Source organism: Typha angustifolia, chromosome 8 (assembly GCF_048772165.1).
Source record: "Typha angustifolia cultivar Huaian chromosome 8, ASM4877216v1, whole genome shotgun sequence".
In the NCBI taxonomy this organism is placed as follows: Eukaryota; Viridiplantae; Streptophyta; class Magnoliopsida; order Poales; family Typhaceae; genus Typha; species Typha angustifolia.
Genome location: NC_133246.1, coordinates 8,717,190 through 8,789,278, shown reverse-complemented (window position 1 = coordinate 8,789,278; position 72,089 = coordinate 8,717,190). Strand labels below are relative to the sequence as shown.

The window sequence follows — 72,089 nt, the reverse complement described above, 5'->3', positions numbered from 1 at the left end:
CAGAAAGAATTCAATTTGAGGAGAAGTACAAATTGGAGCTTGAACGTGTCAAAGACCTTTCTGAACAACTTGACAATGCGAAAAATAAAATGAAGGCTGATGAAATTGAACTAGAGCGATTGCATAAGGAAGTTACATTTCTAAAAGGGAAGAACAAACTGGACGAGATTCTAAAAGCTCAGATCTCTGGAAAAGACAGGTATAGTGTTGGATATACTGGTAATTCAAATAATAATAAAACTGTTTTTGTTTCTGCAGGTATACAAAAGGAAGAATACCTGAAGCCATCAATCGCATTTACAAAGCAATCATGGATGAACCCTTCTAAACAGAACTTGAATATACAAACTGGTGAATCTTCGACGGTACTAGAGGTAAACTCTAATCACTCTCCTCGACATAAGGTGAGTAGAAAAAGGTTTGTTCCGACATGCTATCATTGCGGCATTCTAGGGCATATTCGACCACATTGCAAACTTTTGCAAAAACCTAGAAGTGCTTTTATTTATGGGATGAAAACAAAAGCCATATGGATCAAGAAATCTGATTTGAAATGTTATGTTGTGCATACTGCCTTGAAAGCCTTAAATTCTGAATTGTGGTATTTAGATAGTGGCTGTTCAAGACATATGTCGGGTAACAAGTCTTTATTTTCTAATCTCGAAAAACATGAAGGGGGAGTTGTGACATTCGGAGATGGTAACTCATCCAAGGTAATAGGTAAAGGAAAGGTAAGTACTCCAGGGATTCCTAGTCTCGAAAATGTTCTTTATGTTAATGGTTTGAAAGCAAATTTATTAAGCATCATTCAATTTTGTGATGAAGGTTATGAGGTAGAATTCTCTAAAAATGATTGTACTATTCTAGATCATGATGGTAATGTTATATGTTTTGGATCTAAAACATCTAATAATTGCTATATTGTTAGAACTTCACATAATCTGAAATGTAACAAGACAAAACAATAGCAATAGAACATGTTGAGACAGAAAAACAGTTGGGTGATTTGTTACAAAACCTTTTGATTTACAGAGATTTGAGTATCTTCGTACTTCTTTAGGGATTTGTGCTTTGGACTGATTTTATTGGGATGTGTGTTCTTTTTAGTTTGCGAGTTTCTTTTGTTTCGTTTTTTTTAGGTTTTCATTTACTCTGAAATTTTCCTTGGTTTTAGTTTCAGATTTATCGAGAGTTTTTGTTATAAAAAAAAAAACAAAAAAAATTGATGCACTCCTAGATTCAATAATATCCTCTTGACATAAAAATATGATTTTTCTCTTGATTATGAGTTATTATAGTCAATTTTGTCATCTTGTAGTATATTGTTTCAATTATGAATTTGTCACTCCCTCGACTTCTATAATAATAAATTTTTAATGCCTCATAACCTATGTGTACTCTTGAGTGAGCATGATATCATGAATATTTTTTAAATAGCTCTCTATTAACTTTGATTTGCAAAGTTTGACCTCATGCTTAGTTATCAAATATATTTTTATAAAAGATCAATGAAAAGGGCTACAATGAGTTAGTGTGAAAGCCGTCTTGTTTCGAGTCCAGTTTGACTCAGTACATTATTTGCAAATTTAAGAAAAAAATGATATATGTGAATTTCTTCTTGCACATCATTTGATTTGTACTACAAGAAAAGGGCTACCTATTCATGTGTGAAAGCCATCATTGCACCTATTTTTTTTTAAAAAAATACAGGAAAAATTCCTGTTATGTTATGGAGAATAAGTCGAAAAGTGCAAAATTTCAATACTAAGTCGGTTTGACTACTGTGTTGCATCATTGTTTATATAGGAAAGTTTGTTTAAGAAGATTGGTTCATGTTATCTATGCTCATCTTGCATATGCGTATCGTTATGATCAATCAAGATTAATTTAATTTTGAGTGATGCATTAGAATTGATTATAATATGCTTTTGATGACTTGATTGATCTGTGTATGACTTATTTCATTTAATTGTCATATTCTATGTCTTGAATGTATTTTGAATTTCTAGAAGTGCATCTCCAAAGTCTATTGATCTTGATTGATTTCGTGTAGTTTCAAGTTTTGATCACGTTAAAGTTAATATCTTGATGTTTTTTGTGCGATTGAACATGATAACTTGCATTTTTAAGTGGAAGATGGATTTCACTTAGGGTCTTCATGGTTTCTAGAATTTTTGGATTTTTTTTTTGTATTCTTTGGAATATGTTGAATCTTGCGACTTTTTTCCTTCTCTAGAATGCCTAAAAAAGCTACAGTTACCAAGAAACCAAGGCCGCCTTCTTCACCTACCTCGACTCTGTGTTGACGATTCTTCATCGTCAGTTTCCTCCGAGTTCCTAGTCTTTGGCATTTGTGTCAAAAAGGGGGAGAGTGTCTTAGTGTCTAGGTTAGTGTCTAGGTGTCTAGGTGTGTAAGGGGAGTATGTGCATAGGGGGAGTTTATGAGAGTCTTAAGTACTTTTGAACTTTGCTTGAAGTAACTGTGAACTTTGTTTGCTTAAGTACTTTTGAATTTATGCTACATTGATAACTTGTGTTTAGATTGTTTATTCATTTCAAGTTATTTTCACTTGATCTTGGATTGGTATATGTTTATTTGTAGGGCTTGATGTGCAAAATAATCTAGACTTGTTGATTGCTCAATTTGAAGTCTTTGTAATATCTTGTAACCTAGGTGTTTTGTTACAAATTGCCAAAGGGGGAGATTGTTAGGTTTTTATTTGTTGACAATTGTGTACAAAATATTCTAAGTGTATTTTTTACATGTATATGAGCTTTACACAAGTCTAGAATATTTCTGGTCTGAAGAATTGCAAGGTTATTGGAGAAAAGCTGTTGAGTTCACACCGCGTTCACAAACGCGTTCGAACGCGGTGCGTTCACAAACGAGTTCGAACGCGAAATCTGCGTTCACACAGACAGAGAGCAGCGTTCACAAACGCGTTCGAAAGCGGGCACTGCGTTCACACAGACAGAGAGCCGCGTTCACAAACACGTTCGAACGCAACCTGAAGAATTCAAGCTGTCGCGTTCGAACGCACTCGAGCCTGTTCGAACGCACTCGAGCCTGTTCGAACGCACCAACAAAGTTTAAAAATATTGGACTTTCATGAGTACGGATAAGATTCAGATTTGGCTCTATCTTGAAGATTATGAGTACGGATAAGACTCGGATTTGGCTCTATCTTGAAGATCATGAGTACGGATAAGACTCGGATTTGTCTCTACCTTGAAGATCATATATAAGGATTGTGAAACCCTATCTGAAGGTGAGTTGAAGAAATATTATTGAAGGAGACTTCTTGAGGCTACATCGATTCTTCAACTAACAATGTTCCACTCATCTACAAGAATTTAACCTTTCGTCTTAAGGGTGATCTAGACGAAAGATCAATCTCGAGGGCTACTGAGATTGGACTTCAATCACAAGAAGCAGTGAATCGTGGGTTCTAGCGATCAAGACTAAGAGAAACAAAGTCGTTTGGATCGACGGGGTGTTTTGTGAGTCAGTCTTGTAATTGCTACTATTATAGTGATTGGTTTTGATCCGAGTTGGATCCGTGGTTTTTTCCCGTTTTGGGTTTTTCCACGTTAAAATCTTGGCGTTCATCTCTGCTTTCGTTCTTAATATTTCTTCGGACTTTTACTTAAGCGAACGAGCGATATCATTGCCTTGTGTTTAGATACATACGTGTGTCTAGGGATTTATTTTTTCACCATAGAATATCTAACGAATAGTTTCCCACAACTACGTGGATTGATTCCTATGATACATCCAGATCCAAATCTTAAAGGAATCGTTGCGTAGCCTATCTTTGGTACGAGAACCCATCAATTTGGTATCAGAGCCCATCAATTTGGTTTCAGAGCAGGCGAACTTTAGGCCTCCATTAATGGTTGAAATAAGGAAGATGAAATCAACAAGGAGACCTATGGAGAGCACACGGATAAGGGAAGACTCAATTTACGATGACCTTAACCGTGAGGTCGATTTCTTTAGAGCGACCATGGTAGGACCGAGTCAACCAACATCCATGCGTGCGAATATGGCTGAACTTAGAGGCATGTTCTAAACATTGTTGCATAGAGTTGACACAATGCAAAAGGATCACAATGAATTCAAGGAATATGTCGTGAACCGATTAGGTTCGTCATCTCCTCGACGACGATCGAAGTTTCAAGAAGGACCAGCGGTGGGACCTCATCGAACCGATACCCCACAGGTCTAGGTGCATCATATGAGTGTCAATGATTCCCTCTTACCTATGCCTACACATCATCCCCCACCTTCGTTACAAAACCCAAGACCGTCGGTGGTGGAACCCGAGAGGCGTGCGGCATTGGTGCGCTTTGTCGATGAGGAGGATTGGCACTTTGAGGATGAGGTTGATCCCTATGGAGATCGTGATGGACGTGCTCGAGGATTTAGAGAGGGTGATCAACATGCACAAAGGTTTAGACCTGAATTAAGGATCTTTTGCGAACCCGATAATACTATTCGGGGGAGAACTACATGCTTGAACTTTCCAAAATTCTAAGGTGGTGATCCAACGCATTGGATATTTCAAGTTGAACAATATTTTGATTGTTAAGGTACAACGGAAGATGCAAAAGTCTAGATGGCAAGCTTTCTCCTCCATGGAACGGTATTGCATTGGTATAGATCGGTTATTAGTGGTGGTGGATTTACCGGATGGGCGGGCTGACTTTTGTAGGAGGATTACACGCAGATTTGGGACAGCGGTATATGAAGATTTTACTGCCACATTAAGCAAGATGGTTTAGAGGACGACAGTACCGGAGTACCAAACTAAGTTTGAAAAAGTTAGTAGTCGTTGTGAACCACCTTGGTTCGAACAAACATTGATGAGCACATTTATTTCAGGGCTGCGGGATGAGATACAAGCAGATGTTTGTGCTCTATATCCTACTACTCTTGAGGAGGCCTTTGAGAAGGCCGTGAGAATGGAACAAAAGCATAGGGCTCTAAAGATGGCAATGAAAGCTAATTGGGGAAACCGAGATGGGCGATTTGCACGTTGAACACCGACCTTTAGATGTTAGAGGAGGCATTAGACCCTCCGTTCGAACTCTCACACTTGCTGAGGTGGAGGAGAGAAGAGCGGAAGGCGTTTGTTTTCAATCTGATGAGCAATTCACCCTCGGTCATCGGTGTTCTAAATCAATCGGGTGTGTGATGCTTATCGACGGTCTTGAGATAGATGACGAGGTTGTTGGTGATGGAGAGTGTCCAGAGGAGGTCCATGAGGAGGCCGTTGAGAAGGGTGTAGAGGAAGATATCCAAGCTGAAATATCGATTTATACATATTCGGGTACTTCTGCACCGAGGATGTTACGGGTAGACGGACTCATTAGAAAGCATTGTGTGCACATCCTCATCGATTCGAGGAGTACACACAACTTTCTAGATGAGAGGTTGGTGAGGAGATTGGGTTTGGATGCCGAACCGACCATGGGATTTGACGTTACTATTGGAGATGGCATGAAGCTTAAGGCGGAGAGCTTGTGTCGCCAGGTTAGTATACGGGTGCAAGGCCATGACATCATTGTGGACTTGTATCCGTTGGAGCTGTGAGGAGTGGACATTGTCCTTGGTACTCAGTGATTACAGAGTTTGGGACCCGTCACATTTGATTTTCGGAGCATGTGGATGAAATTTAAACAAGGAAACAAAGATGTGCGGCTTGATGGTGTTCGATCTTTGCTGATTCCTGCGATGCAGCCTATGGTGGGGCTGCCTTGTGCATATGATTTGGCCTATCTTCTTCAGTTAGGACCAGCAGGAGATGAGCCTCAAGTGAGTCCAGGTACTACCATTGAATTGTCTAATTTATTAGATAACTTTTCTGGACTATTTGAGGAACTACAAGAGTTGCCACCGAGGAGAGCAGTGGACCATCGCAGAGAGATTGTATCCAGGGCTGCATCGACGAACGTGAGGCCATATCAGTATCCACATGTGCAAAAGTAAGTTTTCTTAAAAATTGTAGCCGAGATGTTGGAGCAAGGTCTCATTCAACCAAGTCATAGCTCATACTCATCCCCGTGCTATTGGTGTGAAAAAAGGACGGGACATGGCATTTTTGTATCGACTATCAAGCACTAAACGCTATTACTGTCAATGATCGGTATCCCATTCCTGTTATCGAGGAGTTGTTGGAAGAGTTTGCAGGGGCGACTATATTTACTAAGCTTGACTTGAGGGTCGGGTATCATCAAATTAGAGTTCACTTGGTGGATGTGCACAAAACTGCATTTCGGACTCCGGACGAGCATTACGAGTTCCAGGTGATGCGTTGTGGTCTTACCAATGCTCCAGCTACGTTTCAAGGCCTCATGAATAATATATTTCGGCCTCTATTGCGAAGGTATGTCTTGGTATTTTTTGACGACATTTTTGATACATCAGGACTGAATTGGAGCGTTGGTGGCATTTGGAGGATGTGCTGAATTTGTTGAAGAAAAACCAATTGAAGATCAAGAAGTCCAAGTGTCTATGGGGAGTAACAAAAGTGGAGTATTTAGGCCACATCATTTCAACGGATGGTATAGCGGCGGATCCTCAAAAGGTAGCATGCATGACCGCTTGGCCTATTCCCAGTACCACCATAGGATTACGAGGATTTTTGGGGCTGACCGGATATTATCGCCGCTTCATCGTCGGGTGTGGCAAGATCGCTGCTCCACTCACTTATTTGTTGAAGAAGGACCCTTTTAGATGGACGGATGAAGTTACTTCAGCCTTTGAGAAACTGAAAACAGCAATGATGGCGACACTCGTTTTAGCACTACCGAATTTTACCAAAGAGTTCATTGTGGAATGTAATGCGTCAGGAGTTGGCATAGGAGCTGTACTAATGCAAGGAGGACGTCTGATAGCCTTTCTTAGCAAAGCTTTATCACAAAAATCTCAGCAATTATCAACTTACGAGAGAGAGATGTTGGAAGTTCTGCATACGGTGACAAAGTGGAGGTTTTATTTGATCGGTAGGCAATTCGTTATCCGTACCGATTAAAGAAGCCTTCCATACTTTATGGGACAGCATATATCATGGGCTTTGATACCAAATTAATGGGTTCTCATACCAAAGATTGGCTACGCAACGATTCCTTCATGATCTGGATGTATTCTAGGAATCAGTCAGTGCAGCCGTGGGAAAATATTTGTCATATATTTTTTGATAGTTAGAAAATTACAAGACCAAGTGGGTTAGATTCATAACTTCTTGGTCTATAATTTTTGTATTTACTCCGTTCGAAGATTCGAACTGCAACTGGGACAAAAATACGAAATAACGTGTGTGATGGTGGTAGTGATGGGTGGAGTGTATGTTAGGGTTATGGATAGGTATAGAGATTAGGGTGGATCGTGGATGTGATTAAGGGAAGTAGACGAAGGGAACAAAGTGGTCGAGATTCCAAAGAAGAGGGGTGGCTCGATAGTCGAGGGAGATTAGAAGTTAGGAGAAATCTTGCCAATGGTAGAGGTAGAAGGATGGTGAAATCAATAATCCAATAATGAAGTTGTTAGAAGGGAGAGAGTCTAGAGAGAAGATAGAAGGCAAGAAATCAATAATCCAATAATGAAGTTGGCTGCCATCCACATATTTATAGAGGCTAGCCAACAAGTCCTAAAATAATATGAAACTCTAATTCTAGAGGATTCTCATCGATCGTGTTCGAACACACCAAAAAGCTCCATCTCTATATGTGCGAACGCAATGCAGGCGTTCGAATGTTGGCGTTTGAACTAGCCCAACCTCGTTGAAATGCACAATATGTATTAGCCCACCATGGGCGTTCGAACACAATAAGAAAATATTCTAACTAAGTGTATTAGCCCACCATGCTTCCCCACCTTGCCCTCAAGGTGAAAAGTCGGGGAAACGCTCCAAGATATCAGTCTCCAACTCCCATGTGCCTCATCGGATGGCTTGCCAAGCCACTCAACTAGAACCTCCATCTCCAATATGGAACCATGTCGTCGTCGGTGTCTAGCAAGTATACGAACTGATCAAACAATCTCATAATCTCCAATGCGCTCCCTGAGTAATGAATAGGCTGCGAGCTCGACAGTATCGGGTTGGCGCGATAGTGCATCCGCCGCTCTACTTTTCGTTCCCTTTTTGTATTGGATTTTATAATCATACCTCAATAATTTTGTGACCCATCTCTACTGTTCCAAAGTGTGAATGCGCTGTCTCGTAAAGTATGGAAGGCTTCTTTGATCGGTTCGCATAATGAATTGTCTACGCATCAAATAAGTCCTCCACTTTATCATCGCATGCAGAATTACCAACATCTCTCTCTCATAAGTCAATAATTACTGAGATTTTTGTGATAAAGCCATACTAAGAAAGGCTATGGGACATCTTCCCTGCATTAGTATAGCTCATATGCCAACACCTGACGCATCATATTCCACAATGAACTCTTTGGTGAAGTCCAGTAGCGCTAAAACGGGTGCCGTCGTCATTGTTGTTTTCAATTTTTCAAAAGCTATAGTGGCTTCATTCGTCTATGTAAAAGAGTCCTTTTTCAACAAAGAAGTGAGAGGAGTAGCGATCTTGCAATACCCAGTGATGAAGCAACGATAATATCCTGTCAGCCCCGGGCACAATCCCATCCTTCTTTCACACCAATAGCATGGGGGAAGAGTGTGAGCAATGACTTGGTTGAATGAGGTCTTGCTCCAACATTTCGGCTACCATCTTGGAGATAACTTCCTTTTGCACATGTGGGTACCAATATGGCCTCATATTTGCCGGTGCAGCCTCGAGCACAATCTCAATGCGATAGTCCGCTATTCTCCTTGGTGGCAACTCCTTTGGTTCCTCAAACAGTCCAGCAAATTTGTCTAATAAATTAGAAAACTCGATGGAAGTATCTAGACTCATTTGAGGCTCATCTCCTACTGGTCCTAATTGAAGAAGATAGGTTCAATTACTCGCACATGGCAGCCCCACCATCGACTGCATCGAAGGAATCGGTGGAGATCGAACGCCATCAAGCCGCACATCTTGTTTCCTTGCTTAAATTTCATCCACATGCTCTGAAAATCAAAAGTGACGGGTCCTAAGCTTTGTAACCATTGTGTGCCTAGGGCAATGTCCGCTCCTCGCAGCGCCAACGGATATAAGTCCACTATGATGTTTTGTCCTTGCACCCAAATACCGACCCGGCGACACAAGCTCTCCGTCTTAAGCTTCGTGCCATCTCTAATAGCAACATCAAATCTCGCGGTCGATTCAGCATCCAACCCCAATCTCCTCACTAACCTCTCATCTAGAAAGTTGTGTGTACTCCCGAAATCGATGAGGATGTGCACACAATGCTTTCTAATGAGTCCATCTACTCATAACGTCCTCGGTGCGGAAGTACCCGAATATGAATGCATCAATATTTCAGGTTGGATATCTTCCTCCCCGCCCTCCTCAATAGCCTCCTCATGGACCTCCTCATGGACCTCCTCTGGACACTTACCATCGTCAACAACCTCATCATCCTCCTCGAGACCGTCGATGAGCATCACACTCCCGATCGGTTTGGAACACCGATGACCAGGGGTGAAACATTCATCGCATCGAAAGCAAAGGCCCTTCGCTCTTCATTCTCTACTTAGGCATGTGTGAGAGTTCGAACAAGGCTCTTGTGCCTCCTCTAACATCGGAAGAAGGTCTCAATGATACGATTTGGACTTCACCGAGGTCGTCTCGAGCAGAGATACACTTTAGGAGTGTCTTCATTTCTAGTTTTATTGTTTAATTTCCAAGAAAATAAGTTTTCTGTAAGTCGTGTTCGAACGCGGGTGGAGTGCGTTCGAACGCGGTTGTGAACGTAGTTGTGAACGGGTTGTGAGAGTGTGCATTGTGCTTTCGAACGCAGCGTTCGAACGCACTGTGAATGCCTGCATCGCATTCACAAATCTAAAGAAGTGCGAAACAGGAGCATTCGATCACGCGTTCGAACGCCTACATTGCGTTCGCAAATCCAGAGAAGAGTGAACTCGATGCGTTCGAACGCAGTTGGGCGCGTTCAAACGCGGTCGGCGAAATTGTATTGTTTAGGGTTAATTTTGAGTTGTTTTGTTAGCCTCTAAAAGGGATGTGGATGGCAACCATAGGTCATTTACTGAGGAATTGAGTTTTTGCCTTGCCTCCTTCGTCTTCTTCGCTCTCATTCTCTCAATCCCCGGCGACACCGCTACTAACCTCCCTCGACCGGCCAATCACCCTAGACCCTTATGGGCGGCCCTCTCCTCCCCCTTCTTCCAATCTATCAAACACTTGCCCTAACCCTTCCATCAATCATAACCTTTCCATCACTACTTTTCACCAGTGCCACCCCACAAATGTCGGTCCGCCTCCAACCACCATCACCTAGGGTCTCGTGCCTCCATCCACGGATCCTAAATAGACCACCCTGATGTTTGTATACTAATCGGATGATATCTCGAGATTCCCACATCCGATTCACTTGAAACTAGATTTTTTAGAAATCTCTTTTCTGGGGCTACCACATATCCAAATTTCACATCAATCCGACGGTGGCATCTTTCGAGATCTTATTTCAGAGTTCCGTACCAGATCTAGTCCAGATCAGAGAGATCGAACCTTAGCCTAAGGGGGGAGATCGTATCAATCTTGGTATCAGAGCCACCGTTCCTCAGACAAGAGCTTCCTAGGATGACCACCAGAGCCATGGCTGCACGGCGAGATGAGGAAGAAGAGATTCTCCCAATAGAGGAGGGGGAAATGGTTGTGGGGACTTCCACCTGCGGAACCACCCGATCTAATCGCAATATGGAAGAACCTAGCATTCAAGCCGTGTTGGGGTCTCTGTCCGAACAAATGGCCATCAACAATCAGATGATGATGGAGATGATGCGGGAATTACGGGTGACAAGGAAAGCCATGACGAACAGGAATGCACCATCAACTCCACGACGCGAGTCCACCCCCATGAACTCACCGCCACCGGTTCAGCCTTTGCACCCACAAGAGCCGCTGCTGTCACCACCCTATGGGCAGAGGCAAGCAAGGATGGTTACACCAGGTCTAGTTGCAGGTGAACGCATCCGACGAGCAAACCACTATGGAGACCACCTTGGAGATCAAGATCCGTGGGCGGGTCAATACGATCTGGAACCACGGTGAGTTAATCAAAACCAAAGGAGGGATCATCAACCCTTTATTGTACATCCTCCTCTGGTTAGACAAGGACTTGGACATGATTCGAAATGAGACAACGGCATCCGTGGACAAGTCGTGCGTCTCGAATTTCCTAAGTTCAAAGGTGGCGACCCAATCGATTAGTTGTACAGGGCGGAGCAATTCTTCTCATTCCAAGGGATGGCGGAAGAATACAAGGTGACGCTTGCAAGCTTCCACCTTGAGGATGCGGCGCTTCATTGGTTTCGAGCAGCCAATGCCAATGAGGCTATCAAAACTTGGACTGAATTTTGTGCTGATATCACGCGGCGATTTGGAGCATCGGGGTATGAAGACTTTGATGCTCTCCTCTAAAAGACGGTGCAAAAGACCATGGTTGGGGTATACCAAGAAGAATTTGAGAGGATAAGTAGTCGATGTTATCCACCATGGACAGATCAGCAACTTCGCAGCACCTTCATCTCCGGGCTGCGGGGAGACATACAAGCCGATGTGAGGGCTTTAAGACCTAGAACCTTAAAGGAGGCTTTCGAAGATGCGGTAGTTATGGAAGACAAACACAGGGCCATGAAGTTACACCTAAAACAGAGTTGGACAAGCCAAGGAAGTCGCAATCAAGCTCAACCAACCATAGCGACGGGAAATATTACTGGAGTACCTAGGAATGCTGCCGCAGTGGTACCTCCTCGAGCACCTTTGAAGCCATCCCAAGATGTGAAGTACGCACCTAGAGGTCCGGGACGAGCACTCACACCTGCTCGAGTGGAGGAACGAAGGGCCAAAGGCCTATGCTTTCGTTGTGATGAGATGTTTATGCTCGGGCATCGCTGCGCTAAACCAATGGGATCGGTGATGCTAATCAACGGATTGGAGGAGGCGGAAGATGAGATTGTAGATGAAGATGAAGGTGTGGCTGGGCAACAAGGGGGAGTAGCTGAGAAGCGACCTATGGAGGACGTGATGGCCGAGATCTCCCTCCACGCCTATTCTAGGATAGCTGCACCAAGGACTTTGAGGGTGAACGGTGTAATCAAGACATCTATAGTGAGAATCTTGATCGACACTGGGTCCATGCACAACTTCATTAATAAGAGGCTCCTTAAAAAGATTGGGCTTGAGTCGGAACCCACGGAAGGGTTTGATGTGATGATTGGAGATGGCACCACATTACAAACAGATTCTATTTGTATAGGTGTGGAATTGAAGGTGCAAGGCCAAACTTTCACATTGGATCTTTGGCCGTTGGCCTTGCAAGGTGCCAATATTGTTTTGGGGACCCAATGGCTTCGAAGCTTGGGGCCTGTGACATTTGATTTTATAAGCCTCACATTGACATTTTGGAGGAATGACTAGAGAGTGCTGCTGGATGGAAGACAGCCGCTGCTTGGACTTCCAAACGAAAGGGACGCAAGGGAGCTCGCTTCTTTCTTGACACCCACCTTTCCTTTCTTCTCAGATCTGCGGAGAGCCAGTGCAGAGGATAGTGATCTGGTCCGACTCATGGAAGGGTTGAGAGAGAACCCTCAAGCCACCTCGAGCACGAGGAGCGCGATGGATTAGTACTAGAGCGCGGGCGGATCAAGGTACCTCGGAACTAAGAGCTACGGAGATTATTGATAGCACACTTCCATGATACTCCTATAGCAGGTCATGAAGGGGTATTACATACCTACAGGCGGCTGGCCAAAACTGTACATGGATAGGGATGAAGACGGACGTGAAAAAGTATGTGCATGAATGTCAAATCTGCAAACGAGTCAAATCGGAGGCACTCAAGCCCAACGGGCTGCTGCAACCACTACCTATACCAAAGCGTATTTGGGAGGATATCTCCATGGACTTCATCGAAGGGCTGCCAGAGGTCTGAGGACAATCGGTGGTCTTTGTTGTGGTGGATAGGCTAAGCAAATATGCTCATTTTATAGCATTGTCTCACCCGTTTTCAGTAAAAAGGGTTGCTAAAATTTTTGTTCGAGAAGTGGCACACTTGCATGGGATGCCTAGGACAATCGAGTCAAACTAGGATCACATTTTCATCAGCGAGTTTTGGTCCGAATTCTTTAGATTGCAAGGGACTCAAATCAACCTTAGTTCAGTGTATCACCCTGAGACGGATGGACAAACTGAGATGGTGAATTGCGGACTAAAACAATACTTGCGATGCTTTGTGGCGGACTGACCAAAGGATTGGGTCAAATTCCTTCCATGGGCCGAGTGGTCATACAATACCGCTCATCAATCTAGCATCGACATGACCACCTTTGAGGCGGTTTATGGGCACACTCCCCCGGTCTTGCGTACCTATGATAGACTCGTGGTGAGAGATAGAATCGAGCTCAACTTGGAATTTGCTGATCGAGATGAAACATTGAAATGGCTCAAGACTCACCTAGTAACAGCGCAAAACCGCATGAAGCAAACTCATGATAAAGGTCGGCGTGAGCGAGAATTTGAGATGGATCAATGGGTGTTCGTTCGAGCTCAACCGTACCGGCAATCCACATTGAGGCCAATTTTGAACCAAAAGTTGGGTTACAAGTACTATGGTCCGTTTCGAGTGCTACAATGAATCGGTTCAATAGCTTACCGGTTGGACCTACCTGAAGGAACCAGGATACATCCAGTCTTCCATGTACCCCCATTGAAGGCCCAGATCGGGCCTAACCATGTAGTGGGTTCGGCCTTACTCGAACCAATGGAGGAAGATGGTCCCACTTAACCGGTCTGAGTCTTAGCCCGTAGGAGAAGATGCCATGGGTCTAGATTAGAGACTGAAGTGCTGATTGAGTGGCTGGGCAAACCTACTAACGAGAGCTAGAGTCAGATATCATAGTTCGCTTCCCATTCAAACCTTGAGGACAAGGTTGTGGAAGCGTGGTGGATTGATACGATTCGGACTTCACCGAGGTCGTCTCGAGTAGAGATACACTTTAGGAGTGTTTTTGTTTCGAGTTTTATTGTTTAATTTCTAAGAAAATAAGTTTTCTGTAAGTCGCATTCGAATGCGGGTGGAGTGCGTTCGAACGCGGTTGTGAATGGGTTGTGAGAGTGTGCATTATGCATTCGAACGCCGCGTTTGAACGCACTGTGAACGTCTGCATCGGTTTGCAAATCCAGAGAAGTGGGAAACAGGCGCGTTCGACCACGCATTCGGATGCTTGCATCATGATCGCAAATCCAGAGAAGAGTGAACTTGGTGCGTTCGAACGCGGTCGAGCACGCTCGAACACGGTCGGTGAAATTGTATTGTTTAGGGTTAATTTTGAGTTGTTTGGTTAGCCTCTAAAAGGGATGTGGATGGCAACCAGAGGTCATTTATTGATGAATTGAGTTTTTGCCTTGCCTCCTTCGTCTTCTTTGCTCTCATTCTCTCAATTCACGGCGACGCCGCTTCTAACCTCCCTCGACCAGCCAATCACCCTAGACCTTTAGGGGCGGCCCTCTCCTCCCCCTTCTTCCAATCTATCCAACACTTGCCCTAACCCTTCCATCAACCATAACTTTTTCATCACCACTTTTCACCGATACCACCCCACAAACGCCGGTCCGCCTCCAACCACCATCACCTAGGGTCTTGTGCCTCCATCCACGGATCCTAAACAGACCACCCTGATGTTTATCCACTAATCGGATGATATCTCGAGATTCCTACATCCAATTCGCCTGAAAGTTGATTTGTTGGAAAGCTCCTTTCTAGGGCTACAACATAGCCAAATTTTACATCGGTTCGATGGCAACATCTTTCGGGATCTTATTTTAAAGTTCCATGCCAGATCTAGTCCAAATCAGAGAATCGAAAGAGATCGAACCTTAGCATAAGGGGAGATCGTATCACTCAAAAGTGGTCATGGTCTAGTACTCGCAGCCGTTGTCTTTGAACCCGTAGAATTTCTAGCTGGCGTTCTTGGCGCAAACCGTCCATCACGGTTGCCCCAACTTATTTTTGTTGTCATCTTGAGAGCCTTATGCTTCTGCTCCATTGTCACGTCGTTCTCAAAGGCCTCATCAAGAGTGGTAGGAGAAAGAGCACGGACATCTACCTGTATCTCCTCCCACAACCCTGAAATGAATGTGCTCATCAATATCGGTTCGGGCCAAGGTGGCTCATAATGACTACTAACTCTTTCAAATTCAGCTTGATAATCTAAAACGGTCATCCTCTCAACCATCTTGCTTAATGTGGCAGTAAAATCTTCATATGCCGCTATCCCAAATCTGCGTATAATCCTCTTACAAAAGTCAGCCCAACTAGTAAATTCTTCACCATGAATAACCAATCTATGCTAATGCAATGCGGTCCCTTAGAGGTGAAAGCTTGCCATTTGGTCCTTTGCGTCCTCCGCTGTCCCTTGACAATCAAAGTATTGTTCAACTTGAAACACCCAATCCATTGGATCACTATCTTGGAATTTTGGAAAGTTCAAGCATGTGGTTCCCCCCGAAATGTATTATCGGGTTCACGAAAGATCCTTGGTTCAAGTCTGAACCTTTGTGCACATTGATCTCCTTCTCTAAATCCTCGAGCACGTCCATCACCATTTTCAAAGGGATCAACCTCATCATTAAAGTGCCAATCCTCCTCATTGACGAAGCGCACTAGTGCCGCATACCTCTCGGGTTCCACCACCGCCAATCTTGGGTTTTGTAACGGATGTAGGGAATGATGTGTAGGCATAGATAAAAGAGGATTATTGACACTCACATGTCACACCTGGACCTGTGGGGTATCGGTTCGTTGATGTCCCACCGTTGGTCCTTCTTGAGGCACCTCGAGGAGATGATGAAGTCGATCGGTTCATGACATATTCCTTTAAATTATTGTGATCCTTTTGTATTGCGTCAACTCTATGCAGCAATGTTTGGAACATGCCCCTAAATTCTTCCGCCAAGCCCATATTCATACTCATGGACATTGGTTGACTCGGTCCTGCCATGGTCGCTGTAAAGAAATCGGCCTAACGGTTAGGGATATTATGGGTTGAGTCTTCCCTTATCGATGTGCTCTCCATTGATCTTCTTGTTGATGTCATCTTCTTTGCTTTAACCATTAATAGAGGTCTGAGGTTCGCTTGGCTTTAATACAAAATTGATAGGTTATAGTACCAAAAGTTAGGCTACGGAATGATTCATTCAAGATCTGGATTTATTACAGGAATCAGTCCACAAAATCGTAGGATAATATTGACCAAATATTCTCTAGTAGTCGAAAAATTATGAAACTAAGTGGATTAGATTCATAACTCCCTGATCTACGATTTTAGTGTTTATGCCCTTTATAGATTCGAATGGTAACTGAGACAAAAACATGAAAGAATGCGGGTGATGATGGCGGTGACGAGTAGAGTGGATGTTAGGGTTATGGATGGGTATGGAGATGAAGGTGGATGGTGGATGTGGTTAAGAGATATAGACGAAGGGGAAGAAGTGATCAAGATCCAAAAGAAGAGGGAGGACTCAACAGATGAGAGAGATTAGAAGTTAGGAGAGACCTTGCCAACGGTTGAGGTGGAAGGTTGGTGAAGAGGGAGGAGGGAGATTAGGATAGAGAGAATAAAGAGAAGATAGGAGGCAAAAAATCAATTATCCAATAGCATAATAAATTTGGCTGCAATCCACACCTCTATAGAGGCTAGCCAAAAGCCCTAATAACGATAAGCAACCCTAATCCTAATGCAATCCCGCCGATCGCGTTCGAACATGCCTGATCGAGTTCGGACACGCCCGATCGCGTTCGGACACGCCCGATCGCGTTCGAACGCACAAAATACGCTCTCTATATGTGTGAACGTGATGCAGCCGTTCGAACGTGCCCGACCGCGTTCAAATGCTCTTTTCACATCCTTTATATTTGCGAACCTGATGTAGGCATTCGTAAGGGCGTTCGAACGCGACCCCCTCCGCATTCGAATGCGACCTATAGAAATTTTATTTTAATTAAAATAAACAACTAATGCAGTAAGAAAGGATCCTAACTAAATGTATCGATAAGGTGATGCTTGCGACCTTTTGCCTTGAAGATGCAGCAGCCAACACCCATGATACGATTAAAAGTTAAGCCGATTTTTGCACCGATATCATGCAGCGATTTGAAGCATTGGGGTATGAAGACTTCAATGCTCTCCTCTCAAAGACTGTGCAAAGGACCACAATTAGAGCATACCAAGAAAAATTTGAGAGGATAAGTAGCCGTTGCCAACCTCCATGGACTGATCAACAACTTCGCAGCACTTTCATCTTCGGGCTGCGGAGAGACATACAAGCCGACGTGAGGGCTTTAAGGCCTAGAACATTAAAGGAGGCCTTCAAGGATGCAGTACTAATGGAAGACAAGCATCGAGCAATGAAGATACACATTAAATAGAACTAGACGAGCCAAGATAGTTGCAACCTGGTTCAGTCTACTATAGCGACAGGAAATGCCGCTGGTGTACCAAGAGTTGCTGCTGCAATAGTGCCTCCTCGAGCACCCTACTTAAGTGGAGGAGCAAAGAGCCAAAGCCCTATGCTTTCGCTATGATGAGAAGTTCGTACCTAGATTGGAGAAAGCAGAGGATGAGGTTGCAGCTAAAGATGAGGGTGAGGCCAAACAGCAAGGAGTAGCGGAGGAGCAGCCCGTGGAAGACATTATAGCCGAAATCTCCCTCCACGTCTATTCTAGGACAACCGCTCCAAAGTCCTTACAGGTGAACGGTGTAGTTGAACCACAGTGAGAATCTTGATCGACACCGGGTCAACTCACAACTTCATTGACAAGAGGCTATTTAGGAAGATTGGGCTCAAGTCGGAACCCATAGAGGGGTTCGATGTGACGATCAGAGATGGCACCACATTGCGTGTTGATTTTGTTTGTGCAGGTGTGGAGTTGAAGGTGCAAGGCCAAACTTTCACATTGGATCTTTATCCGTTGGCCTTGCAGGGTGCCGACATCACCTTGGGACATAATGGTTTCAAAGCTTGGGGCCTATAACATTTGATTTTACAAATTTCACACTTACATTTCGAAGGAATGGTCAGAGAGTGCTGTTGGATGGAAATCAACTACGGCAAGGACTAGCATTGCAACCGCTGTTGGGACTTCTATGTGTAGGGGACCGAACTCTACTCTTGCAAATGGCTATTGCTGAACCAGAACATCTACCATCAAATGGAATACCCATTAACATGAAGGAGCTGCTACATAAATTCAGTGACCTCTTCGAGGAGCCTAGATGACTGCCGCCGACCCGTCGGCATGACCACCGAATTCAGATCATTCTAGTGGCTAAACTAGCAAATGTTCAGCCATAACATTACCCATATGTCCAAAAGGAGGAGATCAGCAAATTGGTGGTCGAGATGCTAGAGCAAGGGATCTTCAGTCGAGTAGGAGTGCCTACTCATCGCCGTGGCTGCTGGTTCGAAAAAAAAGACGGGAGTTGGCAGTTTTGAGTCGACTACCGAGCCTTGAATGTGATCACCATCAAAGATCGGTACCTAATACCAGTGATCAGAGAGCTGTTGGATGAACTTACAGGGTCAGCTTACTTTAGCAAGCTTGACTTAAGAGTAAGGTACCATCAAATCTGTGTCAACCCAAAAGATGTGCACAAAACGGCGTTTCGGACTCACGATGGCCATTACAAGTTTCGAGTCATGCCATTTGGGTTCTCACCAACGCATTGGCGATATTCCATGGGATGATGAATGACCTTTTTCGCCCGCTCTTGCGTTGGTATGTGCTCGTCTTCTTTGACGATATTCTAGTGTATAGCAGGAATTGGAGCGAACACTTGCAGCATATGCTTGAGGTGTTGAATATCTTGTGACTAAACTAGTTGAAAGTTAAGATGAGCAAGTGCCTTTGGGGTGAGCCATGAGTGGAGTACTTGAGTCACATAATCTTAGCGAGAGGAGTGGAAGCCGATCCAAGCAAGATCAAAAACATGGTGGACTGGCTGATTCCCACTAATCAGTGGGAATTGAAGGGATTCCTTGGCTGATTCCCACTAATCAGTGGGAATTGAAGGGATTCCTTGGCTGATTCCCACTAATCAGTGGGAATTGAAGGGATTCCTTGGGTGATAGGGTACTGACCATCTTACTCAGAAAAGGAGGGTTTAAATGGATGAGCAAGGCGAAGAAGGCTTTCGAAGCATTGAAGACAGCCATGTCTACCGCACCGGTTTTGGCTTTACCGGATTTTAGCAAGCCCTTTGTGGTGAAATGCGACGCCTCAGATGAGGGCATTAGAGCTGTTTTGATGCATGAGGGCAGGCCCGTGGCATATATGAGCAAGGCATTGTCGAACCAGTCGCGACAGTTATCCACCTATGAGCGCGAGATGCTAGCAATTCTGCACGCCATCACCAAATGGCGACCCTACTTGATTGGCCGATGATTTACTATCCGCACGGACCAGTGTAGCTTACCCTACTTCATGGAGCAACATGTGCACACCTCGGCACAACAATGATGGGTCACAGAACTCCTTGGGTATGACTACGAGCTAGTCTACAAAAAGGGTATCGAGAACTAAGCTGCCAATGCCCTTTCGTGCCAATCGAACACAAGTGAGCTTGCTTTTTTTTCAGTGCCAACCTTTCCTCTATATTAAGATCTGTGGGGAGCTAGTGCAGAGGATCGAGTCATAGAGGAGCTCGAGTCAGAGTTCAAAGATCGCTTCCCCAATTTCACACCTTAAGTGACAAGGTTGCGGAAGCGTGGTGGAATGATACAATTCGGACTTTACCAATGTTGTCTCGAGCATAGATACACTTTAGAGATATCTTTTATTATTGTTTTAGTATTTATTTTAGAGAAAAATAAGTTTCCTGTAAGTCGCGTTCGAACACGGGTGGGTGCATTCGAATGCGCTTGCGAACACCTGCATCAAGTTCATAAAAACAGAGAATACGAAATTTGCGTTTGAATGCCTGCATCAAGTTCACATCGACAGAGAACGCCTTTTATGCGTTTGAACGTGGTCGACGAAAATCCACTATTTCTAAGGTTAATAATTGTCATTTTTGAATTGTTTGGTTAGCCTCTTAAGGTGTGGATGGCAACCAAGAATGGATTATTGAATGAATTGAGTTTTTACCCTAATCTTCTTTTTCTCCTTCTCTCTCGTTCCCTCATTCTCCGGCTCCGCCGCTTCTAGCCTCTCTCGACCAGCCACTCACCCTAGTCCCTTAGGGGTGGGTGGCCCACTCCTCCCCCTTCTTCAAATCTGTCTACCTTTATCTTAACCCTTTCATCATCCATAATCCCACCATCACCACCTTACTCACCAGTGCCACCCCATTACTGTCAGTCTACCACCTCCATAATCCACCTAGGATCTCGTGCCTCCATCCACAGATCCATAGACAGACTCCTTAATGTTTGTCTACATATCTAATGATATCTCGAGATCCCATCATCTGATTTTCCTAAAATTAGATTCATTGGAAAGTTTTTTTTAAGGCTACAACATATCAAAATTTCACATTGATCTGACAGCTACAACTTCTGAAATCCTATTCCAAAGTTTCATTCTAGATCTTGTCCAGATATAAAAATAGGATAGATCAAACCTTAGCCCAACGGGATATCGTATTACAGAGGTGGACTTATCTTTAATGGATAGAGATGCCACATTGAGGAGGTTGTATACCCATCTTAAACTTGCTCGAAACTGTATGAAGCAAGTTTATGATCGCAACCATAGGGAGTAGGAGTTCTACATCGGTAGTTAGGTTTTCGTGAGGGTGCAACAATATCGACAGGTGACCTTGCGTCCGATGCATAACCAAAAGTTAGCACATTGCTACTTCGGTCTGTTTTTGGTGTTAGAGTGTATTGGTTCGGTTGCATATCGTTTGAAGTTGGTGGAGGGGTCGAGAGTGCATCCTGTTTTCTATGTTTCATTGGTGAGTGAGCGGATTAGAGATCATGAGGTTGTTAGATTAGTTCTACTAGAGCCATTAGAGGAGATAGAGATCATAGCGCAAGTTCATGTACTTGCTAGGCGCCGATGACGTCATGGTACCAAATTAGAGATGGACATTCTAGTTGAGCTTGGCAAGCTATCTAATGAGGTGACATGGGAGTTGGAGATGGATATCTTGGAGCGTTTCCCCAAATTTACACCTTGAGGACAAGGTAGGGGAAGCGTAGAGGGCTGATACACCTAATTAGAATCTTTTCTTATTGCATTAGTTATTTATTTTCATTAAAATAAAGTTTTTGTAGGTCACGTTTGAACGCGGTTGGGAGCACATTTGAACGCCTTTGCGAACACCTTCTTCCTTGGTATCTTGTCCACTTCTTCTCCTTCATCTTTATCCCTTAAACAACATCAACTACCCATCCTCATCTCTATTATCATCCATAACCCTAACATCCACTCCACCCATCACCACCACCATCATCCGCACTATATTGTGTTTTTGTCCAAGTTGCAGTTTGAATCTTTGACTAATTTGGGATCAAGGAGTTACGAATCTATCCCATTTAGTTTTATAATTTTCTGACTACGAAAAAATATTTTCTGAATATGTTTCCTCAGTTGCGCAGATTGCTTCCTGTAATAAATCCAGATCTTGAAGAAATCGTTCTATAGACCTATCATAGAACCACCCGCAATCTAATGTGTACTCAAGTCTAGTGTAGGCCTTGCGTGTAGGTTAACTAGTTTTGGTTTGGTACATCAGGAATCAATGTATGTGTGTCCACACTTGGAAGTGGAATGATTAGATTGTCAACTATCTTGGTGCATGTTGGACCAAGGCTCAACTCAAGTTGAGGCTCGACCAAGACTAGAACACATGGGACAACCCCTGTTAGGCTTGTTTGTAACAACCCAACCTTTAGAAAAAAATTAATTTTTGGTCACAACATGGCCGGCCTCATGCCCATGCGATTAGTTGCATAAGGCAGCTCGCATAGTGAGGCGCCACGCGCCCACCGCCGCTACCACAGCCAATCAGCTATGGCCAGCTAGTCGGGGCAAGCCCCGGCGTCGTTGCTTTTTTTCCCTCCACCGCCTCTCTTTCTCCCTCTAAATCACTCTCTCTCTCTCTCTCTCTCTCTCTCTCTCTCTCTCTCTCTCTCTCTCTCTTACCGAGGTCGGCCTACCCACCGTCGTCCTTGGAAACCATCGCTGCCACCACCTCAAGCGTCGATGAGCTCCTCTCCCTCCGTCTCTCTCTCTCTCTCACACACACACTTGAGGTGGGGCTCGTCAAAGCCGAGCCGCCGGCAAGAGGCCAGCCACTAGCTAGCCAGCAGCGACCGGTGCCCTCCCAACCGACTCGAGTTCGCAGTTCCCTCCCCTCATCTTTCTCTTCTTTTCTTCTTCTTCCTTCCTTTCTTTCTTTCTTTCTTTTCTTCTTCCTTTCTTTCTTTCTTTCTTTCTTTCATTCTTTTCTTCTTCCTTTCTTCTTCTTCTCCATTCTCGGTTCCTTCTTCCTTTTTTTCTTTTTTTATGTTAATTGTATAATTATTTTCTAATGTGAGGTAAATTACTTTATTTAGATACTTAATTATTTTGATAATTTACACTCACTAACATAATTTTTCTAAGTATTTTTAGTATAATAATTTATTAATTATAATTATAAATATTGCCTGTAAATTTATTTATAGTTTAGTTATTATTTATTAGATTAATATATGTAGTCTTATTGATAATAATCTTATATTTATATTTATATTTTATATAACTATTTTTAGTATATTATTATTGTCTAATAGTTTGTATAAAATGGAATACTAGACTTGCATATTATTTTTGTACAATAGGATAATGACTATTTTGCGTATAATTTATGATTAATTGAATGAGTAGGTATTATAAAATAATTATTAATAATATTTTTTTTTGTAATTATATTTTTATTAAATCATATATATAGTCGTCTTTGGTTATTTACAAAAAGGAGATAAATTTCTATATACTTATTACTTATTCTATAATTAGCAAACTAGGATTTTTATTAAATAAATATAAATTATGGTAATAGCATATTAATATTCTCACAATTAAATTTATCCTACGAATCTAATCAATTTTAAACCTAATAAAATATCATATTTTACTCAAACGGATTATAATAGGATAAACAACTAACTTTATGTTACTTAAATATTTTTAAGACTCCAAACCCCCTTATTTGAGACCCTAGGAATCTTACTAGCGATGAGTGGCGGTTAATTGATGGACGTGACGGAAACGTGTGTTGGGTCATCTAATACGATGTGAGTAGTCTTATCCCTTTGATACATTTAGTTAGGATTATCACATAGAGATTGTACCTGGGGCTGCACCGACAAATGTGAGGCCATATCGGTATCCACATGTGCAAAAAGAAGTTATTTTCAAGATGGTAACCGAGATGTTGGAGCAAGGCCTCATACAACTAAGTCATAGCTCTTACTCATCGCATGTGATATTGGTGAGAAAAAAGGATGGGACATGACGTTTTTATGTCGAATATCGAGCATTAAACGCTTACTATCAAGGACCAGTATCCCATTCTGGTTATAGAGGAGCTGTTGGACGAGCTTAAAGGGGCGACTATATTCAGCAAGCTTGACTTGAAGGTTGGGTATTATCAAATTAGAATTCACCCCGTGGATGTGCACAAGACTGCATTTCGGACTCCTGATGGCTATTATGAGTTTCGGGTGATGCCTTTTGGTCTCACGAATGCTCCAGCTACTTTTCAAGGCGTCATGAATGATATATTTTGAGGCTATTGTGAAGGTATGTTTTGGTACTCTTTAACGATATTTTGGTGTATAGCAGGACTGGATTGGAGCATTAGCGGTATTTGGAGGATATGCTAAATTTATTGAAACAAAATGATAAGCTCTAATACCAAATTGATAGGCTCTGATACCAAATGATAAGCTCTGATACCAAATTGATAGGCTCTAATACCAATTGATAGGTTCTAGAACCAAAAGATCCGCTATAGAATAATTCTTTAAGATCTGAATTTATTGTAGGAAGCAGTCCATGCAACCGTGGGAAAATATTCATCAGATATTCTACGTTAGTCTTAAAATTTCAAAATAAATTGGGTTAGATCTGTATCTTCCTGATCTACAACTTTTGTATTTATGCGCTTCATAGATTAAAACTGTAGTAGGGACGAAAATATGGAATAATGTGGGTGATGGTGGCGGTGACGGGTGAAGTGGATGTTAGGGTTATAGATGGGTATGGAGATGAGGGTAAATTGTGGAAGTGATTAACAGAACTAGACAAAGGGAATGAAGTGGTTGAGATCCCAAAGAAGAGGAGTGACTCGACAGATGAGTGAGATCAAAAGCGAGGAGAAACCTTGCCAACGGTAGAGGTGGAAGGATGATATAGAGGGAGAGAGAGGAGTTTAGAGAGAAGATAGGAGGAAAAAAATCAAGAATCCAATAGCATAATAAATCTGGTTGCCATCCATATATTTATAGAGGCTACCCAACAAGTCCTAAAACAATATAAAATCCTAATTCTAGAGGATTCTCATCGATTGCGTTCGAATGCGCCCGATCCTGTTCGAACGCACTCAAAAAGCCCCTTCTCTGGATTTGCGAATGCGACATAGGCGTTCACAAGGGCGTTCAAATGCGACCTATAGGAATTTTATTTTAATAAAAATAAACACCTAATGCAATAAGAAAAGATCATAACTAAGTGTATCAGCCCACCATGCTTCCCCCACCTTACCCTCAAGGTGAAAAGTCAGGGAAATGCTCCAAGATATTAGTCTCCAACTCCCATGTCGCCTTATCAGATGGCTTGCCAAGCCACTCAACTGGAATCTCCATCTCCAATCTGGTACCATGTCGTCGTCTGCGTCTAGCAAGTACTCGAACTGGCTCTACGATCTCTATCTCCTCCAATGGCTCCGGTAGAACCGATCCAGCAATCTCATGATCTCCAATGCACTCTCTCAACAATGAAACATGAAAGATAGTGTGCACTGTCGACCCTTCCGACAGCTCCAAACAATATGCAACCGGACCAATACGCTCCAACATCCGAAACGGACCAAGGTAGCAATATGCTAACTTTTAGTTTTGCATCGAACATAAGGTCACCTGTCGATACGATTACACCCTCACAAACACCCAACTACCGATGTCGAACTCCTGCTCCATATGGCTATGATCATAAACTTGCTTCATGCGGTTTTGAGCAAGTTTAGGATGAGCACGCAACCTCCTCAATGTGGCGTCTCTATCCATCAACGCTAAGTCCACCTCCGTCCTATCTACCGATGCCACTAGATCATAAGCGTGTAACGTATGAGCTGTGCGTCCATATACCACCTCAAATGGAGTCATGCCAATGCTTGGTAGGCGGTGTTATAAGACCACTCCGCCCACGGTAAGAACTCCAACCATCGTCTCGGCATCTCTCTCGGTTTGGCCGTCCGTCTATGGATGGTAGGCTAAATTGAAGTTTAGTCGAGTCCCCTGTAATCTAAAAACTCAGTCCAAAAGTCGCTCATAAATACACGAGATCTGAGATAATCGTGCGTGGCATGCCATGTAATTGAGCAATATCTCTATAAAAAATTTTAGCCAGTCTTGGCTGAAAACGGATGTGACAATACTGAAAAGTGTGCATACTTGCTCAATCTATTAACCACCATAAAGATAACAGAATAATCATGTACCAGCGGAAGACCCTCTATGAAGTCCATAGAAATGTCCTCCTAAACACCGTCCGATATAAGTAAAGGCTGTAATAATTCGGCCGGTTTCAAAGTGGTTGCTTTAGCCTTTTGACAGACTTTGCAAGCACGGACAAAACTCCTCACGTCCCATCTCAATCCTGGCCACATGCAACTCTGAGATATTCTCCTATAAGTCCTCAAGACACCCTCATGACCAACCTCTAGAGTTTGGTGAAAGTGCTCCAACAATTTCTACAGCAATCCATTATTTGTGGGCACTCAAATGCATCCGTGGTCCAGCAGCAAACCGCCTCGGTTCTCTAACTCGGGATGGCACTTCGGATCATCCATCACCACCTGCAACAATCTCAAAATATCTGGGTCAGATGTACATGCATATCTTAGCTTGTTAAGGAATGGAAAGGTAGGAGATGAATAGGCTACAAGCTCAGCGATATCGGATTGGCGTGATAGTACATCCGCCGCTCTATTTTTCATTCCCTTCTTGTATCGAATTTCATAATCATACACTAGCAATTTTATGACCCATCGCTGCTATGTCAGAGTGTGTATGCGCTGTCCCATAGAGTATGGAAGGCTTTTTTGATCGGTTCGGATAATAAATCGTCTACCAATCAAATAACGCCTTTACTTTGTCACCGCATGCAGAATTGCTGAGATTTTTGTGATAAATCCTTACTAAGATAGGCAATGGGAAGTCCTTTTTGCATTAGTACAGCTCCTATGGCAACACCCGATGCATCATATTCAACAATAAATTCTTTGGTGAAGTCCGGTAGCGCTAGAACGGGTGTCGTTGTCATTGCTGTTTTCAATTTTTCAAAGGCTAAAATGGCTTCATCCGTCCATCTAAAAGAGTCCTTCAATAAAGAAGTGAGATGAGCAGCGATCTTGCCATATCCGGCAATGAATCAACGATAATAACTAGTCAGCCCCAAAAATCCTCTCAATCCGGTGGTAGTAGTAGTAGGAATAGGCCAAGCGATCATACATGCAACCTTCCGAAATGCAGTTTTGTGCACATTTGCCAGGTGAACTCTAATTTGATGATACTCGGCCCTCAAGTCAAGCTTACTAAATATAGTCGCCCCTGCAAGCTCGTCCAACAACTCCTCGATAACTGGAATTGGATACCGGTCATTGACGGTAAGAGCGTTTAGTGCTCGATAGTCGACATAAAAACACCATGTCCCATCCTTTTTTCGCACCAAAAGTATGGGGGATGAGTATGAGCTATGACTTGGTTGTATAAGGCCTTGCTTTAACATCTCGGCTACCATCTTTGAGATAACTTCTTTTTGTAAATGTGGATATCGATATGGTCTCACGTTCGTCGGTGTAGCCCTGGGTACAATATCTATGCGATGGTCCGTCGTTCTCCTCGGTGGCAACTCCTGCGGCTCCTCAAATAGTCCAAAAAAGTTATCTAATAAATTAGACAATTCAATGGTAATACCTGAACTCGTTTGAGGCTCATCTCCTACTGGTCCTAACTGAAGAAGATAGGCCAAATCATATGCACAAGGCAGCCCCATCATAGACTGCATCGTAGGAATCGGCAAAGATCGAATACCATCAAGCCGCCCATCTTTGTTTCCTTGTTTATATTTCATCCACATGCTTCGAAAATCAAATGTCACGGGTCCCAAACTTTGTAACCACTGAGCACCAAGGACAATGTCTGCTCCTCGCAGTGCCAATGGATACAAGTCCACAATGATGTCGTGTCCTTGCACCTGTACCCCAACTCGTCGACACAAGCTCTCCGCCCTAAGCTTCATGCCGTCTCCAATAGCAATGTCAAACCCTATAGTTAGTTCGGCATCCAAACCCAATCTCCTCACTTGCATCTTGTCTAGAAAGTTGTGTATACTCCCTGAATTGATGAGGATGTGTACACAATGCTTTCTAACGAGTCCGTCTACCCGTAACGTTCTCGATGCGGAAGTAACCAAATATGCATGCATCGATATTTCAGCTTGGATATCTTCCTCCACACCCTCCTCAATGGTCTCCTCATGGGTCTCCTCTGGACACTCTCTATCATTAACTACCTCATCATGCTCCTCAGGACCGTCAATATGCATCACACTCCCGATCTATTTAGAACACCGATGACCGAAGGTGAAACGCTCATCACATCAAAATCAAAGGCCCTTTGCTCTTCGCTCCTCCACCTGGGCAGGTGTGAGAGTTCGAACGAGGGATCTAGTACCTCCTCTAACATCGGAAGAAAGTCTCAAAGGTGGTCGTGGTCTAGTAGACGCAGTCGCTGTTTTTGAAACCGTAGAATTTTCAATCGGCATTCTAGGTGCAATCCGCCCATCTCGGTTGCCCCAATTATATTTCACTGCCATCTTTAGAGCCCTATGCTTTTTGTTCCATCCTCACGACCTTCTCAAAGGCCTCCTCAAGAGTAGTAGGACATAGAGTATGAACATCCGCTTGTATCTCCTCTCGCAGCTATGAAATAAATGTACTCATCAATATACACTCGAGCCACGGTGGCTCACAACGACTACTAACTCTTTCAAACTTAGCTTGGTACTCCAATACGGTAGTCTTTTGAACCATCTTACTTAATGTGGCAGCAAAATCTTCATATGTCGTAGTCCCAAATCTGCGTGTAATCTTCCTACAAAAATCAGTTCATCCGATAAATCCACCACCACGAATAACCAATCTATATCAATGCAATGCCGTTCCTTGGAGGTGGAAGCTTGCCATCTGGACTATTGCATTTTCCGCTGTAGCTTGACAATCAAAATATTGTTCAACTTAAAATACCCAATCCGTTGGATCACCGCAATGGAATTTTGGAAAGTCCAAACGTGCGGTTCTTTCCGGAATAGCGTTGTCGGGTTCGCAAAAGATCATAGATTCAGGTCTGAACCTTTGTGCATGTTGATCACCTTCTCTAAATCCTCGAGCACATCCATCACCAACTCCATAGGGATCAACCTCATCCTCAAAGTGTCAATCCTCCTCATCGACGAAGCGCATCGGTGCCGCACACCTCTCGGGTTCCTCCACCACCAGTCTTGGGTTTTGTAACGGAGGTGGAGGATGATGTGAAAGGCATAGGTAGGAGGGGATCATTGACACTCATATGATGCACCTAGACCTGTGGGGTATCGGTTCTATAGAGTCCCACCGCTGGTCCTTCTTGAAACTCTGTTCGTCGTCGAGGAGATGACGAACCCAATCGATTCACGACATATTCCTTGAATTCATTGTGATCCTTTTGTATGTTGTCAACTCTATGAAACAATGTTTGGAACATGCCCCTTACTTCATCCATATTCAAACCCATGGACGTTGGTTGATTTGGTCCTGCCGTGGTCACTCCAAACGAATCAGCCTCACGGTTAGGATCATCGTGCATTGAGTCCTCCCTTGTCGATGTGCTCTCCATCGGTCTTTTTGTTGATGTCATCTTCCTTCTCTCAACCATTAATGGAGGTCTGAGGTTCGCCTGCTCTGATACCAAATGATAAGCTATGATACCAAATTGATAGGCTTTGATACCAAATGATAAGCTCTGATTCCAAATTGATAGGCTCTGATACCAAATTGATAAGTTTTGGAACCAAAAGATCGGCTACAGAATAATTCTTTAAGATCTGAATTTATTGCAAGAAGTAGTCCGCGCAATCGTGGAAAAATATTCGTCAGATATTCTACGGTAGTCAAAAAATTACGAAACTAATTGTGTTAGATATTCTACAACTTTTGTATTTATGCCTTTCGTAGATTAAAACTACAACAGGGACAAAAACACGGAATAACGTGGGTGATGGTGGTGGTGATGGGTGAAGTGGATGTTAGGGTTATGGATGGGCATGGAGATGAGGGTGAATTGTGGAAGTGATTAAGGGAACTAGACGAAGGGAACAAAGTGGTCAAGATCCCAAAGAAGAGGGGTGGCTTGACAGATGAGGGAGATCAGAAGCGAGGAGAAACCTTACCAACGGTAGAGATGGAAGGATGGTGAAAAGGGAGGAGGAAGAAGTCTAGAGAGAAGATAGGATGTAAGAAATCAAGAATCCAATAGCATAATAAAGTTGGTTGCCATCCACATATTTATAGAGGCTAGCCAACAAGTCCTAAAACAATATAAAATTCTAATTCTAGAGGATTCACATCGATCGCATTCGAACGCACTCAAAAAGCCCCTTCTCTGGATTTGCGAACGCAACACAGACGTTCACAAGAGCATTCGAATGTAACCTACAGGAATTTTATTTTAATGAAAATAAACACCTAATACAATAAGAAAAGATCCTAACTAAGTGTATTACAAAACCAGTTGAAGATTAAGAAGTTTAAGTGCCTATGGGGAGTACCACAAGTGGAGTATTTAGGCCACATCATCTTAGCGGAAGGTATAGCGGCGGATCCTCAAAAGGTGGTATGCATGACTGCTTGGCCTATCCTACTACCATCATTGGATTGCGAAGATTTTTGGAGCTGACCAGATATTATCACTGCTTCATCGCCGGGTATAGCAAGATTGTTGCTCCTCTCACTTCTTTGTTGAAGGACTCTTTTGGATAGATGGATAAAGCCACTACAGCCTAAGAAAAAACTAAAAACAGCAATGACGACGGCCCGTTTTAGCACTACCAGACTTCACCAAAGAGTTCATTGTGGAATCTGATGCGTTAGGAGTTGGTATAGGAGTAGTACTAATGCAAGGAGGACATCCCATTGCCTTTCTTAGTAAGGCTTTATCACCAAAATCTAAGCAATTATCGACTTACGAAAGAGAGATGGCAATTCTACATGCGATGACAAAGTGGAGGGCTTATTTGATTAGTAGGTAATTCATTATCCAAACCGATCAAAGGAGCCTTCCATACTAAATGTTTTGAGATTTAGTACATGAGCACATTTATTTCAACCACCTTAGCCTGAACCAACATTGATGAGCATATTTATTTCAGGGCTACGGGATGAGATACAAAAGGATGTTCATACTCTTTGTCCTACTACTCTTGAGGAGGCCTTTGAGAAGGCCATAAGAATGAAACAAAAGTATAGGGCTCTAAAGATGGCAGCGAAAACTAATTGAGGCAACCGAGATGGGCGGTTTGCACCTAGAACGCCGACTGAAAATTCTGCGGGTTCAAAAACAAACACTGCGAGCACTAGACCACGACCACCCTTAAGACCTTCTCCCAATGTTAGAGGAGGCACTAGACCCCCTGTTTGAATTCTCAGACCTACTCAGGATGTTACGAGTCTAATCCTCTTGGTTTCGTAATTTTTTGACTACCAGAAAATATTTGACGAATATTTTCTAAAGATTACACATACTTATTTCTATAATACATATAGATCTTGAAGGAATCGTTGCATAGCCTATCTTTGGTACCGAGAACCCATCACGCACCCATAGGGAGCAGGAGTTCGACATAGGCAGTTGGGTGTTTGTGAGGGTGCAACCGTATCTATAACACCCGTGTATAAAATTAAAAAATAAAATTAATTAATTAATTAATTAGCGCACGCGCCAGGTGTGTGCGTTGATTGTTTCTCCTTCTCCCCAACCTCTCGCAGTTAGTTACAAGAGGTGGGAGAGAAGTAGCCGGAGTGGAGCTAACTCCACTCCGCTCCCCTCTCCTCCTCACCCCTATTTAACCCCTTTCCCCTCGAGCTTTTCCACTTTTCGTAACATCTCTCTCTCTCACTCTTCCACCCCCTTTCTCTCTTCTCCTCCAAGCCGTTGAAGCCTTTATCGCGGGCAGCGAGTCATCAGAGCACCGGCAGCCAACCAAAACCCCTCGTCTCAATCTTTGGGTTAGCCTCCATCCCTTCTTTAGTTTAATTTGAATATCGTCTAGTTAATCATGATTAATTATGAGTTTACTTATTTCTACCTTCACCGGAGAAATTCGCCGGCCGACGACCTTGGGTCGACTACCCACTGATCCAAGGAGTTTCCCCGCTTCAACCCCTTGCCGTGGGTACCCAATTTGGGTACCCACGGGGCGTGAAGGAGGCGATGCCATGTTGCCTCCTACCGTTGGGTTACTAGGTCACAAGCGGCCACCACCGGAGGTGGTGGCCTCGCTCGTCAGCCTTGATTAACTCATCTCTGCACTTGGAAGAGATGGGTACTCGGGATGAGGGCTTCGAGCCCATCTTGCACTGAACTGGAAGCTCCATGGCCATTGGCCATGGAGTTCCTCAATTCTCACCCACCAACCAGACTGGCCGGTGGTTCGAAACCCTCCTGCACCCAAGTCAACCTCATCGACTTGGGGAGTTGTTGGAGCTGGGCTGCCGACGACGAGGATCACCAGTAGCAGCCCTACTCTGAAGGTATGAACTGCATGGGGGTTGATCAAACCCCCACCAGTTGTGTTGGCTACGGGGTGGGCCGTAGTCCACGCTTGTAGCCAGTAGTGGATTAGGCCTGTGAGCCCGGTCCACCCGACTTTTTTAGGCTGCGAGGTGGGCCGCAGCCCACGCTCGTAGCCAGCGGTGGGCTGGGCTTGCGAGCCCAGTCCACCCGACCTCTATGGGTTACAGTGTGAGCCGCAGCCCACACTCGTAACTAGAGGTGGATTAGGCTCAGCCCAGTCCACCCAATATCTGGGCAACTATAGTGTGGGCCGAGGCTCACACCTGTAGCTAGCCTCCATTTGGCCTTGTGGACTGTGGGTAAGCCCATAGCCCACTTCCTCAGCACAATGCCAACTTGGCCTTGGGCCCAGCCCAGTCCACCACCTCTAATCTAATGGGCTATAGGTTGGTCAGCAACCTACTTTCTCACCTAAGCAATACTGGGCCTTGAGACATTTGGACCATAGGTTAGTTATTATTAGTCTTTATTTTCTTAACTTTTTTTAGCTACGTTTATTGTATTTATTTTATTTTCTTAGCCATGTTATTAATAAAATTAGGATCAATACACAATTAAATAGGCATTTGAATTTATTAGCCTTTTTTAATTATTTCTAACACTTGCAAATGTGAATGACTCTAATTTTACCATAAATGACTATTTTAAATTAATACAAAATAATATATTCGGATCTAGAGAATCAAACTTAATTCATACAACAAGGTAGTTAGTCCTATAAGTTCATCATTCTTATGTTTATTTTATCTATAAATTATTAGACCCATTACTGTGCGGGGAGGATCTTGAAACTCAGAAGGGTCCTATAATAGTCTACAAAAAGTGAGACGGATTCCAGAGTTATCCTAAGCGAGTAGAGTCCTATAATAGTCTACAAAAGGTGACTATAAGTTCTATAAGTTCTATAAGTTCATCATACAAAAAGTGACTATAAGTTCTATAAGTTCTATAAGTTCATCATAATATAATGCATTAAATATATTATAGTTAGTCCTATAAGTTCATCATACTATTATAGGACTCTAATATGTTTACTTAGGAGAGAGACGGATTCCAGAGTTATCCTAAGCGAGTAGAGTCCTATAATAGTATACAAAAAGTGCATATTTATGTCATTTCGTACCTGCATTAAATAAATGTCATTTCTTACTTGTAATAATTACATGTTATTTCATACTTGCATTAATTATATATCAATTCTTACTTGCATTATCTATCACTTATTGCACATGTATGATAGACTCTATGCATTGTTTATAATACATATTATTTTGATGATTATGTTATAATAAATAATAGAGGTCATGACACCACGTGCACGTATCATTGTTAGTCAAGTCCCAACTAGGCAGTGCCCTCTTACCCACTCAACCCGGGGTTAAGGGTAGAGTGTATTATATAGTATTATATTAGCGGTCTACACCTAATGTCGTTAGCTGGTGGAGCATTCAGATGATTACACTACCCTAGTTGGAGACTAGTCTAGTGTGATATTAAAAAAGATGATTGAGAGGTAGGGTTGTAATTCTAGCGGTACCCGAGGATGCAGGGTTAGGGCATCTATCGAACTGTGTGCTCTTACTCACCGTATGTGATGATTCTGCTCTGTGCAATGATTTACTAAAACGATGTTGATGGGCCTACAACTGGGGTCCTTAGTCTAGTGGCCATAGACAACCTGTAACGCCCCCGCCCGGCACGGACACGTGCACGCCCACGCGCCCACACGGCACGCGCGGCGCACGCGACAGGTCAGGCGGGGCCCGTCACGCACAGATACACTCCTGTGCACATACAATCATGACATCATCAAATAACACCTGCTAACATATCCATGATCACATAATCCATCACCAAATAAATCATACTCTTAACCAAATAAACCTGTTAACATATGAATATCAAAATACACACTAATACACACTAGACCGCTACATAATCTGGCAGGACCCACACAGGCCACAACAAACCATCAAGATACAACTAAACAACTGATACAAGAGTACACTATGATTCAACCTGTATTATACAAATCATCGTCTAATACAAAAGAGTACAAATATCAAATACTGGTACAACTCAATTTCTATATAAACTATCATCTATGCCATCTCGCATCTATAGCTCACCTTATCATCACTCTAAAATATCTTCTCAAGTCGCTATCACGTACCACATATCTGAGGGGTTAGAAAAGAAATAAAGAGAGTCATGAGCAAAAGGCTCAGTGAATAGACCTTACCCCGAATCAGTGAAGCCAAACAGAGAGTAAATCATGTACTGGATAATATGAATCAGAAAGCAGTATGATGTCATGTATGAACATATATATATATGTATCCTCAATGACATATATATGAATGAAATCAGTTCTCATGAATGACCATATTATATCCTCAACCGAAATTATATAACATGATGAAATTACCATATAACATCACCGAATATAACACCATATCATGTATAACAATTATGATCCAATGATACTAGTCACAACAATGATGATGCATGATGCATGCCAACTACTAGATAATCATATATGTCAGAGCCAGATATAATTCACATATCTCTCACTATCACAATCATCCGTCTCAACTCTGAATATCATCCACCATGCTGGACTACGGTACCCGGCCCCAAACTCGATACACATCATGTCACAAGCTCAAAGCATACCCTGTCATACGCTAAGAGTATCTCTGTAGATAAATCATACCCTGCCATACGCTAAGGGTATCTCTGAAGAAAGTAATCATACCCTGCCATACGCTAAGGGTATATCAATGATAGTTGTACCCTGTCATACGCTAAGAGTACAACTATCAGCCATCACCATACTCTGCCATACGCTAAGAGTATGTCCAGTACCAGTCCGGACCAGATACCGTTCCAGCCATTACATCACATCACATCACATACACATGTACTTTTATGATTTCCTATACATGATAAATCATATGCATATATCCAGTACGACAACAAATCATACAACTCAGAAATTTAGGTGGTAAAGAAGCCGAGAGAAAAATGATGTAATGCAAACTCCAACCATGTATCTAACACATGCATACTCATGCTAATCTATCACATGCATACTCATGATAGAGATCATCTCGACATAAAACCATAATAGCATAATCATCTCCAATCATCTCTATATATCACCAATGTACTCATATCCCAGATCAGTCTAATCAAGTGCATGATAAAATATATGCTCGACTGAAATCATCTCTATATAAAGTCATATAATCATGCTGGAGGCCAAAACATGCATGTACATAATATATAATAAATCCTAATTTGAGAAAGGGATCTAGGGGATAAAACTACTCACATCTTATCAGAAGACTCAACACACGTATCCCTCGGGTCCATCAATCAACTGCCACTCGACGCTGGTGAGATCCTCAAGGTCTCAAATAACGGGGGTTCAGAGTCTGAAAATGTTTAAGTAACATAAAGTTAGTTGTTTATCTAATTATAATTCGTTCGAGTAAAATATGATATTTTATTAGGTTTAATATTGATTAGATTTATATGATAAATTTAATTATGGCAATATTAATATGCTATTTATATTTATTTAATAAAATCCTAATTTGGTAATTATAGAAAATAAGTATATAGTAATTTATCTCCTTTTTATAAATAACCACGACGTCTATATATATGATTTAATAAAAAAATAATTATAGAATAATATTATTACTAGTTATTTTGTAATACTTACTCTTATTTAACTAATCCTAGATTATACATAAAATAATCATTATCCTATTATACAAAAATAATCTGCAATTCTAGTATTCCATTTTATACAAACTATTAGACAATACTAATATACTAAAAATAGACATATATAATATAAGTTAAATATAAATATAAGACTATATATATTCACTAATAAATAATAACTAAAACTCTAAATAAATTTATAGGCAATATTTATAATTGTAATTAATAAATTATTATACTAAAATGCTTAGTAAAATTATATTAGTTATAAATTATCAAAATAATTAATTATCTAAATAGACTATGTTACTTATCATTAGGAAGTAATTATATAAAAAAATAATAATAATAGTCCTCTTCCAACACTGTCTGCTACACAACAAGAGGAGGAGGAGGCCAAGAATGGAGAAGAAGAAGAGAGGAAGGAGAAGAGAAAGAAAGAAAGAAGAAAGAAGAAAGAAGAAAGAAGAAGAAGAAGAAGAGAAGGAGAAGGAAGGGAGGCTCACCTAGGCTGCGGCGGTGGCGACGGCGACGGCGACAGCGACAGCGGCGTCTGGCGTTGATAAGAGAAGGGAGAGAGCTCGAGAGAGAGAGAGAGAGAGAGAGAGAGAGAGAGAGAGGAGGGTAAGAGAGAGAGAAGGTGGTGCGGCGGCGACGACGGCGACAACGAGAAGCCGTCGGCGAGGAGAGAAAGAGAGCGGTGCTAGAGAGAGAGAAAGAGAGAAGGGTAGAGAGAGAACGAGGGAGTTAGAGAAGGAGAAGGTGGTGCGGCGGCGACGACGGCGACAGCGGCGGTAGGCTGGCGTCGGCAAGGGAAGGAGAGAAAGAGAGGGTTCGAGAGAGAGAGAGATCAAAAGAGAGAGAGAGAGAGGCGGTGAGGGTGGTGCTGCGGCGGCGACGGCAGCGACGGCGGTGGTAGACCGGCGTCGGCAAGAAAATATGTGAGAAAAGAGAGAGAGAGAGAGGGAGAGAGAGAGAATATGTGAGAGAGAAAGAGAGAGAGATATATAAAGAGAGAGGGAAGGCGGTGGAGGAGGGGGAAAGGCGGCGGCTGCGGCGGCGGCGGGGCCCGCCGCAGCTAGCTGGTCCGGCTCGGTTGGCCGGGCCGGCGGTTGTGGGCGCACGTGGCGCCCCCAACACGCGCCCACGTTGCATGGCACGAGCTCGTGCCATGCAACGCCAATATTTTTTATTTTATTTTATTTCTTTCTTTTTGTCTCTTTTATTTATTTTTATTATTATTTTTTTTTCAATTTATATATTATTATTATTATTCTTTTCTTTTTTTTTTCTTTTTTTTTTTTTGGGTTATTACACAACCAGTCATATGCAACGTCGCCAGGCATGTATGGGCGATAATACCGCTAGATGACTAGTCCCCCTCAATTTTATGATGCTTTGTGAGACATGTCATTGTGACTCGATTTCTATGTGGATTTTTATGTAAATTAAGCTATAATGATAAAAGTTATTAAAAGTTATAATGTGCACATTCTCTGACATGTTTATGGGTTTGCATTTCTATTTATCATGTAATACAATATTCATAGATTACTATTGGATTTTACTTGCTGGGCCCTATGCTCACCGTCATTTTGGTGGAAATATTTCAGAGCTAATTATGGAGGACGCGGATATCGAGGAGTAGCAAATTTATTTCCCTATTTAGTATTGTTTATTCTGTTATTTTTAGTTGGACTTAGTCCCTACGAGGGTATTTATATTTAAAATTTGTATTTGGACTTGTATTCCTAGAGGCTTGTAGAGGCCTGTGATAATTGTAACTTTTGATTATTTATTAGATTATTATGGTATTTCTAGACTTATCTAGATACTTTGTGAGATTATTGCACTGACAGGTCACATGAGAATCATGTGAAACTCTCCATGTGAGGAACCCGTGATTTTTAAAAGTGGGTGTTTCAGTATCGATAGGTGACCTTGCGTCCGATGCGTAACCAAAAGTTAACACATCGCTACTTTGGTTCGTTTTGGTGTTAGAGCGTATTAGTCTGGTTGCAGATCGCTTGGAGCTGCCGGAGGGGTCGAGAGTGCATCCTATCTTCCATGTTTCATTGTTGAGTGAGCGAATTGGAGATCATGAGATCATTGGATCAATTCTGCCAGAGCCATTGGAGTAGATAGATATCGTAGAGCTAGTTCGTGTACTTGCTAGGCGCCGACGATAATATGATACTAGATTATAGATGGAGATTCTAGTCGAGTGGCTTGGCAAGCCATCCGATGAGGCGACATGGGAGTTGGAGACTGACATTTTGGAGCATTTCCCTGACTTTTCACCTTGAGGGCAAGGTAGGAGAAGCGTGGTGGGCTGATACATTTAGTTAGGATCTTTTCTTATTGCATTAGTTATTTATTTTCATTAAAATAAAATTCTTGTAGGTTGCATTCGAACGTAGGAGGGGTCGCGTTTGAACACCCTTGCGAACGCCTACATTAGGTTTACAAATACAGAGGGCACGAGAAGCGTGTTTGAACGCGGTCGGGCATGTTTAAACGCCTGCATCGCGTTTGTACATACAGAGAATGTCTTTTGTGCGTTCGAACGCGATCGGGTACGTTCGAACGCGATCGGGTGCATTCAAACGTGATCAGCGGGATTACACTAAGATTAGAGTTAGTTATTGTTATTAGGGCTTGTTGGCTAGCCTCTATAAAGGTGTAAATGACAACCAAATTTATTATGCTATTGGATTATTGATTTTTTACCTCCTATCTTCTCTCTATTCTCTCTCCCTTCTCCCTCTTCACCAACCTTCTACCTCAACCGTAGGCAAGGTCTCTCCTAACTTCTAATCTCCCTCGTTTATTGAGTCCCCCTCTTTTTTGGGATCTCCACCACTTTTTCCCTTCGTCTATATCCCTTAATCACATCCACCATCCACCTTCATCTCCATTATCATCCATAACCCTAACATCCACTCCACCTATCAACACCACCATCACCCGTATTCTTTCATATTTTCGTCCTAATTCTAGTTCGAATCTATAAAGGGCGTAAATACAAAAATTGTAGATCATAGAGTTACGAATCTATTCCAATTAGGTTCGCAATTTTCTAACTATAGAAGAATATTTGGGGAATAATTTTTCACGATTGTACTGACTAATTCCTGTAATAAATCCAGATTTTGAAAGAATCATTCTATAGCAGATCTTTTGGTACCGTAACCCATCACCCTTAGACGCCTTTCTCAAATTAGGTTATATTATATATTATGTACATGTATGCTTTGGCCTCTAGCATGATTATATGATTTTATCTAGAGATGATTACAGTCGAGCATATTTTTATCATGCATGTAATTAGGCTGATCTTGAATATGAGTATGATGATGATAAATAGAGACGATTATACTATTATAATTTTATGTCCAGTTGATATGTAGTATAAGTATGCATGTGATAAATTAGTATGGGTATGCATGTGTTGACTACATGGTTGGAGACTACATTGCATTATTTTTCTCTTAATTTCTATTTCACCTAAATTCTTATTTTGCATTTACTTATTATCGTACTGGGTATATGCATATGATCTATCATTTAGAAAAAAAGTATGAAATTTGATTGATAGGATAGTTGATAAAAAGCGTGAGGATACCCGAGTGGGCGCGAGGGTTAGGACGCGCTTGGTGGATGATTGGTCGCTCGACATAGTTGCGATCCTGAGGCTTTACGTCCGAGATCGTTAGTCTATCTGCGCAGCAGACATTCGAACACATGTCGTTTGCTATGGCTATATGTGGCGAGTTATCCTCATGTGTTTCTATCAGCTAGAAGAGTGCCCGATCTGGATGGATGTTGATACCGTTAGATGATGGTAGGGTATGATTTGAGTCTTCGGGCATAATATTGAGACCGGGTACCGAGTATTGATTGTGCACAGTGGTATAGTATGATGATGATTGAGATGTTGAGAAATGCCTATGATTTCATTATCATCTAATTACCTAATTATCGAGTAGTCAATATATATCATATATGGTTGTATTTGATATCATAGCAAGGTCATGGTCGGCATGCATCATGTGTTATATTTGAGAGAGTTATGATGATAGTATGACATAGAGATTTATTTATTTATTGTCGAGGATTATATACTTTTATCAATTATGACATGTTATCTACCTTTCATTTATATATTATTATTGAGGACACATTTATAAACTCATTCATGTCATGATACTCTTTCTTATTCATATTATCCAGTACTTGATTTACTCTCTATTTGGCTTCACTAATTCAGGGTAAGGTTCATTCACTAAGCCTTTTGCTCACGACCCTCTTTATTTCTTTTCTAACCCTTTAGATATTATGGTACGTGATAGCAACTTGTGATATCCTAAGAAGATATTTTAGAGCAAAGATGAGGTGAGCTATAGACGTGAGATGGTATAGAAGATAGTTTATCCAGATATTGAGTTGTACCATTATTTAATATTTATACTCCATTGTATAGATAATGATTTGTATAATACAAGTCATATTATAGTGTACTCATGTATTAGTGATTTTAGTTATATTTGATGGTTTGTCGTAGTCTATGTGGGCCTTGCTAGATTATGTGGCTATTCAGTATGATTGTTGTGGACTTGAACATTTGTTACGATCCTTCCTCGGCTATAGGCTCTGATACCAGATTGATACGAACCCTCTTTTGGTGCTATGGCTCTGATACCAGCTTGTTACGAACCTCCCTTTTGGCTATGGCTCTGATTCAAGATTAATACGATCTTGCACGGAACCTTGAGATCAGATCCCGAAATATCCCGCCGTTGGATCGCTGTGAAATTTTGATATGTTGTAGGCCCGGAAAAGAGCTTTCCAACGGATCTAGTTTCAGGCGAATCGGAGTTGGGGATCTCGAGATATCGTTCGTTTAGTGGACGAACGTCAGGATACTCTGTTTTTGGATTCCGTGGATGAAGGCACGAAATCCTGGGTAATGGTGGATTGTGGAGGGCCGGTGTTGATGGGGTGGCACCGGTGTAAAAGTGATGGTGGAAGGGTTATGGATGATGGAAAGGTTAGGGATAGCGATGGATAAATTGGAAGAAGGGGGAGAAGAGGGCCACTCCTAAGGGACTAGGGTGATTGGCCTGTCGAGGGAGATTAGAAGCGGCGTCGCCGGGGAGATTGAGGGAACGGGAGCGAAGAAGATGAAGGAGGCAAGGCAAACTCAATTCTCAATAATCAATAATAATTTTGGTTGCCCTACACATACTTTTATAGGCTAACCAACAACTCAATCTTATCCTAAAACACAATCTTATCCTAAAACTCAATCTTATCCTAAAACTCAATCTTATCCTAAAACTCAATCTTATCCTAAAACTCAATCTTATCCTAAGGTAAATCCAAACTCGAGACGATGTCGGTGAAGTCCGAATCGTATCAATCCACCACGCTTCCGCAACCTTGTCCTCAAGGTTTGAAATTTGGGAAGCGATCCATGATGTCTGTCTCTAGCTCCCATGTAGACTCGTCAGTAGGTTTGCCCAGCCACTCAATCAGCACTTCAGTCTCTAATCTGGATCCTTGGCGTCTTCTCCTACGACTTAGGACTCGAACCGGCTCAGTGGAGCCATCTTCCTCCATTGGTTCGGGTAAGGTCGAACCCACTACATGGTTAGGCCCGATCTTGGCCTTCAATGCCGAGACATGGAAGACGGGATGTATCCTGGTTCCTTCAGGTAGGTCCAATCGGTAAGCTACTGGACCGATTCGTTGTAGCACTCGGTACGGACCATAGTACTTGTATCCCAACTTTTGGTTCAAAATTGGCCTCAATGTGGATTGTCGATACGGTTGAGCTCGAACGAACACCAATTGATCCACCTCAAATTCTCGCTCACGTCTGCCTTTGTCATGCGTTTGCTTCATGCGGTTTTGTGCTGTGGCTAGGTGAGTCTTGAGCCGTCTCAATGTTTCATCTCGATCAGCAAGCTCCAAGTCAAGCTCAGTCCTATCCACCACAACAAACACCACCGATTGTCCTCGAACTTCCGGCAGCCCCTCGATGAAGTCCATGGAGATATCCTCCCAAATACGCTCTGGTATCGGTAGTGGTTGCAGTAGCCCGCTAGGCTTGAGTGCCTCTGATTTGGTTCGTTGGCAGATTTGACATTCACGCACATACTTCTTCACGTCCGTCTTCATCCCAGTCCAAGTACAGTTTTGGGCCAGCCGCTTGTAAGTACGTAATACCCCTTCATGACCTGCTATAGGAGTATCATGGAAGTGTGCCATCAATAGCCTCCGTAGCTCTTCGTTTCGGGGTACCTTGATTCGCCCGTGCTCTAGTACTAACCCATTGCGCTCCTCGTGCTCGGGGTTGCTTGAGGGGTTCTCTCTCAACTCCTCCATGAGTCGGACCAGATCACTATCCTCTGCACTGGCTCTCCGTAGATCTGAAAAGAAAGGAAAAGTGGATGCCGAGAAAGAAGCGAGCTCCCTTTCTTTTGAAAGTTCAAGCAGCGGTTTACTTCCATCCAACAACACTCTCTGATCATCTCTCCAAAAGGTCAATGTGAGGCTTATAAAATCAAAGGTCACGGGCCCCAAGCTCCGAAGCCATTGGGTCCCCAAAACAATATCGGCACCTTGCAAGGCCAACGGATAAAGATCCAATGTGAAAGTTTGGCCTTGCACCTTCAATTCTGCACCTCCACAAATAGAATCTGCTCGCAAAGTGGTGCCATCTCCAATAGTCACATCGAACCCTTCCGTGGGTTCCGACTCGAGCCCAATCTTCCTAGGGAGCCTCTTGTCAATGAAGTTGTGGGTGGACCCAGTGTCAATCAAGATTCTCACTGTGGTCTTCTTGACTACTCCGTTCACCCGCAATGTCTTTGGTGCCGCCGTCCCCGAATAGGCGTGGAGGGAGATTTCAGCTATCACGTCCTCCACGTTTTGCTCCTCAACTTCTTCTCCTCGATGTCCAGCCACATCTGCGCTTTCAGCTGCAAGCTCATCCTCCGCTTCCTCCAATCCATCGATGAGCATCACCGATCCCATCGGTTTAGCACAACGATGCCCTGGTACAAACTTCTCATCACAACGGAAGCATAAGCCCTTGGCTCTTCTTTCTTCTACTTGGGCAGGTGTGAGTGCTCGCCCCGGACCTCTAGGTGCGTACTTCACATCTTGGGATGGCTTCAAGGGTGCTCGAGGAGGTATCAATGCAGCAGCAACTCTTGTTACTCCACTAGTATTTTCTGCCGCTATGTTTGATAGAGCTTGATTGCGGCTTCCTTGGCTTGTCCAACTCTGCTTCAAGTGTATCTTCATGGCCCTATGCTTATCTTCCATAAGCACCGCATCTTGGAAGGCCTCCTTTAAGGTTCTAGGCCTTAAAGCCCTCACATCGGCTTGTATGTCACCCCGCAGCCCGGAGATGAAGGTGCTGCGAAGTTGCTGATCCGTCCATGGTGGATGACATCGGCTACTAATCCTCTCAAATTCTTCTTGGTATGACCCAACCGTGGTCTTCTGAACCGTCTTTGAGAGGAGAGCATCAAAGTCTTCATAGCCCGATACTCCAAATCGCCGTGTGATATCGGCGCAAAATTCAGCCCAAGTTTCGATGGCCTCAATGGCATTGGCTGATCGAAACCAATGAAGCGCCGCATCCTCAAGGTGGAAGCTTGCAAGTGTCACCTTGTATTCTTCCGCCGTACCTTGGTATGCAAAGAATTGCTCCGCCCTATACAACCAATCAATTGGATCGCCACCTTTGAACTTGGGGAATTCGAGACGCACGACTTGTCCACGAATGCCGTTGTCTCGTTCCGGATCATGCCCAACTCCTTGTCTAACCGGCGGAGGATGCACCATGAAGGGTTGATGATCCCTCCTTCGGTTTAGATCAACTCGCCGTGGTTCCGGATCGTATCGGCCCGCCCATGGATCTTGATCTCCAATGTGGTCTCCATGGTGATTCGCTCGTCGGATGGGTTCACCTGCAACTGGACCTGGTGTAACCATCCTTGCTTGCCTCTGCCCATAGGGTGGTGGTAGCAGCGGCTCTTGTGGTTGCAAAGGCTGAACCGGTGAGGATTGATTCAAGGGGGTGGACTCGCGTCGTGGGGTCGATGGTGCCTTCCCGTTAGACATTGCTTCCCTTGACGCCCGTAGTTCCCGCATCATCTCCATCATCATCTGGTTGTTGATGGCAATCTGCTCTGAAATAGACCCCAACATGGATAGAACGCTAGGCTCTTCCGTATTCCGATTAGATCGGATGGTTCCGCGGGTGGAAGTCCCCGCAATCGTCTCTTCCTCCTCTATTGGGAGAATCTCTTCTTCATCATCACGCCGTGCAGCCATGGATCTAGTGGTCGTCATTGGAAGCGCTTGTCCGAGGAACGGTGGCTCTGATACCAGCTTGTTACGAACCCTCTTTTGGTGCTATGGCTCTGATACCAGCTTGTTACGATCCTTCCTCGGCTATAGGCTCTGATACCAGATTGATACGAACCCTCTTTTGGTGCTATGGCTCTGATACCAGCTTGTTACGAACCTCCCTTTTGGCTATGGCTCTGATTCAAGATTAATACGATCTTGCACGGAACCTTGAGATCAGATCCCGAAATATCCCGCCGTTGGATCGCTGTGAAATTTTGATATGTTGTAGGCCCGGAAAAGAGCTTTCCAACGGATCTAGTTTCAGGCGAATCGGAGTTGGGGATCTCGAGATATCGTTCGTTTAGTGGACGAACGTCAGGATACTCTGTTTTTGGATTCCGTGGATGAAGGCACGAAATCCTGGGTAATGGTGGATTGTGGAGGGCCGGTGTTGATGGGGTGGCACCGGTGTAAAAGTGATGGTGGAAGGGTTATGGATGATGGAAAGGTTAGGGATAGCGATGGATAAATTGGAAGAAGGGGGAGAAGAGGGCCACTCCTAAGGGACTAGGGTGATTGGCCTGTCGAGGGAGATTAGAAGCGGCGTCGCCGGGGAGATTGAGGGAACGGGAGCGAAGAAGATGAAGGAGGCAAGGCAAACTCAATTCTCAATAATCAATAATAATTTTGGTTGCCCTACACATACTTTTATAGGCTAACCAACAACTCAATCTTATCCTAAAACACAATCTTATCCTAAAACTCAATCTTATCCTAAAACTCAATCTTATCCTAAAACTCAATCTTATCCTAAAACTCAATCTTATCCTAAGGTAAATCCAAACTCGAGACGATGTCGGTGAAGTCCGAATCGTATCAACATTTATATGTTAACAGGTTTATTTGGTTGATAGTATGATTGATCTCTGAGATGGATTATGTTGAGTATAGGTGTATCTGTGCATGACGGGCCCTACTCGTCCTATCGCGTGCACTGCGCATGCCGTGTGAGGGCGAGGGCGTGGGCGTGCATGTGCTCATGCCGGGTGAGGGTTTTATAATTTAGGTGGTATTAGAGCATAGGTTTAAGAATGATCTAACAAACCATCAAGTACACTAGTTGTCGATTTTGTTTAGGGTTGCGCTAGTAGTTGGTCTCGATGAGTTTGATATTAATTAATTGAGATAGACGCCTAAGTTATAATGTTGAGGTTATTAAGTTTGATGATTGACAATATTGATAGAAATAATTTTAGATATTAGTATATTCAGAATTTATCTGAGCTACCAATGAATAGGAAGAAATGTTACTAAATCTTGTATTGAGGTTATTGATGCTAGGTGTTAAAGTCTATGGAGCATAATATCGAAGATATAAATATGTTCATATGATGTGATAAAGTGTAAAAATTTGTAAACATGTGGAGATTTGTACTTTGTGCATAAGGATTATCGTGAGTAGATTTGAGGTTATTTTGGACAGATATTTTATAATTTGAATTTTGATTTTTTTATGGATACACTTGGGATTAGGGGATGATGTAAAAATGTATAGGTGCAAGAAGACCATTTTAAATAAGCTTTATATGGATTTTAATCATTCATTGTAGTTGGATGATCTTATACTATGAAAATATATTAAAAGATATGATATGATTGGGGTTTGTAAAATTTTAGGATGATTAATATGATAGTTTGTCTTTGCAAGATGCTTGTGTTAGTAGTTATAAAAGTTCTGATTGTACTAGCAAATAAATGTTTAACGTCTTGATACGATTCGGACTTCACCGATGTCGTCTCAAGCATGGATACACCTGCTTCCCATTTCTTTGGATTTGCGAACGCAATGCAAGCGTTCACAGTGCGTTCGAATGCGGCGTTCGAATGCACAATGCACACTCTCACAACCACGTTCACAACCGTGTTCGAACGCACTCCACCCGCATTCGAACGCGACTTACAGAAAACTTATTTCTTGGAAATTAAACATTAAATCAAGAAACAAAGACACTCCTAAAGTATATCCATGCTCGAGATGACATCGGTGAAGTCAGAATCGTATCACATCTCTGTTGCATTATTAACTTGATGATTACCAAGAGGATAATAAAGATAGGAAATATGACATGAACTAAGATTACAGGTTAGGAATGATTTTAGTAGTTGAGATTTAATATAATTTTTGGATGGCATGAAAGTGAGATTAGTTTAGAAACTGTTAATTATGTGGATATGATTAAATGGAAGAATGATAATCAGTTGAACCGTATAGGGTGATAGTAATTTACTAAGATTGTAGCACTTGATATATCTTGTATGACAGTGGAAAAATGCATTACCAATTTAGTTTTGATATCGTTGTAGAGGATAAGAATGTGATAGCATGTCGATTGTGTGTTTTTGATGATATTGGATTTGAGTAGAAAATATGTAGATTTATATTGATTTACGATTATTGCATGGTACTGATTATGTTGTAGAATAATTTTTAGCAATATTATAAGATTAAATTGATACAATTCGGACTTCACTGACGTCGTCTCGAGCATGGATTCACTTTAGGAGTGTTTCTGTTTCATGTTTTAGTGTTTAATTTCCATTAAAATAAGTTTTCTGTAAGTCGCGTTTGAACGCGGATGGAGTGAGTTCGAATGCGGTTTGTGAACGGGGTTGTGAACGTGGGTGAAGAGAGTGCACTGTGCGTTCGAACGTGGTGCGTTCGAACGCACTATGAACGCCTGTATCGCGTTCGCAAATACCGAGAGGCACGTTCGATCGTGCGTTCGAACGCGGTCGGGCGAATTCGAACGCGGTCGACGAAAATTGTATTTTTAGGGTTAATTTTGAGTTGTTGGTTAGCCTTTAAAAGGATGTGGATGGCAACCAAAAGGGGGAATTGATTATTGAATATTGAGATTGAGTTTTGCCTTGCCTCCTTCGTCCTCTTCGTTCCCGTTCTCTCAATCCGCTTCTAACCTCCCTCGACCGGCTAATCACCCTAGTCCCTTAGGGTGGGCCCTCTCCTCCCCCTTCTTCCAATCTATCCAACACTTGCCTTAACCCTTCCATCACCCATAACCCTTCCACCACCACCTTTTCACCGGTGCCACCCCATTAACGCCGGTCCTCCACCAATCACCATTACCTAGGATCTCTTGCCTTCATCCACGGATCCAAAACAGACCATCCTAATGTTCGTCCACTAAATGAACGATATCTCGAGATCCCCAACTCCGATTCACCTGCAACTTGATTTGTTGGAAAGCTCTTTTCTGGGGCTACAATATATCAAACTTTCACGTTGATCCGACATTGGAATATTTCGTGATTTTATTTCAAAGTTCTGTGCCAGATCTAGTGCAGATTTGAGAATTGGAAGAGATCGAACCTTAGCCTAAGGGGAGATTGTATCAAGCTTGGTATCAGAGCTTTATAGCCCGAGGCGTGATCGTATCAAGCTTGGTATCAGAGCCACCGTTCCTCAGACAAGCGCTTCCTATGACGACCACCAGATCCATGCCTGCACGGCAAGATGATGAAGAAGAGATTCTCCCAATAGAGGAGAGAGAAATGGTTGTAGGGACTTCCACCCATGGAACCGCCCGATCTAATCAGAATACGGAAGAACCTAGCGTTCAAACCATGTTAGGGTCTCTTTCCGAGCAAATGGCCATCAATAATCAAATGATGATGGAGATGATGCGGGAACTACGGGCGACAAGGGAAGCAATGGCGAACAGGAAAGCACCATCGACCCCACGACGCGAGTCCACCCCCTTGAACCCACCGCCACCGGTTCAGCCTTTGCAACCACAAGAGCCGCTGCTACCACCACCCTATGGGCAGAGGCAAGCAAGGATGGTTACACCAGGTCCAGTTGCAGGTGAACCCATCTGACGAGCAAACCACCATGGAGACCACCTTGGAGATCAAGATCCGTGGGCGGGCCAATACGATCCAGAACCACGGCGAGTTAATCAAAACCGAGGGAGGGATCAGCAACCCTTCATGGCACATCCTCCCCCGGTTAGACAAGGACTTGGATATGATCTGGAACGAGACAACGGCATCCGTGGACAAGTCGTGCGTCTCGAATTCCCTAAGTTCAAAGGTGGTGATCCGATCGATTGGTTGTATAGGGCAGAGCAATTCTTTGCATACCAAGGTACGGCGGAAGAATACAAGGTGACGCTTGCGAGCTTCCACCTTGAGGATGCGGCGCTTCATTGGTTTCGAGCAGCCAATGCCATTGAGGCTATCAAAACTTGGGCTGAATTTTGCGCCGATATCACACAGCGATTTGGAGCATCGGGATATGAAGACTTTGATGCTCTCCTCTCAAAGACGGTGCAAAAGACCACGGTTGGGTCATACCAAGAAGAATTTGAGAGGATTAGTAGCCGATGTCACCCACCAGGGATGGATCAGCAACTTCGCAGCACCTTCATCTCCGGGCTACGGGGTGACATACAAGCCGATGTGAGGGCTTTAAGGCCTAGAACCTTAAAGGAGGCCTTCGAAGATGCGGTGCTTATGGAAGACAAACATAGGGCCATGAAGATACACTTGAAACAGAGTTGGATGAGCCAAGGAAGCCGCAATCAAGCTCAACCAAACATAGCGGCGGGAAATACTATCGGAGTACCAAGGGTTGCTGCTACAGTGGTACCTCCTCGAGCACCCTTGAAGCCATCCCAAGATGTGAAGTATGCACCTAGAGGTCCAGGACGAGCACTCACACCTGCCCAAGTAGAAGAAAGAAGAGCCAAGGGCCTATGCTTCCGTTGTGATGAGAAGTTTGTACCCGAGCATCGCTGCGCTAAACCGATGGGATCGGTGATGCTAATCGATGGATTGGAGGAAGCTGAGGATGAGTTTGCAGCTGAAAGTGCAGATATGACTGGACATCAAGGAGAAGAAGCTGAGGAGCAACCCGTGGAGGACATGATAGCCGAAATCTCCCTCCACGCCTATTCGGGGACAGCGGCGCCAAAGACCTTGCGGGTTAACGGTGTAGTCAAGAAAACCACAGTGAGAATCTTGATTGACACCGGGTCCACCCACAACTTCATTGACAAGAGGCTCCTTAGGAAGATTGGGCTCGAGTCGGAACCCATGGAAGGGTTCGATGTGACGATCGGAGATGGCACCACATTGCGAGCAGATTTTATTTGTGGAGGTGTGGAATTGAAGGTGCAAGGCCAAACTTTCACATTGGATCTTTATCCATTGGCCTTGCGAGGTGCCGACATTGTTTTAGGGACTCAATGGCTTCAAAGCTTGGGGCCCGTAACCTTTGATTTCTCAAACCTCACACTGACATTTCGGAGGAATGGACAAAGGGTGCTGCTGGATGGAAATCAACCGCGGTAGGGGCCGACATTGCAACCACTTGTGGGCTTTCCTTGTGCAGGGGACCGGGCTCTACTATTGCAAATGGATGTCGCTGAACCTAACTCGAGTCATTGGGAGGACCTATCCGGATCCACCAACTACATATAACTCGACCTCCCGAGCACAATCGAATGCACTAGATTTCTATTGCTGAACTGACATTGAGTCAAGTGGTTCGACCACCCGAGACCAAGTGGACTCAATGTAGATGGACTCGAATTCCACCTTGGGCTAGTAGGAGTACAAGTATCCAAGCTCGACTGAGGATGAACCCCTTTGAGGCGATAATGGTCACACTCCCCCTGTCTTACGTGCGTACGATAGACTCGCGGCGGCGAATAGGACTGAGCTTGACTTGGAGCTTGCTGATCGAGATGAAACATTGAGACGGCTCAAGACTCACCTAGCCACAGCCCAAAACCGCATGAAGCAAACTCATGACAAAGGCCGACGTGAGCAAGAATTTGAGGTGGATCAATTGGTGTTTGTTCGAGCTCAACCGTATCGGCAATCCACATTGAGGCCAATTTTGAACAAAAAGTTGGGTTACAAGTATTACGGTCCGTATCGAGTGGTACAACGAATCGATCCAGTAGCTTACCGGTTGGACCTACCTGAAGGAACCAGGTTACATACGGTCTTCCATGTATCAGCGTTGAAGGCCCAGATCGGGCCTAACCATGTGGTGGGTTCGGCCTTACCCGAACCAATGAAGGAAGATGGCCCCACTGAACCGGTCCGAGTCTTAGGCCGTAGGGGAAGATGCCATGGGTCCAGATTAGAGACTGAAGTGCTGATTGAGTGGCTGGCAAACCTACTGACGAGTCTACATGGGAGCTAGAGTTAGATATCATGGATCGCTTCCCAAATTTCAAACCTTGAGGACAAGGTTGCGGAAGCGTGGTGGATTGATACGATTTGGACTTCACTGACGTCGTCTCGAGCATGGATTCACTTTAGGAGTGTTTTTGTTTCATGTTTTAGTGTTTAATTTCCATTAAAATAAGTTTTCTGTAAGTCGCGTTCGAACGGGGATGGAGTGAGTTCGAACGCGGTTCGTGAACGAGGTTGTGAACGTGGGTGAAGAGAGTGCACTGTGCGTTCAAACGCGGTGCGATCGAACGCACTGTGAATGCCTGCATCGCGTTCGCAAATACCGAGAGGCGCGTTCGATCGTGCGTTGAAACGCGGTCGGGCGAGTTCGAAAGAGGTCGATGAAAATTGTATTTTTAGGGTTAATTTTGAGTTGTTGGTTAGCCTTTAAAAGGATGTGGATGGCAACCAAAGGGGGGAATTGATTATTGAATATTGAGATTGAGTTTTGCCTTGCCTCCTTCGTCTTCTTCGTTCCCGTTCTCTCAATCCCCGGTGACGCCGCTTTTAACCTCCCTCGACCGGCCAATCACCCTAGTCCCTTAGGGGTGTCCCCCTTCTTCCAATCTATCCAACACTTGCCCTAACCCTTCCATCACCCATAACCCTTCCACCACCACCTTTTCACTGGTGCCACCCCATTAACGTCGGTCTTTCACCAATCACCATTACCTAGGATCTCGTGCCTCCATCCACTTATCCAAAACAGACCATCCTAACGTTTGTCCACTAAAAGAACGATATCTCGAGATCCCCAACTCTGATTTGCCTGAAACTTGATTTGTTGAAAAGCTCTTTTCTAAAGCTACAACATATCAAACGTTCATGTTGATCCGATATCGAAATATTTCAGGATCTTATTTCAAAGTTCCATGCCAGATCTAGTCCAGATCTGAGAATTAGAAGAGATCAAACCTTAGCCTAAGGGGAGATCGTATCAAGCTTGGTATTAGAGCTCCATAGCCCGAGGCGTGATCGTATCGTAAATTTTTTAGTATATGTGGTGGACTTTGTTCGAAGGATGTAATAGAATATTTACGTGAAACTTTTGAGAAATTACCAGGTTTAGGTGATTATTTATTAAAAATGAGATGTGAAATTTTTATTTTTTTTTGACATGGGTATTATGATATTGTCTTGATGATACAACTAGAGAGGTATGTAGACAAAATTATATATAAAGTATATGACAGATATAACTGTGCATTATGATCGATTTGGAAATTGGACTAATTGCTTTATAGGATGGGCCATATTCAGTGTATTAATGGATGTTTATTATATTGCTAGATGATAAATAGATAGTGATGTATAGAAAGTGATTATATTAGCATATCTATAACCTTTGACTTATGTGAGACATTATTACCAGATATTATTGAACGAGCTTTTTGGAACGATAAGATTGATTTTAATAATTATAATAGCTTACAAGTTTGCATATGAGTTTTAAGATAACGTTATCTGATTGGGAGATGATGATTATAGAATTCATAATTCTATTATAGTTTGTGAATTTTTTATTTTTAAGGAATTACTAAATTGAGGATGTGAGTTGATTTAAAATAAAAGAGAAAATATATGTTACTGAGGTTGATAATTATTATTCTTGAACGTTCTGTTATCCATATGAATAAATTGATTCTAATTGCTTTATTGGTAGATCTTATCATAATAGCATGAATAACTCGGTAGATTGATCTTAGTATCTTATTAGTTCATGGACAGTACTTTTATGGGTTTATCTGAAATATGAGTATGCACTCTTAAAGATTAAGTATGATGGGTTAGTAAAGACTTGAAACTTATTTAGTTATATGATGCTATGTTGATGTTATTGAGTAGATGTTAATTATTGTTGGATATGGATTTATTTTATGAGTTGAGTATTATATTGTCGAGTCATTGGAAAAGATTGTTGGATTATTTGATAGAATTTGCTAGGAAGTTATTGCTTTTAAAATGGTGATTGAGTTGATCATGATTGGATTGGAACTATATGAATTAAAGAATAAATAGTTTGGATGCAGAAAACAATTGATAGAAACATCATTATAATATTTTTTTCTTTTATCATGTATGTTACTTGAGGTAGAAAACATAAGGATACCCGAGTGGGCTCGAGGGCTAGGGCATGCCTAGAGATGATTGATCGCTCAACATAGTCATGATCCTATGGCCTTATGTCTAAAGTCAGTGGTCTGTGAGCACAATAGACATTCAGACACATACCATTCGCCAAAGCATATGTGGCGAGTTATCCTCATATGGTTTCTATCAACTAGTTGGGTACTCGGGTTTGGATGATGATAATGATGATACCCTTAACGGTTGGCAGGGTATGATTATGTGATTGAGGTACTCTTAATGGTTGGTAGGGTATGATTTTGTTGTTAAGGTACCCTTAACAGGGCTACATTATGAGACCGGGTACCGGATGTTGACTGTGCATAGTGGTCTAGTATAATGATGTTATACCGAGATATCAGTGATGATTGTGATACTGATAATTATATATGATTATCGAGTAGTTATCATGTTTCAAATACCATTGCATTTGACATCATGACATGGTTATAGTTGGCATACCTCATATGTGTTATATTTGATAGTATGACATAGATGTTTATTTATATATTGTCGAGAGTTGTGTTCTTGTTCAATCATAACATAATATCTATCATAAATATGAGATTATTGAGGACTTGCTTATATGCTCATTCATAACATGATGCTTCTTTCTTATTCATATTTATCTAGTATATGATTTACTTTTTATTTGGCATCACTGATTCGGGATAAGGTCTATTCACTAAGTCTTTTGCTCATGACTCTCTTTATTTCTTTTCTAACAACCTCAGATATATGGTGCGTGATAATGATTTGAGATATCCTAAGAAGATATTTTTAGAATAATGAGGTGAGCTATAGTTGCGAGACGGTATTAGATGATAATTAGAGAGAGAGAGAGAGAATTAGAGGAGAGAAAGGAGAAAATTAGAGAGAGAGGGAGAGGAAAAGAGAGAGAGATCAGGGGGTCACGTGGCGGCGGCGAAGTGGCCGGTGGGCTCGGTCCCACCTCCACGCATCGCCGTGACGTGGAAAAGAGTGGCTCGGTGGAGGTGTGTGGCACCTCCACCATTGCCACAGCATGCAAGGCATGCTGGGCACGAGGTCGTGCCCAACTTGATATAATCTCCCTTTTAGGCTAAGGTTCGATCTCTTCCAATTCTTAGATCTGGGCTAAATCTGGCACGAAAGTTTGTAAATAGATCTCCAAAGATACTGTCGTCGGATCGATGTAAAATTTTGGTATGTGATATCCCCGAAAAAGTGCTTTCTAACAAATTAAGTTTCAGACGAATCGGATGTGGGGATCTCGAGATATCGTCCAATTAGTGGACGAACATCAGGAGGTCTAATTAGGATTCATAGATAAAGGCACGAGATCCTAGATGATGGTGGTTGGTGGTGGATCGGCATTAATGGGGTGGCACCAGTGAAAAGTGGTGGTGGGTTATGGTTGATGGAAGGGTTAGGGCAAGTGTTGGATAGATTGGACGAAGGGGGAGGAGAGGGTCACCCCTAAGGGACTAGGGTGATTGATCGAGCGAGGGAGGTTAGAAGCGGTGGCATCGGGGATTGAGAGAACGAGAGCGAAGAAGACGAAGGAAGCAAGGCAAAAACTCAATTCATCAATAATGACTCTATGATTGCCATCCACATCCTTTAGAGGCTAACCAAACAATTCAAAAATAACCCTAAATAGTACATTTTCACCGACCACGTTCGAACATGCCCGATCGTGTTCGAACACACCTAGTTCTCTCTTCTCTGGATTTACGAACGCGATGTAGGCGTTCACAACGCGTTCAAATGAACAATTCATACTCTTTGGATGTGCGAACGTGATGCAGGTGTTCACAATTGCGTTTGAACGCACTCCACCCGCGTTCGAACGCGACATACAGAAAACTTATTTTCTTAGGAATTAAACATTAAAACAAGAAACAAAGACACTCATAATGTGTATCTGTAATCGAGACGACATCGGTGAAGTCCGAATCGTATCACAACCCTTTTTTTTGTACTTAGGTTATTACACCACATCATCGCACCACTATGCGAAAATCATGAGCTGTCACTCACGGACGCTCTCACCTTGTATTATTGAGTACTGCTAGGTCTATATCATCCTACCCTTCTCTCTTTTTATCTTAAATACCCTAAACGGTATGACTCTAGTCGATCAATAGTAAATCACCTGTCGCTCGACGAAACAACTGTATGATTTTGTGCGATAGACAGAGTGAAACCTCAAGCATGAGCCCTAATATATATATAAGTATAACAATATCCCTCACCCCCAATCCTGGCTAGAGAGGTGTCGGATACTATTGAGATGCAGTAGTCACCCTTTTTATGGTCTTGCATATGTAAATGGCAAGATATTATACATCACAACAAGCATAATGGAACACACCTTGATAAGCTATGATACCAAATTGATAGGATCTGGAACCAAAAGATCAGCTACGAAACAATTCCTTAAGATCTGAATTTCTTGTAAGAAAAAGTCCGCGTAATCGTGGGAAAATATTTATCAGATATTCTACGGTAGTCAGATAATTACTAAACCAAACTTCTTGATTTACAACTTTCGTATTTATGCCCTTCATAGATTCAGACTGTAGCAGGGATAAAAATATGAAATAACGTGGGTGATAGTAGTGGTGACCGATGAAGTGGATGTTAGGGTTATGGATGGGTATGGAGATGAGGGTGGATTGTGGAAGTGATTAAGGGAAGTAGACGAGTGGAACAAAGTGGTCGAGATCCCAAAGAAAGAGGGGTGGCTCGACAGTCGAAAAAGATTAGAAGCGAGGAGAAACCTTACCAACGGTAGATATGGAAGGATGGTGAAGAGAGAGGAGGGAGAAGTCTAGAGAGAAGATAGGAGGCAAGAAATCAAGAATCTAATAATATAATAAAGTTGGCTGCCATCCACATATTTATAGAGGATAGCCAATAAGTCCTAAAACAATATGAAACCCTAATTCTAGAGGATTCCCGTCGATTGCGTTCGAACGCACCCGATCGCGTTCGAACGTACTTAAAGAGCCCCTTATCTGGATTTGCGAACGTGACACAGGCGTTCGAACGCACAATATGTGTTCTCTGTATTTGCGAACCTGATGCAGTCGTTCACAAGGCGTTCATAAGGGCGTTCAAACGCAACTCCACCTGCGTTCGAATGCGACCTATAGAAATTTTATTTTAATGAAAATAAACACCTAATACAATAAGAAAAGATCCTAACTAAGTGTATCACACATCATTATCATGTTTTACATACTAACACACATGTTTATGATAAATATGCATAGAAATCATGTTATGCGAAATCTTACCAAATAGCAAAATAAAATTAATATGCACAACGTGCAATAATAATAGTAAGGAAAACATATGCACATACATGATATGAATGTAATAATATCATAAGATAAGTTATTTCTTTATCCACACTACTCTTAGATTACAGAAGTTTTACTTGTCTTAACCGCTTTCCTAATATAAGCTACCACTATACCATAGGAACATCCTCATAGGGTATAGAGTTCATCTCAATAAGGAAAGTAATAAAAGCATAAGCACTAATACCTTCCAATGATTAATTAAATAACTCTACTCACATTCATTATATGCTATATTTAGTAATTAGGTTGAGCTAGCATAGTTGTATTGGTGCCTAAGATGATATTAAAAGTAATTTAAAATAATTTACCTTGAATTCTCGTTCTACTAGTTATTATCGCTTAGGTAAATCACATGGGTAATATTAAATTAATCCGCTTCACTAAAGAGGGCAATTTGCTTACTACCATTTTGCTACACTAATCCATATTAATTCTCTGATATAAGTAATTAATACAAATACACTCAGACTATCAAATGCTTCGATAAAATTGATTTAACCAAAATTATAATCCACAAGCTAAACCCCAATTAGAGCTAAATCCTTATTAAGTTAAACCATTAAAATCAAGGTATTAGATTCGTTGGAAAGCTATCTTCTAGATCTACAACTTATTCAAATTTCATAAGAATCTATTAGGTAGAACCTTCGAAATATCTCTTGAAAGCTCTACCCAAAATTTAGTCCAGAATCTGTTGCAAGTTGGATTGAGCTTATTTGAGGGAGGATCATATTAGGTTAGCCTCTTTATATATATGGAGAGCAACCCATTTTTATTATTATACAATATTTAAGTTTATCTCCAAATCCCTAATCTCTCCTCACTCTTTCTCTATCTCATTCTACCCTCTCTCACATTCCTTCAACCTTAGGCATCGCCCACCATCAAGGCTAACACCAACTCTTTCTGTTACGATCGATCTCCTCTCGAAAGGTTTGATTGTCTTGCAATTAGTTTTGGATGAGAGATATTCCGAAGGATCTAGCCATTAGATTAATATGAACGAGGTAATTCTAGGAGAGAATTTTCCAAAGAATCTAGTTTCACGTAAATCGGATGTGTAGATCGAAAGATATCTTTGAAAAGGTAGACAAAGGTTGGAGGGTCAGATCTACGAGATTCAGGTCTACACGAGATTTGTGATTTGTGGGTGAAGGCATGGAATCTTAGGTATAGGATGGAGGTGATGATAGAGTGGAGGATGAGTAGTTGATAGAGGTGGCTCGACAATAGATGATAGTGGTGGCTTGCAGATACAGATGTGATAGATGGTTAAAGGCTATGATTGGTCTACAACTGCGGTAGTGGGTAAAGATGAAAATTTTACGAGAGGTAGAGATGGTTAAGATAGAAAGATGAACAGGAAGAAGTAGGCCTGCTTTACGGGACTAGGGGGATCGATAGAAGAGGAAGATTAGAAGCTAGATGAGACTTTGCCAACGGAAGAGGTGGTGCTGGTTGGTGAAGATGGAGGAGGGATATGTAGAGGCCAATGACTAAGTTGAGAGAGATGCAAGAGAAAAAGCCAAGTAATCCTTCATTCCAAGTATGCCTAAAATACAAACCATAAGACTCTATTTATAGAGATTAAATCAAAAAGTCATAAACAAATTTAACTAAACTAGTTTTCCTTATCTTCTCAGATTAACCCTTAATTTTGCCATATCAAATCTGCGAATACTCCGAATATAAAAGTTATAGATGAGGAAATCATCAACTTTCTCCAACTGTTTGATATTATTTGAACGTCTGTAAAATATTTTATGAATATTTTACCGAAACTACACAGAGCTGAATTTAGCTGATTAAATAAAATCCTAACCTATTAAGACTTTGACTAAACCACATAAGTATAATAAATAAGATAACTAGACTTAATCTATCAAGCCCAATGTCTTTTGAGGTGATCCGACATAGTCCAAATCACATCACTTTCCTTTTTGTCTATCGAATCCTTGGACCCTTAGGGCCAACCTTTTCTCATATTTCTTTCCTTCTAATAGCTTGATCTATACATTCACAATGTCCTCACCCTCACTGCCCGCATGTAATGAACTCCCTTCGGAGTAGCTTGATATGACTTGTAACTAATTCTAAATAGGGTGGAACATTCAAGAGCAATTTTGAGAGTTTTACCTAGTGGATTCACTTGTAATTTGGGTTTGACTAGATAGATCTAGAGATATTATCAGATAAGTGGTCGAAGGTCAAAAAGATAGACCTACAAGATAAAGGTTTGAACTGATTTTGCAGATTCATGGGTGGAAGCATGGACTCCTAATTGTCAAATGGAGGTGGAGGGTCAATAGTTATAGAGTGGCACCAATAGAGATGATGGTGGTAGAATGTTAGGAAATGTGTAGGTGGTTAGGGTGTCGGTAGAAAGAACATAAGAGGAAGGAGTTGTTAGGCACTAGGGTGGTTGCTCAATTAACGGGGGTTAGAGGCGGTGAAGCCGAGGTGGTGGCTACTATCGTGGGGAGAGAACGAGATAGAGAAGAAAATAGCTAGGGCAAAAAGATCAAGTCGTTCAATAAATCAAATATGGTCCACACCTAGCTACATATAAGTGGCCACAAGTACAAGTCGGTTCAGCTAACTCAACCACATCGATTCAATTGAAATAAAAAAGAGCTGGAAGCAAATATAGCTAATATAGGGTCTAATCAGCTAAAGCAAATAAAATACGAAGACTAAGGGGTTTCGTCATACCATTCGGACTTCACCGATATCGTCTCGAGCATAGATACACTTTAGGGGTGTTCTTTATTCTTGTTTTAGTATTTAATTCATAGAAAAATAAGTTTTTTGTATGTCGCGTTCAAACGCGAGTGAAGTGCGTTCGAACGCGCTTGTGAATGCCTGTATCAGGTTTGCACATATAGAGAGTGCGAAATATGCGTTCGAACGCACCTATGAATGCCTGCATCGCGTTCGTATATACAGAGAACGCAAAATATACGTTCGAACGCAATCGGGAGCGTTCGAATGCGATTGGCGAAAATCTACCATTTTAGGGTTAATAATTATTATTTTTGAATTGTTTGGTTAGTCTTTAAAGGTGTGGATGACAACCATGGAATCATTATTGAATGAATTGAATTTTGCCCTTGTCTCCTTCATCTTCTTCTCTCTTGTCCTCTCGTTCCCCGGCGATGCCGCTTCTAACCCTCATTTGATAAGCCACTCACCCTAGTCCCTTAGGGGCTACCCACTCCTCCCTTTTCTTCCAATCTATCTATCACTTTACCCTAACCCCTACCATCACCATAACCCTTCCACCTCCACGTATTCACCGGTGCCACCCCATTACCGTTGGTCCACCATCATCCATCATCACCTAGGATCTCGTGCCTCTATCCACGGAACGAAAGACAGACTCCCTAATATTCGTCTACTCATTAGATGATATCTCAAGATCCTACCGTCCGATTTGCCTGAAACTAAATTTGTGGGAAAGCTCTTTTCTGGGGTTACAACATATCAAAATTTCATGTCGATTCGACGGCTATATCTTTTTGGATCTATTCTCAAAGTATTATCTCAGATTCTATCCAGATCTGAAAATCGGGATAGATCGAGCCTTGGCATAAGAGGAGATCGTATCATTTGGACCCCTATGGATTTGCCAAAGACGAGTAGAGTTGGCCCGTATTGTATCACCACACCACATCTTAGCCTCCACTTTATATTCCCATACCAAACTTAGATTAGATCTCAATTAGTTCCTAGATAATGGTCGAATTATGAATATGGTCTAAATTAAAAAAAAGGTAGATTGAGACATGACCTAGTAAATTTATCTAGTTTCATATTTTTATAATATTGCATAAATGTTACCTAATTATTCTCCAAAAACTGCACAGATTGATATTTCTACAATTTAGAATAAATTCTTGTATTCAAGTTCATATCACTCTTGCTCAGATTTGATCGTCTCAAACACCCGGAGTCATACCACCATTCTATAGGGTTAGCCACACGAGTAGGTGTAATTACACCGTGGCTTGCAACTTAGCTAGTCATGCAATACACTCTCATGCTATGAGGAACTCAAGTAGCCCTTCTCTTGGTCATCTTTGTATTCAAAGTTCTTAGTGAATTACCTCTATCTATGGACTTTCTTTTAAAGAAATTAGCATATCTTTTAACAAGTCAACTGTCACGAAGTACGAAAATGATAAATTTATCATCTTAAATATAAAATGCTGATCTTATCAATGCTTTATTATTATTTGGCAAGAATAAAAATATTATTTCTTAATTAATATTTATTTATTAATTACATAAACTAGTAATAATTGGATATAAACTAGGGAGTTTATCATTACAATCATGTCATAATTAGATGAACTAAAAATTATTTGACTCAGAACTGAATTAAATAAATGCAAGTCAAATATTTTCACCCTCCTTACTCCCCTAACATATCTTTATATTAATCGTAATTCTCCTGTAAAGCTCTTATCAGATCAATATTTATGTTTTAAGATAAATAATTAAAAAGATTTGTGATTTATATCATATGTAAAATAATGATAAATTCAACATTTTCTCAGGTGGTCCATGGCTTGGCAGATCAAGTATCCAAAATAAATATAGTAATATGTTTGGGAGGTGGACATTTAAGTAAATAATATTTGAGAGTAGGGCTAGTTTGGTCAAATACTATCATAAAACTTGAATTTGTGGTATTTGATTCACGGACCCTGATCATGTGAAGGCAATCGTACTCGTTTTGGAATCCTTTAATAGTTGTTCAAATGGCGAGTGTGCCCTAGTTTGTTGGATCTATGGCGAACTATTTTGATACCATAATTATTGCAACTCACTGCCTCGACCTAACTCACCAACTACCTTACCAATAGTAACTCTATTCTTCATATGTGCCTTAAAACCATATGAATATCAGTTCTAAGATGATCTACCATTAACATACCAGTTTCCACATTAAAGTTGATTTCAAATATTATATATATATAATTCTATTAGTTTAGGCTAAGTTTGGTGCCTGGTTATTCGAATCTGATGCTCAAATAAATGCCTTCATATTGTCAAATCCAAGGACCTGGGCCAACTGATCAAAACTATCTATAATTGTTTTACTTTTTTTTTTCTCAGCAAGTAGCAGAAAAGATTAGTAGGTCCAAAGCCCCTCAATTGCTTACCGCTTTTTTTTTCCTCCTTTTCACTCTCTAAACACAGCGCGGATGACGTGACCCACTCCCTTAAATTCGCCCACATTCCCCGTTCTCTCTCTCTCTCTTAAAACCCCCATCTGGCCATCTCCCCTCTTCCATTTACCCCCAATTTTTTCTTCTTTCTTCCAACGGTAACAATGGAGGCGAACTCCCCTCACCATTTCCTCCTCCTCCTCCTCCTCATCTCACTCTCTACCACTACCCCGACTCTCAGCCGACATATCTCACCACGCACCACCACCACCACCACCACCCTCGACGTCTCCGCCTCACTTTCTGCAGCCCACGGCGCCATCTCCTTCGACCCGACCCAATCCCGCCATCCCATGGAGCAATCCCTCTACGGCGCTGACGCTACGGCCGGCAAGCTCTCCCTCCGACTCCATTCCCGCGACTTCCTCCCTTTCCCCCTCCGACCGACAAGCTACAAATCCCTCACCCTCGCCCGCCTAGCCCGCGACCGCGCCCGCGTCGCCGCCATTACTGCCCGCCTCGCCCTTGCCGTTGACGGCGTCAAGAAGTCAGATCTGAAGCCGGCGTCCGACAAAAGGATGGCGGCGAGTACACTCACCACCGAGGCCATCGAGGGTCCCATCGTGTCCGGGACGAGCCAGGGCAGCGGTGAGTACTTCTCCCGCGTCGGGATCGGGTCACCGGCGAGACCGGTCTACATGGTGCTCGACACCGGAAGCGATGTCACCTGGGTCCAGTGTGAGCCCTGCGCCGATTGCTACCAGCAATCCGACCCCGTCTTCAATCCCTCCGCCTCCGGCTCCTACTCATCCTTGTCCTGTGACTCCACGCAATGCCACTCCCTTGACGTCTTCGCCTGCCGGAACTCGTCGTCCACCTGCCTCTACCAGGTCTCCTACGGCGACGGCTCCTACACCGTCGGCGACTTCGCCACCGAGACCCTCACCCTCGGGAACTCGGTACCGGTCTCAAACGTCGCCTTCGGCTGCGGCCACGACAACGAAGGCCTATTCGTCGGCGCTGCTGGGTTGCTCGCCCTCGGCGGCGGATCCCTCTCCTTCCCCTCCCAGATCTCGGCCAGATCCTTCTCCTACTGTCTCGTCGACCGCGACTCCACGTCGGAGTCTACCCTCGAGCTCAGCGCCGACGCCGGAGACGGCGGCTCCGCCTCCGCCGTGACGGCACCGCTGTTGAAGAATCGCAAGCTGGAGACGTTCTACTACGTGGGGCTGAGCGGGATCAGCGTGGGCGGCGAGATGCTATCCATCCCGTCATCGACGTTCGATATGAACGAGGAGGGGAGCGGAGGGGTGATCGTGGACTCAGGCACGGCGGTGACGCGACTCCGGAACGAGGCGTACGCGGCACTCCGGGACGCTTTCGCGGCAGGGACGCGGTCCCTGCCACGTGCGGACGGGGTATCGCTGTTTGACACGTGCTACGACCTGTCGTCACGCACGAGTGTGGAGGTGCCAACGGTAGCGCTCCACTTTGCCGGAGGAGGCGAGCTGAGGCTGCCGGCGAAGAACTACCTGATCCCGGTTGACGGGGCGGGGACATACTGCTTGGCGTTCGCGCCCACCAGCTCGCCGCTGTCGATCGTCGGGAACGTGCAGCAGCAGGGGACACGTGTCAATTTTGATATTGACAACTCGCTAGTGGGGTTCACCCCTAATAAGTGTTAGTGGTCTCTAGTTGTGGCTAGGGCTTTGATGACCTTCTCAAGGCCAGCCTGTCTTCTATATTATTGGTAAAACAAAAAAATGTCAAAAGAAAAATCTGTTTGGCTTTCTTATTTTTACTGTGGTAAGTTCTTTTTCCTTTTACCATTTATGCAAGGGTTTTGTGTTTTAATTAGTAGGGAAGGAGGTTGATGTCGGTGGGGTTCTTTGGTGGGTGTTCAGTGGATGTTGGCGCATGCTGGTACTAAAGATTGATAGCTGTTGTGGTTAATGAATGTGAGTCTTTTTATTGCTCTTTTAATGAATCAAAAGCTCGCCGTTACTAGACAACGAGATGCACGGGTCTTGAGATGCGGAAATGTGAGGGTGGTGACGTCTGATCAAAATGGAAGCTACGTGGTGATGGGAGCGTCATATCGGACGACAAAAGTAGCAGGTGTAAGTTTCTTAATCAAGTTAAGTTCATTCCGGGTATCAAATTGGTTGCGTCCAGCAGCTAATCAAGTCAAAAATAAATTCATTCAGATCAATTCAATGTGACATTAAATAATTAATATTTGTTTCGAACAGGCTTTATTCCATCAGTACGGTTTTGGATAGAATTAAGAACATAATTTTCGAAGAAAATTTCAGCTTATCTAGTCGTTGGATCGTACTGAAATTTGGATATGCTATCGCTCTTAAAGAAAGTTTTTCAACAAATCTAAGAATTTCAAAATTTGGATGGCTAGATCTCGAGATATTGATTAAGTAGTGATCGAAAGTTAAATAAACCTAAGCTTGTTAGCCCTTTAATGGCTAGATAGGTGCTAGGAGAACTCCTCTTTAAAGTGAAGGGGTAGAAGAGGGCATTAGGTGTTAGAGGAGGTTAACTAAGGACTTAGGCGTTGAAAGAAAGGAGCTGGGAGAGGGCGCTGACGTCTAGAGCAAGGAGGGAAATAGGGGCAACAATGCCAATGCAATTATCAGATTAACTCTAATTAGAGTTTTCTCCATACATTTGTAGACGCTCACCTTTTTGACGCAAACAACAAAAGTAATTTCTAAAAATCCCAGCGTTCTCGCCGCGGAGCGTTCGAATGCACCTAATCGCGTTCGAACGCACAAATTTCGATCTCTATCTTTGTGAACGTGCAATTCATATTCTCTATTTTTGTGAATGCGTGTAGACGTCCGAATGGTGTATTCAAACACGGGTCCCTGGCGTTTGAATTGGAGTCGTATCACTCCACGCTTCTGTTCATTTTGTCATCAAGGTGTCAAATCTGAATAGCGGTCCATGAAGTCGGATTCGAGCATCCAAGTCACCTCGTCCATGGTGCGTCCACACAACTCTACCAAAATCTCACTCACTCACCTGTCTTGGACTTGAGTGTGTCGTCTGGCTAGGATCCGAGCTAGGGGGTGCTTGGTTTAGCGTCGGACTCATCTAGATCAACTCTTATTGGCTCGAGTGGAATAGCTCCAATTGGCTTGGCAGGAGGAACTCGAGCCTTAAGGCTCGAGACATGAAAAACCCGATGAATTCGCACCTCCTCGGGTTGGTCTAGGCGGTACGCCACGGGTCCAATCCGCTTGGTTACCTGATAAGGACCATAGAATTTTGGAGCCAACTTCTAATTAGGGATGAGTTGATGGGTTCTTGTACCAAAAGATCGGCTACGGAACAATTTCTTAAGATCTAAATTTATTACAGGAAGCAGTCCGTATAACCGTGGAAAAATATTTGTTAAATATTTTTCGATAGTCCTAAAATTACGAAACTAAGTGGGTTAGATCTGTAACTTTTTGATCTACAACTTTTATATTTACGCCTTTCGTAGATTCAAATTGTAATAGGGACAAAAATATGAAATAACGTAGGTGATGGTGGTGGTGGTGACGGGTGAAGTGGATGTTAGGGTTATGGGGTATGGAGATGAGGGTTGATTAAGGATGTGATTAAGGGAAGTAGACGAAGAGAACGAAATGGTCGAGATCCCAAAGAAGAGGGGTGGCTTGACAATCGAGGGGGATTAAAAGTTTGGAGAAACCTTGCCAACGGTAGAGGTGGAAGGATGGTGAAGAGAGAGAAGGGAGAGAGTCTAAAGAGAAGATAAGATGCAAGAAATTAATAATCTAATAGCATAATGAAGTTGGCTGCCATTCACATATTTATAGAGGCTAGCCAACAAGTCCTAAAATAATATGAAACTCTAATTCTAGAGGATTCCCATCGATTGCGTTCGAACGCGCCCGATTGTGTTCGAATGCGCCCGATTGTGTTCGAATGCACTCAAAAAGCTCCATCTTTGGATGTGTGAATACGATATAGGTATTCGAACTCGCTCGATCGCGTTTGAGCGCACAATATGTGTTCTCTGTATTTGTGTACCTGATTCAAGCGTTCACAAGGGCGTTCGAACGCGCCCTCTCCTGCGTTCGAAGTTCGAACGCGACCTACAGAAATTTTATTTTAATAAAAAATAAACAACTAATACAATAAAAAAATCATAACTAAGTGTATCAGCCCACCACGCTTCCTCCACCTTGCCCTCAAGGTGGAAAGTCAGAAAAACGCTCCAAGATATCAGTCTCCAACTCCCATATTGTCTCATCAGATGGCTTGCCAAGCCACTCAAGTAGAATCTCTATCTCCAATCTAATACCATGTCATCATTGGCATCTAGCAAGAACACAAATTAGCTCTACGATCTCTATCTCCTTCAATGGCTCCGATAGAATTGATCCAACGATCTCATAATCTCCACGCTCCCTCAACAATGAAACATGGAAGACAGAATGCACTCTCAACCCCTCCGGTAGCTCCAAACGATATGCAACCAGACCAATACGCTCCAACACCTAAAATGAACCAAAGTAGCGATGTGCTAACTTTTGGTTACGTATCAGATGTAAGGTCACCTGTCTATACGGTTGCACCCTCAAAAACACCCAACTGCTGATGTCGAACTCTTGCTCCCTATGGCTACGATCATAAACTTGCTTCATACAGTTTTGAGCAAATTTAAGATGAGCACGCAACCTCCTTAATGTGGCATCTCTATCAATCAACGCTAAGTCCACCTCCATTCGGTCTGCAGATGCCATTGGATCATAAGCGCGTAACGACGGAGCCGTGCATCCATACATCACCTCAAATAGAGTCATATGTTATAGATCAGATCTGGAACGATCCGTCCGTTGAATGATTATAAAAATTTAGGTGGAGATAGCCTCTTGAGTCAGGGTTCTAATGGCTCTAGTTTCACCTAAATCGGAGGTTGGGATGAAAAGATAAAAGTAAAATAGTGGAGATACATTAGGGAGGGCAGAACAGTAATATCCGACGTTGCGGCGGTCGTCGGAGGGTGGTGGACGGCCAAGGGTGGTGGTGGATGTCGTGTAGTGGGGTGGCTATTGGAGATAGAAGTTGGCTAGGGTTTGGATGCTTGAAGGGGATCTACAGTTATGATCTACTCCTATGAAGATAAAGATAATCTAACGGCTAATGTAAAAAAGATAAGGACGAGAATAATAACTGGCTAAACTCATATTTCTCTCAATTCAATTCCATAAAATTATCAATTAAATAGGAGTAAAATCCATAGTGGATCGGATCCACATGCAGATTATCCGATTTATTTGAAATTCAAACAACAAGATAAAAGCTAGCTAACTAACTAAATCAGCTTTCTTTATCTTTCTCGAATTAATCTTTCATTTCATCATAGATAGATTCTGAATCTAGAGAAGTCATGAATACCAAAGTTAATATTATTCGGATGTCTGTAGAATATTTTATGAATATTTTCCCGAAACTACGCAGAGCTAGATTTATCTAATTAAATAAAATCCTAACCTACTAACTAAACCAAATAAGTAAATAAGATAACTAGACTCAATCCATTGAGCCCAATCTCTCTTTGATGTGATTCGATCTAACCCGGTTCGCATCATCATATCAATGCTGCTATGGTAGGCGGTGTTGTAAGACCACTCCGCCCACGGTAAGAAATCCAACCATCGTCTTGGCATCTCTTCAACAAAGTACCTCAAATACTACTCAATGTCTCAATTAACCACCTTAGTTTGGCCGTCCGTCTATGGATGGTAGGCTGAACTGAAGTTTAATCGAGTCCCCTGTAATCTGAAAAACTCAGTCCAAAAATCGCTCACAAATACACTATCACGATCCGAGACAATCGTGCGTGGCATGCCATGTAACCGAACATCTCTAACAAAAATTTCAGCCACTGATTTGGCTGAAAACGAATGTGACAATACTGAAAAATGCGCATACTTGCTCAATCTGTCAACCACCACAGAGATAACGGAATAACCACGTACCAGCGGAAGACCCCCTATGAAGTCTATAGAAATATCCTCCCAAATATGGTCCGGTATAGGTAAAGGCTGAAGTAATCTGGCCTGTTTCAAGGTGGTTACCTTAGCCCTTTGACAGACTTCGCAAGCACAGACAAAACTCATCACATCCCGCCTTAATCCTAGCCACGTGCTCCAATAATTTCTACTGCAATCCATCATTCGCGGGCACCCAAATGCATCCGTGGTCCAATAGCAAACCGTCTCAATTCTCCAACTTTGGATAGCGCTCTGGATCATCCATCACCTCCTGCAACAATCTCAAAATATTTGGGTCAGATGTAAATGCATATCTTAGCTCGTTAAGGAAAGAAAAGCTAGGAGATGAATAGGCTGCAAGCTCGGCGGTATCAAGTTGGCATGATAGTACATTCGCCGCTCTAATTTTCGTTCCCTTCTTGTATTGGATTTCATAATCATATCCCAACAATTTTGTGACCCATCACTGCTATGCTGGAGTGTATATACATTGTCCTATAAAGTATAGAAGGCTTTTTTGATCGGTTTGGATAATGAATCGCCTACCGATCAAATAAGGCCTCCACTTTATCACCGCATACAAAATTGCCAACATCTTTCTCTCATAAGTCGATAATTGCTGAGATTTTTGAGATAACGCCTTACTAAGATAGGCAATGGAACGTGCTCCTTGTATTAGTATAGCTCCTATGCCAACACCCAACGCATCATATTCCACAATGAATTCTTTAGTGAAGTTCGATAGCGCTAAAACGGGTGTCATCATCATTGTTGTTTTTAGTTTTTCAAAGGCTAAAGTAGCTTCATCCGTCCATCTAAAATAGTTCTTTTCCAACAAAGAAGTGGAGGAGCAGCGATCTTGCCATATCCGACGATAAATTGGAGATAATATCCAGTCGGCCCCAAAAATCCTCTCAATTTGATGGTAGTAGTAGGGATAGGCCAAGCGGTCATGCATGCAACCTTTTGTGGATTCGCTGCTACACCATCCACTGACATGATGAGGCCTACATATTCCACTTTTGGTACTCCCCATAGGCACTAGGACTTCTTGATCTTCAATTGGTTTTGCTTCAATAAATTCAGCGCGTCCTCCAAATGCCGCCAATGCTCCAATTCAGTCTTGTTATACACCAAAATATCGTCAAAAATTACCAAGATATACCTTCGCAATAGAGGCCGAAATATATCATTCATGAGGCGTTGAAAGGTAGCTGGAGCATTGATGAGACCAAAAGGCATCACCCGAAACTTGTAATGCTCATTTGGAGTCCGACATATAGTTTTGTGCATATCCACCGGGTGAACTCTAATTTGATGATACCCGGCTCTCAAGTCAAGCTTACTAAATATAGTCGCCCCTGTAAGCTTGTCTAGCAACTCGTCAATAATCAAAATGGGATACTGGTCCTTGACGGTAATAGCATTTAGTGCTCGATAGTCGAAACAAAAATGCCATGTTCTGTCCTTTTTTCGCACCAATAGCACGAGGGATAAGTATGAGCTATGACTTGGTTGAATAAGGCCTTGCTCCAACATCTTGGCTACCATCTTTGAGATAACTTCTTTTTGCACAAGTGGATACCGATATGGCCTCACGTTCACCGATGCAGCCTGGGGTACAATCTCTATGCGATGGTCCGCCATTCTCATCAGTGGCAACTCCTATGGTTCCTCAAATAGTCCAGAAAAGTTATCTAATAAATTAGACAATTCAATGGTAGTACTTGGACTCGTTTGAGGCTCATCTCCTGCTAGTCCTAACTGAAAAAGATAGGCCAAATCATATGCATAAGGCAGTCCCACCATAGGCTGCATCACAGGAATCGGCGAAGACCGAACGCCATCAAGCCGCACATCTTTGTTTTCTTGTTTATATTTCATCCACATGCTCTAGAAATCAAATGTGATGGCCCTAAACTCTGTAACCACTGAGCACCAAGGACAATGTCCGTTCCTTACAATGCTAACGGATACAAGTCCACAATGATGTCGTGTCCTTGCACCCATATAATTACCCGGCGACACAAGCTCTCCGCCATAAGCTTTATGCCGTCTCCAATAGCAACATCAAATCCCATGGTCGGTTCGGCATCCAAACCCAATCTCTTCACTAACCTCTCATCTAGAAAATTGTGTGTACTCTCCTAATCGATGAGGATGTGCACATAATACTTTCTAATGAGTCTGTCTACTCGTAACGTCCTTGGCGCGGAAGTACTCGAATATGCATGCATCGATATTTCAGCTTGGGTATCTTCCTCCACGCCCTCTACAACGGCCTCCCCATGGACCTCCTCTGGACAATCTCCATCATCAACAACCTCATCATCCTCCTCAAGACCGTCGATAAGCATCACACTCCTGATTAGTTTAGAACACCGATAACTTGAGTTGAAACGCTCATCACATCGAAAGCAAAGGCCCTTCGCTCTTCGCTCCTCCACCTGAGTAGGTGTGAGAGTTTGAATCGGCGGTCTAGTGCCTCCTCTAACATCGAAAGAAGGTCACAAAGGTGGTCGTGGTCTAGTGCTCGCAGTCGCTGTTTTTGAAATCGTAGAATTTCTAGCCGGCGTTCTAAGTGCAAACCAGCCATCTCGGTTGCCTCAATTGGTTTTTGCTGCTATCTTTAGAGCCCTATGCTTTTGTTCCATCCTCACGACCTTCTCAAATGCCTCATCAAGAATAGTAGGATATAGAGCACGAACAGCCGCTTGTATCTCATCCTGTAACCCTAAAATAAATGTGCTAATTAATATCTGTTCAGGCTAAGGTGGCTCACAATGACTACTAACTCTTTCAAACTCAGCTTGGTACTCCAATACGGTCATCCTCTGAACCATCTTGCTTAATATGGCAGCAAAATCTTCATATGTCGTCGTCCTAAATCTGCGTGTAATCCTCTTACAAAAATCAGCACATCCGGTAAATCCACCACCACGAATAATTGATTTATACCAATGCAATGCTGTTTCTTGGAGGTGAAAGCTTGTTATTTGGACTTTTGCATCTTTCACTGTACCTTGATAATCAAAATATTATTCAACTTGAAACACTTAATCTGTTGAATCACCGTCTTGGAATTTTGGAAAGTCCAAGCGTGCGGTTCTCCTTAGAATAGCGTTGTCCGGTTTGCGAAAGATCATTAGTTCAAGTCTAAACCTTTGTGCATATTGATCACCCTCTCTAAATCCTCGAGCACGTCCATCACCATCTCCATAGGGATCAACCTCATCCTCATAGTGCCAACCCTCATCGACGAAGCGCACTAGTGCCGCACACCTCTCGAGTTCCACCACCGTCGGTCTTGGATTTTGTAACCGAGGTGGAGGATGATGTGTAGGCATAGGTAAGAGGGGATCATTGACACTTATATGACGCACCTAGACCTGTGGAGTATCGGTTCGATGAGGTCCTATCGCTGGTCCTTCTTGAAACTCCGATCGTCGTCGAGGAGATGAGAAACCTAATCGATTCACGACATATTCCTTGAATTCATTGTGATCCTTTTGCATGTTGGCAACTCTATGCAACAATATTTGAAACATGCCCCTAAGTTCATCCATATTGGCACTTATGGACGTTGGTTGACTCGGTCCTGTCGTGGTCGCTCCAAAGCAATCAGCCTCACGGTTAGGGTCATCGTGGATTGAGTCTTCCGTTGTTGGGGTGCTCTCCATAGGTCTCCTTGTTGAAGTCATCTTCCTTGTTTCAACTATTAATGGAGGTTTAAGGTTTGCCTAGCTCTGATACCAAATTGATGGGTTCTTGTACCAAAAGATCGGCTATGGAATAATTTTTTAAGATCTGAATTTATTGCAGAAAATAATCTGTGCAACCGTGGAAAAATATTGGTCAGATATTCTCCGGTAGTCCAAAAATTACTAAACTAAGTGGGTTAGATCCATAACTTCCTGATCTAGAACTTTTGTATTTACATCGTTCATAGATTCGAAATGCAACTGGGACAAAAATACGAAAGAACGTAGGTGATGGTGGTGGTGACGGGTGGAGTGGATGTCAGGGTTAGAGATGGGTATAGAGATGAGGGTGGATTGTGGATGTGATTAAGGAAAGTAGAGGAAGAGAATGAAGTGGTTGAGATCCTAAAGAAGAGGGGTGACTCGACAGTCGAGGGGGATTATAAGTTAGGAGGAACCTTGCCAATGGTAGAGGTGGAAGGATAGTGAAGAGGGTGGAGAGAGAGAGTCTAGAGAGAAGATAAGAGGCAAGAAATCAATAATCCAATAGCATAATGAAGTTGGTTGCCATCCACATATTTATAGAGGCTAGCCAACAAGTCCTAAAATAATATGAAATCCTAATTTTAGAGGATTTCCGTCAATCGCATTCGAACACGTCCGATCACGTTCGAATGCACTCAAAAAGCTCCATCTCTGGATGTGCGAACGCGATACAAGTGTTCAAACTCGCCCAACCGCGTTCGAATGCACAATATGCGTTCTCTGTATTTGCGAACCTGATTCAAGCATTCACAAGAGCGTTCGAACGCGACTTACAAGAATTTTATTTTAATAAAAATAAATAACTAATGTAATAAGAAAAGATCCTAACTAAGTATATCATGAGTCTAACCGAACTTTGTCGATATGGTTGGAGCTTGACATAGATCCAATCCCTAATTGAGAAAGACCTGTGGAGTATCAGTTCGGTCCAATCCCACCGCTGGTCTTTCTTGAGGCACCGATCTTCGTCGAGGAGATGATGAAGTCGATCGATTCATGACATATTTATTTAAATCATTATAATCCTTTTGCATTGCGTCAACTCTATGCAGCAATATTT

The 72,089-nt window shown here is 42.7% G+C and overlaps 1 protein-coding gene across 1 annotated transcript; it reads left to right on the top strand.

Annotated features, from left to right (window-relative positions):
* Nucleotides 1-61,336: 61,336 nt before the first annotated feature.
* LOC140766023 (protein ASPARTIC PROTEASE IN GUARD CELL 1-like) lies at nucleotides 61,337-63,210 on the top strand. The gene has a single exon (XM_073105403.1). It carries the CDS (start codon nucleotides 61,422-61,424, stop codon nucleotides 62,940-62,942), a length of 1,521 nt encoding a protein of 506 aa, XP_072961504.1. The 5' UTR covers nucleotides 61,337-61,421; the 3' UTR covers nucleotides 62,943-63,210.
* The last annotated feature ends 8,879 nt before the right edge of the window (nucleotides 63,211-72,089 follow it).

Excerpts from the sequence above, each read along its gene's own strand:
- LOC140766023 (XM_073105403.1), top strand. The coding sequence starts at position 61,422 with ATGGAGGCGAACTCCCCTCACCATTTCCTCCTCCTCCTCCTCCTCATC.